The 72,089-nt window shown below is 43.3% G+C and overlaps 1 protein-coding gene across 1 annotated transcript; it reads right to left on the bottom strand.

The window, feature by feature from the left end:
* Positions 1-23,861: 23,861 nt before the first annotated feature.
* NFYC (nuclear transcription factor Y subunit gamma) lies at positions 23,862-66,999 on the bottom strand. Its single transcript, XM_030538711.1, has 10 exons — positions 66,925-66,999; positions 51,959-52,071; positions 48,320-48,391; positions 45,825-45,938; positions 41,020-41,115; positions 34,846-35,019; positions 31,921-32,079; positions 28,591-28,698; positions 26,100-26,159; positions 23,862-24,758 (listed from the first exon to the last, which is right to left on the bottom strand). Exons 2-10 carry the CDS (start codon positions 52,061-52,063, stop codon positions 24,639-24,641), a joined length of 1,008 nt encoding a protein of 335 aa, XP_030394571.1. The 5' UTR covers positions 52,064-52,071; positions 66,925-66,999; the 3' UTR covers positions 23,862-24,638.
* Positions 67,000-72,089: the final 5,090 nt, after the last annotated feature.

The raw sequence follows: 72,089 nt of genomic DNA, 5'->3' as shown, positions 1-72,089 counted from the left end.
CAGACTCTGTGAGCTTTAAATCAGAATACGGCAGGGGGTGCAGGGGGAGAAATCCACATTTTGCATCATGAAAAACGAAAGAGGAAGGGACCTGCCGTCACAAAAGCTCTAAATAGACATTTATTTACATGTGCAGACCTGCAACTCTGAATCTTCTGTCTAAGGCACTCTGCACTTCACACACTCGCGTGTCCTTCACACAGATTTCCAGGGTGTGTAAGAATAGGCCCCCGTAGCGCCCCATTCAGCCGAAGAGTTCAACACCCTACAGGGATGAATGAGGCAGGCTGCTGCCCTCTCTTTCAGGCCGGGTTGTGCTTCTGGGGAAAAGAGTGGCACAGAGATGCAGCTCCCCTGCAAGGTGCACAAAGTCGAACAGTGGTACAACCTAGAAGAGGATCTAGCCGTGCTTCTGCCCAGTCATGGGCTCTCACCGCTTGACCACACTTCCCCTTCTGCACACACATTCATCTCTCTGCGGCGTTTTTCGGCTCTCTTGCTTTGCACATCAAGGGCTAGATCCACAAAGGGAATTAGGAACCTAAATGCCTCTTCAGGCACCTAAGCCCAAAATGTGGCACCTCAAAGCCTCCACCCAGTTGCTGCCTAACCCCATGGGCACCTACACCCCTTAGACATCGAACTCGCAAAGTCCCCAGGGTGACATTTCTGCCGATAGGCATGCGGATGCCACATCAGTCCTGACACCCAACTCACTCTGAGTCCTCCCACTTGGCATTGCCCTACATATTTCACCTGGGGGGGCCTGACCCTGGAGGTGTTTTCAGTGGCAAACCAGCAGATCAGACTTTGCACAGAGGAAGGAGGAGGAGGTGCAAGCTGCTGGAGGAGGACGTTGTGGAGCATCCAATCACCAGGACGTACAGTAGATCTCTCGATCTCTCTCTGTCCCAAGGAATATAGACTATTTATGCCGCATGGCACAGCTTCAAGGAGAGACGGAGAGAGACCTGCCCCAGTGCTCCTTACACCCAGTGGCTGGGGCACTCACTTGAAAGGTGGGATAGCCAAGTTCCTGCTCTACACAAGGCTGGGAGTGGATTTGATTCTGGGTTTCTCCACTTCCTGGGCGAGTGTTTGAACCGCTGAGCTAAATGTGGCAAGAGGGACTCCTCCTTCTGCACACCCCCAGGGAGAGTAGGTGCAGGTGCCCAACATGGCTGCGAATCCAAAGCAGATGGAGGCATCCTCCCTCCCACCCAGACTTAGATGCCTAACTCCCTTTGGCTTCTGCTCTATCCCTCTCCTTGGCATTTCCTCTTGGCTAGCTTAGGCAGGTCCTCACTAGCCACTGACTTTTGTGGGTCCTTTTTTAGGCACTTAACATTCCCCTGGCATGGAAGAGGGAGACTGGTTGACTTCCACCAGGCAGCAAGGCACACAGAATGGGCGTTGCAATGGCTAGTGTTTGAGTCACCCTTACAGATTTAGCCCTGGACTCCGATCTGCGTAATTCCAATGGCGTTCCACCCAGGGAGAGGATGGAAAGGCCCTTTCACGGGACAGACATTGGTTCCTAATTCATTCTACCTACGCAAAGAGGTTCCTAACACTTCTGCCAAGGGGGCTAGCACCCTGGGATCAGGGCAGGGAGTTGCCTACTGCCTTTTCTTCCTTTGCCTTTGTACAACTAAAGAGAAATACGGTAAGAGCATGCTGGCTGAAATAACCCACTTAAAAGAGGAAAAAATGTGCCTCTGGGACACAGAACACCTGCTCCTTGATTTATGGACCTTCTATTTACCCAGAGCACCATTGCAACTGTTTTAAGCACAAAGAAATCACAAGCTATCTAATTAGGCAGAAAGACAACTCACTAATTTTCTGTGGCCAAGCCCCATTCCCCCCAAATTAACACCACCTGACGCAACGTTCGGAGGCCTCCTGGTCCCCCTTTCGTTCTGCAATAATTACCCTTTCTGCTGAACCCAAGAAATGCCTGCACAGCACTGGTACACACTGATCGTTAATGCCCTGCATTCTATACAAAACCAATTATGTCACAGCCGGTGCTGAGCTGGTGTCCTCTAACGCAATCACTCTTCATTCCGTGTCTCCTCAGCGCACGCACACACAAGTCCGTTCCCTTCTAAGTCACTGTTTGATAAATGACGCTGTCTCCCCTTTGCCATCCCTGAGACTGGGAGTTTGTTAATGAAATTAACAGACTCACGTACATATTAGGTAGCTCACCCACCAGAGATCTGTTACATGATTATTATGTTTTTCTAGCGCCCATCCCTGTAGAACCAAGGCATCACTGTTCCTGCCTTTCTGAAAGTATGAGTTCTTTCCAGGACAGAACCTTGGTTTGAATTTTAAGAAAAATAAACAGAAATAGTCAGACAAATGAAGGTATTTCATGTTTTCTCCCCAAGTGAGAATGGAGGGCAACTCATCCCATTTCTAGGTCTTTATTATTATTAATTATGATGATGATGTTTAAGCTGCTTTGGTTTTTAAATTTTAAAATTCCAAACAGTCCAATGAAAACCTTAGGGACAAAGTCCGAAGGGGAATTAACACAAATCTTTTGTTTCTTCAGAAATAAGGTAAACTAAGCAACCAATATCCCTTTGGCCACAATACAACCATCATTTCCCATGCTGGGAAAGGGTTGGTTTTTTTCCCAGGGGTTCCATTTGCTTTCCTGGATTATCACAGCTCCGTTATAGTTCATGACAGCAACAGAACCTCTAGCCCAGTTGATATCTAGGGAAGACAGACCCAGAAAGCGAGCTGGGTTTATGTTCTGGGTCCATTCCAGGGCTTGGAGCTAATAAACTCTCACCAATATTGTTTAAGACTAAAAAACCCACCTTTTTAATTTGAAGTCATGCAAAGCAGAAGAAACCATCTCAAACTTGAAACAGAAACAAACTGAGAGGAAGTGATCTGGGAGGCATTCTCACCTCATCTGAGACTTGACACAAACAATGGAGCCCCCCCTTTTTTTTAAAGCCACAGAAGTTGTTTGTAACCCAACCCACTTCCTCCCAAAATAAGCTGTTAGTAGAAAACACAACACACTAATCAATGGAGCGGAACATAATTTAGGCTCTTAACAATATGTACCCGGATTTGAAAGGTGTGAACTGAATTAGGGGAAACTAGTGCAAACTTTGGAAGAGTTTTGAAGCTGTATGCAAGCAGGTGTGGATTCTTTACATTCACATGGGGACAAGGCAGAGGAAGGTGGACCCCTGGGGCCTCCCCCGGCAGGTTCTGCTGGCAGTTCAGAACTCTTTAGAGGGGGCTGGGATTAAGGTGGAACGGGGATTGACAAGAGAGGCCATCTGGGAGGAACAGCCTGCTTGTGAAAGGTGGGCTGAAATGGTGGAAGGGGATCAGGAGTAGAAGCTAGTGGATATTGGCTCAAGAAAGGACTTCAGGGTTGGGATGGCATTGGTGGAAGAGGGATGGAGCAGAGGAAGGACTGGAAAGAGGCTGGGGTAGGAATCAGCCCTGAGAGAAAGGGAGTGGGCAAGGAGAACAGGGGGGCTGGTGGAAAGGAGTGGAGATGAAACCTGAGAATGGAGCCCCATGGGGACCGGCACTGGGAGACGGGCACTGTCTATGGAGACTGGAGTGGCGCAGTGAGGACTGGGATGGGGACCAGGGATGCTCCCCTATCCAGAACTCAGGCAAGAGCCTCAGGGGTGTGGACCGCAGAGTTATGCATGAGCCACACAATCCATGACCCCTGGGAAAGGAGGATGAGGGACCTCCTGGGGGTTAGATTGGTGGGCTGGTCCTTGGGGGATTAGGGGTCAGGATGGAGATGGGGGGCTAGTTGGTGGGACCCCTATAGATGAGCCAGCCTGGCTCAGTACTGGGATGAACGTGTGTAGATGGGAGCAGGGCTGGGTGGCTCTAAGGTTGGGGTTTTCCTGAAGGGTCAGGCTGGAACCCCACTCACAGGTTGGGCCCTGCCACCCCAGGGATGTGGTGCAGTTGGGGACCTAGGGGTCACACAGGGCCACATGAAGGTGGGTGGATGGGTGTCAGGCTGCGGGCACCCCAAAGAATGGCAACTAGGAGGCACCCAGGGGCCAGGGGGCAAGGACAGGTTGGGAAGCCCACAGATGGGAACCCATCCCAGGCAGGTAGTTGAAGGCTGGTAGCTGGGTGTCAGCTGGAGGGGACGGGGATGGGCAACCCTGGGACTCACATGAAGGCAGGTAGCTGGGAGCCAGGCTCGAGCGGACAGGGATGGGCACACTCACAGGAAGGCGGGTAGCCGGGTGCCAGGCTGGAGGGGACGGGGATGGGCACACTCACATGAAGGGGGGTAGCTGGGTGCCAGGCTGGAGGGGACGGGGACGGGCACACTCACATGAAGGGGGGTAGCCGGGTGCCAGGCTGGAGGGAACGGGGATGGGCGCACTCACATGAAGGCAGGTGGCTGGGTGCCAGGCTGGAGGGGACGGGGATGGGCACACTCACGTGAAGGCGGGTAGCCGGACGCCAGGCTGGAGGGGACGGGGATGGGCACACTCACATGAAGGCGGGTAGCCGGATGCCAGGCTGGAGGGAACGGGGATGGGCGCACTCACATGAAGGCGGGTGGCTGGGTGCCAGGCTGGAGGGAACGGGGATGGGCGCACTCACGTGAAGGCGGGTAGCCGGACGCCAGGCTGGAGGGGACGGGGATGGGCGCACTCACGTGAAGGCGGGTAGCCAGGTGCCAGGCTGGAGGGGACGGGGATGGGCGCACTCACATGAAGGCGGGTGGCCGGGTGCCAGGCTGGAGGGGACGGGGACGGGGATGGGCGCAGTCACATGAAGGCGGGTGGCCGGGTGCCAGGCTGGAGGAGAAGGGGATGGGCGCACTCACATGAAGGCAGGTGGCCGGGTGCCAGGCTGGAGGGGACGGGGATGGGCACACTCACATGAAGGCGGGTAGCCAGGTGCCAGGGTGGAGGGGACAGGGATGGGCGCACTCACATGAAGGCGGGTGGCCGGGTGCCAGGCTGGAGGGGACGGGGATGGGCGCACTCACAGGAAGGCGGGTAGCCAGGTGCCAGGCGGGAGGGGACGGGGATGGGCGCACTCACATGAAGGCGGGTGGCCGGGTGCCAGGCTGGAGGGGACGGGGATGGGCGCACTCACATGAAGACGGGTGGCTGGGTGCCAGGCCGGAGGGGACGGGGGTGGGCGCACTCACATGAAGGCGTGTGGCCGGGTGCCAGGCCGGAGGGGACGGGGATGGGCGCACTCACATGAAGGCGGGTGGCCAGATGCCAGGCTGGAGGGGACGGGGATGGGCGCCCCCCGGCGGGGGCGGGCGGGGGCCCGGCGGACTCACATGAAGGCGGGTGGCCGGGTGCCAGGCTGGAGGGGACGGGGATGGGCGCACTCACATGAAGGCGGGTGGCCAGATGCCAGGCTGGAGGGGACGGGGATGGGCGCACTCACATGAAGGCGGGTGGCCGGGTGCCAGGCTGGAGGGAACGGGGATGGGCGCACTCACATGAAGGCGGGTGGCCGGGTGCCAGGCTGGAGGGGACGGGGATGGGCGCACTCACATGAAGGCGGGTGGCCGGGTGCCAGGCTGGAGGGGACGGGGATGGGCGCACTCACATGAAGGCGGGTGGCCGGGTGCCAGGCTGGAGGGGACGGGGATGGGCGCACTCACATGAAGGCGGGTGGCCGGGTGCCAGGCTGGAGGGGACGGGGATGGGCACACTCACATGAAGGCGGGTGGCTGGGTGCCAGGCTGGAGGGGACGGGGATGGGCGCACTCACATGAAGGCGGGTGGCCGGGTGCCAGGCGGGAGGGGACGGGGATGGGCGCCCCCCGGCGGGGGCGGGCGGGGGCCCGGCGGACTCACATGAAGGCGTGGTAGATGAACGCCCAGCCCCGGGGTCTCTCCAGCACGTTGTACAGACAGTTCTGCAGGCGCCGGTAACGCTTGTGCGCGGCGGAGCGGGCGGCTACCCCGCCGGGCGGCGCTGGCCGCGGGGTCCCCAGCAGACCCAGGCGCCGGGGGCTGCCCGCGGGCGGCTCGTTCTTCTCCGTGTGCACCTCGGTCAGGGCGACGAACTCCCCCCGCCGGGGTTCGCCGGGGATCAGGGGCGGCGAGAGCATGGAGAGGTCCCCGTCGCCGGGCGGCTGCAGCCCGGCCATGGCGCGCTCACGGCGCGGAGGGGGGCCCCGGGCCGGGCCGGCCCCGCATGGCCCGAGCTTCAGGCGAGTCCGGGCCCGGGGCTGGGAGCGCTCCGCGCCCCTGGCTCCCCAAAGGAGCCCTCTCCTGGCGCCCTCCGCTGCGCTCCTGCCCCGGGCGGCGAGGGCACCGCGCGCCCCTGCGAGATGGACCGGCTCCGAGCCCGGCTGCGGCCGGTGCGCTCTCCGCGGAAGGCCGGGAAAGGAGCCCGGGGCGCCCGCAACCTCAGCCCATGCGATGCCGTTGGAGGGGCACACGCAGCTTCCCTCCTCCAGCCGCGGGGAGACCCCCCCCCGCAGCTGCCCGGCTCGGCGGCGGGGGGCCGACGCGTCCCGGGGCTCCTGCGCCGAAGCCTGGAGAGCGGCCGAAGTTTCCAAGAGTTGCAGTTTGCAGGGCGCTCCGGGGGGCTGGTTAGTGTCAAAGCGCCGCGAATCGCGCAGGACTCAGAGCCGCCGCCGCCCTGGCAGCCCGGAGCGCTGCCCGGCCCCTCTCCATGCCGCTGGATCGTCCACCTGCCTTCGGCTTACACTCGCCTGGCACCTCGCCTCCACCCTCAGCCCCTCCCCGCCGCGGCCCAGCCTTTTCCCAGCCACTTACTGGGCCGGAGGGGGTGGGGACTCAGGCGCTTCCCAGCTTCCCCCACCTGCCCGGGGCTTGTTCGCTCAGGGCCCAGCTCCATCACCATCCCCCTGCTCCCGGCGGCGTCTCGCAGCCCAGGGCTGTGGTCCCCTCCCCCCAAATCCTACAGCCAAACCGCTCAGAGCTTGTTTGTAAAGACCAGAAATGCCCCTCCATGTACATTGGCCAAAGCGGACAGGCTCTACCTGGACACAAATCAGACAGCAAGAATTGTAACATTCAAAAACCAGCGGGAGACACCTCAACCTCCCTGGTCACTCAGTTACAGACCTAAAGGTCGCAATATTGCAACCAAAAACCTCCAAAAACAGATGACAAGGAGAGCCTGCTGAATTGGAATTAATTTGCAATAGGAACACCCTTAAATTAGGCTTGAATAAAGACTGGGAGTGGATGGGTCATTACACAAAGTAAAACTATTTCCCGTGTTTATTTCCACACCACACACACTGTTCCTCAAAACTTCTTGTCAACCGCTGGAAATGGGCCATTTTCATTACCACTACAAAACGCTTTTTTCTCTCCTGCTGGTAATAACTCACCATAACTGATCATTCTTGTTAGTGTATGTATAGTAACACCCATTGTTTCATGTTCTCTGTGTGTGTGTACATATATATATATATATATATCTTCCTACTGTATTTTCCACTGCACGCATCTGATGAAGTGGGCTGTAGCCCACGAAAGCTTATGCACAAATAAATTTGTTAGTCTCTAAGGTGCTGCAAGTACTCCTTTTTGCGGATACAGACTAACATGGCTGCTACTCTGAAACCAGTAAACGGTCAGGTACTTCTGGGGCTGATCGGCCTCCAGCCAGATCCCGGAGGGGAGGTAAAGAATGAACAGGGTTAGAAAAACTCATGCTTCAGGGCACAAAACAAACCCCATGTAGTCAGGAAGGAACCGCCCCCTAGAGAGTTTGGTCCATAATCCAGCATTTTAAGGTCTTGTGCATCTTCCTCAGAAGTGCTGACCACTGTCAGAGAAGGGGGCTGGATGCTCTGATCTGGCCATTGCGACAGATTCTTTTTTATATTCTTATGCCCAAAAACATTTGTTAGTCTCTAAGGTGCCCCAAGGACTCCTTGTTGTTTTTGCGGATACAGACTAACACAGCTGCCCCTCTGAAACCTGTTTTTTTTAATATCTGTGGCACTGTTTTTCTCTAATGGCAGCAGGCAGCCTTCACCTGGAGTGGATCAAAATCTGTTTCCAAATAGGGGAGGGCCTGCCTGGCAACGCTTGTTAAAAACCCGACCAATTGAAGGTCCCAGCAGTAGGGAAGAGGCTGCAGCTGCTTGCAGCTTTGTCGCTTTAAGTTGTCACCTTCCCACCGTGACCTGTCAAGCAGAGCTCTGGGGAACTCCTGGGTTCCATTTCTTTGGCTCCTGCCCGAAGGGGCTTTGCAGCCGTTCAGCTTTGGCCACAATCTTGAGTTTCTTTTTGAGGTTCAACAAACTCCGTCAAAAAAAAAATTCGGTCAAAACCCACTAAATTCCACCACCTTGCCCCAAAAGCCCAACACCGCCCTACCCTCGCAGCTCCCTCCCACCAAGACCAAGGCTGGCTGGAAAGGGCTGGGATAGTGCAGAAGATCTGGGCTCGACTTGCATTGAGCCCTGAAACCAGCTGAGCACCCATGTCAGAGCCATGCAAGGCTTAGAAACACATATAAACACGGTCAATCCTGGCCAACACTGGGGACCTCTGGACCTAAAAGCATCAGCCTCTCCACTAGAGCTAAAGGATTGTGTCCTATGGCCAGGGCCGGCTCCAGGCACTAGCTTATCAAGCAGGGGCTTGGGGTGGCAATTCCGGAGCAGGGCGGCACTTTCAGGTATTCAGCAGCAATTCGGCGGAGGGTCCCTCACTCCCGCTCGGAGCGAAGGACCTCCCGCTGAATTGCCGCAGATCACGATCACGGCTTTTTTTTTTTTTGGCTGCTTGGGGCGGCAAAACCCCTAGAGCCTGCCCTGCCTATGGCCAGGAGTTGGAACAGACTCCATCCTCTGCATGAGGCCCAGCGGAGGAGATACGCACACTGGACTATGGGGTAACTTACATATAACTTGGCGCTTTCAACCAAGTTTCACTTTGCCTTTCGGGCAGCCTGTTCTAATCTGAATCCCAGAGAGAGACCCCACGTGGCTTGCAGCCGAAGGAAACTGACTCCCTGAAGGTTCACCAGGCTGTGGGGAATGCATCATCTGCCACTGGCCCCAGCCGTCAGCCATCTGTGAATGTTTAACTTAAGCCTCACAGCCCCCTGACGCTGAGAGGCAGGTACGATTGCTGATTTAGAAGGGGAAACTGAGGCACAGGGTGATTAAACCATTTACCCTACGTGATATGGGGGGGAGGGTCAGCAGCATGTGCCACAGGCCTAGCTCCTCTCCCCTGCCCCAGCTGCATTTCCTCTCCAAGGGTTTAAAGAAGCTGGTTTTATTTTCAAAGCCAGTTTCCCCCAAGTGCACCCCAGGGCCTACGGTGCTGAAAGAGAAGTAGCGTGAGTGAAAATTAAAGGCTTAGATTAGTGAATTATTTATCAGGGTGGCTGAGGATCCTGGCCCAAGCGCCTGGCCCCAGGGAGCATCACCGCATGTGCTGGGTGCTTTGGAAACCCGTGCAATAAATAAATGACTAGATAATACATTTGCCACTTAATACTTTCCCCCACGAAGGATTTGCCCCCACGCCCAAGCTGCTTGCACACTTGGGAAAGCTGCAACATGGAGAGCGAAGCAGAATGAATCTCTTCCCATCCAGGAAAGGCAGGAGAGGTGATGAAACCCAGATCTAGGAAGGTATTTAGGCTCCTAACTTACATCGCTATTAATGGAAGGAAGGAGTTTAATAATCTTTGTGGATCTGGGTCTTACTTCCTCAGGCTTAGGGAGCAATCAATGGGCCAGGTTAAATTTAACAGCTGGGCAGGTGAATCCCAGTGCATTTACTGCAGGCTGGAGAATTCAAGGGCAACCAGCTAGTCTCCTCGTGTATTCAGAGACTCATAGAAATCTGGAAGGGACCTGAAGAGATCACCAAGTCCAGCCCCCAGCACTGAGGCAGGACCAAGTAAACCTAGGCAGCCCTGACAGGGGTTTGTCCAGCCTGTACTTAAAAATCCTCCAATGATGGAGATTCCACAACCTCCCTTGGAAGCCTGTCCCAGAGCTTAGAGTTAGAAAGTTTTTTCCCACTATTTAACGTAAAACTCCCTTGCTGAAGATAAAGCCAATTACTTCTTGTCCTACTTTCAGGGGACACAGAGAACAATTGATCACAGTCCTCTTTACAACAGCCCTTCACATATTTGGAAAACTTATCAGGACTCCCCTCGGTCTTCTTTTCTCAAGGTTAAATGTGCCCAGTGTTTTTAACCTTTCCTCGTTGGTCCGATTTTCTAAAGCTTTTAGCATTTTTGTTGCTCTGCTCTGGACTCTCTCCAATTTACCCAGGTTTCCTAAAGTGTGGCCCCCAGAATGGGATATAGGACTCCAGCTGAGACCTCATCAGGGATGAGCAAAGCGGGACAATTGCTATCCACTTCTTACCTACACCACACCCTAGAATGATATTAGCCTTTTTTGCAACTGCATCCCATGGTTGACCCCTATTCAATTTGTGATCCTCTATCACCCTCAGCCCCTGTTCCGTGGTGGTGCTGCTCCCCTCCACCCTCGAGCCAGTTACTCCCCATAGGATAGCTGACTAGGTGGTAGCACTGTGGAACAGGAGCTGGAAAAGGAGTCTTTGGGGTTAAAGGGTAAAAGATAGCGATTTTTCGAGGGGCAGATTTCATCATGACAACATGACACGAGTCATACAAAGTCTAAAGTTGCCAAGAAGAATAGGGGCATGAAGGGTGGATGGGTAATTAAAGGGCAGAGTGGAGTCATCCTCTAAGCCCCTATTATCCAGACATTTCGTCTGTCCCACCTGGTTCAGTCATCTCCCACAGATACACTGGAAATTGTCATGCAAACACCACTGGGCATGACGATGTGCCAGTAAGAAGACACTTTCTTCTTAGCAGCTGGCTGTTATTCCCCAGGAACTGGTTCAGTCTCTGCAGATCTTCCCCCAACAATCTAAGTCTTCTCTCCAGCTGCTGCTCTGTGACTTAGCTACCCTGCCCCAGGAGGATGTAACTGTGGAATTCCTGATGGCTGTTGTCTCTTTATGTGAATGCTGCAGCTATGACATAATTCTGGAATTCCTTGCTTGCTGTAAGGCATATGGGCGGAGGACGCTCTGGAAGATAAAGTACGTTGCTATTCATCATCGGTATAAAATGGGACGGATCTGCTTCAGCACTCCGAGGGGTACAGCTAGCTCGAACTTCGGAGGCTTGTGTCCTAGGAATACAAAGATCCACCAGTGAAATGCTCTTCCTATGTGGCAGTGACTGACCCTGTGCCCAATATACTGTGTGTGTGTGTGGAGGGGGGATATTTGACAACAGCCTATCCTCAAAACAGTTCATTCAGTGCACTCACTAGAGGCAGATTTCTGTTTCCTGTGGCAAACGATGAAAGCAGATTGCAGGAAGGATGAGGGGTTGTGGAGGTAGAGTTAAAGGTGACCTGCAAAGGACTTTTAATCGAGTTGGGTGTTATCTTTATAATGTAAAAATAAGGCTTGGAGGGTTGGGTTTTGTTTGTTTATTCTTCTTGTTTTAACCCCTGAAATCTAGATCAGGAGTGGCCAGCCTGGTTTTCCCAGAGAAACACCGGCAGGGAGGATTGTTAATAAAGGCCTCATTTCTCCAAATTGCTCACAACATACATACATAAATAGGGGCTTCTAGCAATCTAACTAAAAGGACCTTCCCAACCCCATCGCTCCACTTTTCAGGCTCTTGCCTCTTCTGATCTCGCCTCTAAAAATCAGGCCCCAAATCTCTTTCCATGTGTTAACCAAAACTGAGACGATTAAAAGGGAAATAATTTTTTAAAAATTAATCTACTTCTCACCCTTTGTTTAAGGAGCCCTGAAAGAAGAATCAGCTAGTCAATTTCACTTCAGTTTCAGCTCAAGTCCCCCTGGCTGACTCCAGGCAGGAGCACCAGGCTGCAGTAGTTGGGTTGCAGACATCACAAAGGGTGTGAGAGAGCCCAAGCCGGGCCCAGTTCTATTTTGAGTAAATTGGTATTGATCCTGGGCTATTTAAAGTCTTATTTATCAAACATATATCTGGGGTTTAAACTCCCCTGGCAGCATCTATTTAAGGTATATTTTCAATCTGAGCTCTCTCCTTGGGGTTCTTTTCTCTGGAAATCAATCGTATGTTTGTTTACCCGGGTTACTAAACTAATGGAGATGCGCTGCTCTTGCAGGTGTTTTCCTGGTCAGTGTGTGTGTGAAATCACTGTGGAGACGCACCTCTCTGGGGGCCTGAACTGGTAAAACCGTGAGCTGGCATTGCTTGAAGAAGGGCTGGCTCTCTCCAAACATCCGTGTCTTTGCCTTGGCTTTTAGAGCTCGGTGTGTTGCCCTCAGCAGAACGTGGAAACTCCTCATGGATTCTAGAGCAAAGGGTTTGTTGGTTGCGTCTTTGAGAAAGAGCCAGAAGTTGCAATCAATATCGCACTGACCTATCCATCAGAACTGTCAAAGGTTTCGGGAAGCCAGTCCACGCCACCGTCTATTTCACCACCATCTCTCCCCCAGCCCTGTCTGGCTGCACCCCCTTTTCTCTCTCCACCAACTCCCCTCCCTATGATGAAACTTTAAAGAGGGACTCCAAGGCCTGGTAGATTAAGTGTGAGGAGGTCTGCGTGCTTCGAGCCCATTTGCCTCTTGGGACTGCAGCGTAAATTCCTGGCACCGCGGAGAGGACAGAATTTGCATGTACAGGATTTCCAGTAAGTTTTTTCAGATTCTGTATGTGGTAGCAAAGCTGCTGGGCTGGGGTGGAGGTGGGAGTAGAAGGCAGAAAGGAGCTGCAGGGTGACTCTGGGGTGAGTTCTTGCCAAATCTAATAGGGGACAGGAGCTATATTCCAGCCCTGAGCTCGGGGGGGGGGCGGGAGAGGGGGAAGGAGAAGCTCACAGGAGCTCTGGCTTTGTGCAGAGGGTGCAGAATGCCAGCCCGGTGCTCAGGATCCTGGTACCAAGCTGAGAGTGTGGTTAGATCAAAGGGAAAATCCAAACAGACCTGGGGTTTCAGAAAGCCCTGGGCAGTGAGTCTAGCTAGAGTGGCAAGCTGACACTGCAGCTTGTCACCTGCATGGCCCTGGGCCCGTCCTGCTCACGTCGCATGTGGAAGTTAGTTCCAAGGGTTCCACCTGCCTCCGGTTCTTGCACCCCATCAAAAAAGTCGCCGCATTTGGCCTGTGGGTGACTCCGTCTGCTAGGGGCCCGAGGCTGGGAGGGCAGAGGCAGCTTCAGCCAGGGTGCTGCTGATGGAAACCATGTCTTTGGTGTTTGTTATTATTGCTCCAAACCATTGATCCAAAAGGCAGAGAAATATTACCCCCATTCTACCAAAGGGGAAACTGAGACACAGAGCAGACAAGTGACTTGCCCCAGGCCAGTGGCAGAGCTGGGAATAGAATCCAGATCTTCCAAATCCCGGTTGCCCTATTCTGAAGGCCACAGTGCCTGAAACACAATAGAGAGGGGTGTAACAACCATTAGGTTCACAGGGATTTGGGGGAAATCAGGTGATGCTCTTGGCTTCTCTTTAAGAAGGGGCAGAGGCGGGATACGGGGAAAGCTGAATTTAGCACCTAGTCAGCACTGAGGAGTAAAATGTTTCCAAGTACAATGGGCATCAAGGAGGGATTGGCAGGTGCACACCCAGACATACGCATGCAGAGCACAAGCACAGCTAGGCCCGGTGCGGCAAAGGACAGAGGGATCTCGGAAACACCGGTGTAAATCTGGATTAGTCGAAGGCAATAGGTTTACACTGGCATAACCAAGCTCAGAATCTGGCCCTGAGCCTCTAGCCCATTGATCATTCATGTCTGGCTCTCTGAGGCCTCCAGCCAGCGCAATAGCATTTGCTTGCTGCCAGGCAGCCCTGGGGGGCAATGTCCTCCCCTCACTCCATGAAGAGGGCAGACTGCCTAGTGCAGCTCAGCTGAAACCAGGAGTTTGAGTTCAGACACCGCAGTGGGTCAGCAGGGTTTTTTCTTGAGCTTTTCTCCCTCAGGAACATGCCCTGACCTCCACCCTCCTCTCTCCTGGGAGGGCTTGGCCAGGGCTGCCTAGAGATGCAGAAGGGTTGTTAGTACCTAGTACCGAATGGCAGCCAGGCCTGATATTCTCACCTCCAGCTTGTTTGCTGCTCTCACCGCTGCATCTTATTTTTCAGGCCCCTGTGCCCAGCAGAAAGGGGCCCTAGGTTTGAAATGGTGCCAACCCAAGGCCCCAAGCCTGCAAAGACTTGTGCACGAGTTTAACTTTAAGCTTACGAGCAGGACCAAAGCCCCCTGTGCTCTGTGCCAGGGGGTTTGCTGGGGCTGCACAGTGCTTCACAAGAAGCAGGGGCATAAGTCTTTGCCATCAGCTTCCACAATGGCACAGTTACAAAGCTCCGTCACAAACCAAGAGCCGGTTATCGCGTAGGTGGTTCTGGTCTGATGCAGAATGAAAACCAAAAGCCAAACTCTTGACATTTTTCACGCCATGGAATTCTTGTTTTCCAACCAGACCTTAAAAAAAAAAAGTAATCAGACCCAGGGTTTGTCCGGGGAGGAGGGAAGCCCCATGCACCCCAAAGCTGGGAGGGATCTGTAAAATGGCCTGTCAACACTTTTTTCCATGGAAAATGGTGTGTTTGACGAAATGAGAAGTTCTGCAGAAAGCTGCTAACTTTCCTCAGAAGTTGGTTTGCGGATTCTTTTCCCCCTCCGCAGTTTCTGGCCAAAAGGATTTGGCTTGATGAAATGTTGACATTTTCCACAGACACCACCCCTGCCCTTTTCGTACCAGCTCTAAGCTGTCGCCCGGATCTGGCTCTCACACATGTTCACACAGACCTGTTCTGAGACCCCAGGGAAGCACTGTCAGGCACAGTCATTCCCAGCTCCCATGTGGCCAGCAGACCTTCCCCGCCTGTGTGTTTTCACAGCAAGCTCAGACTTTTGGAAAGTTCCAAAGTTGCCATGAATCATAGGCCCCAACTCCCTGGGTGCTCTGTGGCTGGAGCACCCCTCCCCCCCCACAAAAAAAAAAAGAGTGTTCAGCACCCACCAGTCCGCAGTGCCTCCTGTTTGGTGGTGTGCCAGTTAGCTAATCTGAGGCACCACCAAACAGCTGATCAAGGACGAGACCAAACAGGTGTTTTACAGCTTGGGGGAGGGTGGAGAGCAGCAAGCAGTGGGGGCCACGGGGAGGGGGCAGAGCGGGGGTGGGAAGAGATGGGGTGAGGGCGGGGCCCTCAGGGGAACGGATGGAGTGGAGGTGAGGCCTTGGGGCAGAGCAGGGGTGAAGCACCCCCAGGGAAAAGTAAAAGTCGGTGCCTACGTCAAACTCCCATTGTGCATTTCACAGATGGTTTCTTTGCAGCAATGGCTCTCTCAGCACTGCCCAGTGGTGACTAGGGTTACCGGATGAGAGGGAGAAAATATCGGGCCATTGGGGGGTGGAGCTGCCGGCAGACCAAACAAAAAAAAAAGGGGAGTGCTGCCAGCAGAATGAAATATCGGGACACATTGCGTATGGACCAAAGATTGGTCAGGACGCGGGACAAACACCTAACTATCGGGACGTCTGGTCACCCTAGTGGCGACTTCCCCCTGGACAGGTGAGGAGATGGAGGCAGAGACAGCAGTGCAGTGATTTACCCAAGGTCCCACAGCGAGTCTGTGGCAGAGCTAGAAATAGACACCCCCGCTCCCCCCTTGCGATAGGATCCCCATGCTCAGCGCTTTCCTTTCCCCTGGCCTGGGTGAGGCTCAGGTACCAGCAGGTTACCACATCACAGGGTAGCAGTCAGCACAAAGGACGGGAACTTGGGCCTTTGCCAGAGCAGAGCAGCTTTTCTCCTCTCCCCTTTTCTAATCAATACAGCCCAGCTAAGCTCCCAGCAGGCCATATGCACCTCTGAGATGCCATTTCACGTGCAATGGTCTGCAGCAGAGCAAAGTTTTGGGTTATGCTGCTGAAATGGCACCTGGGAGGAAGGGGACGAGACAAACCATGTGGCGGGATGGACATGGTGACAGCACAGCAGGGCCCAGGGGAGCAAAAAGCCTCCTCTTAACGTCTTTGCCGGATGTCTGCTTAGAACCCACAAACTGCGGTCTGAGCCCTGAGCGCAGACGAGCAGAGCCAGTCGCTTTATGGCCAGGCGCCCGGCTCCGAGTAGCAGCCACTGCCCCAGTGTCATTCAGAGTCCAAAGCAGGAGGGGAGGGGGTTGGTTGTGTGGGGCGGGCTGCAGGCTGCCACGGGGATGGAGTCTGACAGTGGATGGAGGTTGGGCAAGGTGGCATGGAGGGGCGGGAGAGATGGGGTGGGAGGAGGATATTGGCTCAACCATAGGTTTGGTTTGGCTGAGGCCCTTGGCCCAGTTCGCCACAGGCAGAAGCACCTGTTAGGGCAAGCGCCGATGCTGACCTCCCTTACTGTAGCTGGAACAAGGGACCACCCAACCGGCTCTGAGGAGCCCTGCCTCCTGCAGATTAGAGACCTGGTCTGGCAGAGCTGCTCCTAGAAGCAGCCATTTGCCTCTCTCCCCAATGGAGTTATTTCCTTCTCTCCTCCCCACATGATGAGAAGGGCAAGCCCCCCACCCTGGGCGTCAGTGCTCCTCCACCTGCCTGCTTTTCAGAGCTTGCCTCCCAAGCCCCAGGGAAGATCACAGGCCTTGCAACTCAAGGGGTGACTGCTGGATGTCCCTCCCTGTGCTGGGGTGGACTGGTGTGAAAGCTCTTAGGTGAAATGCGACGCAGCTGCGGCTCTGAGCAAGGAGCACCTGCTACTGCAACAGCCTGAAATCCGAGGAAGGGGAAGTCAAGATTTGCAAATTTGCTGCCCCTGCTGCATTGTCATGTAATTCCCCAAGGGGCAGTAGGTTACTTCCCTTGTGTTTAATAACTGCAATTAAAAGAATCAGCTGCTGACACCCTGAGGGATAATATACATTAGAAAAAGGAAACAAAATATTTTGAAGAAAAGTCCCCAAATGGTCTTTTTTCTTAAAAATGAAGGCTAATTTTTTCCAATTAAACCTGAAATTGACACATTTTCATCTCCTCCCCCCTTCCTCCCATTTTCTAGGGACAAAATGGGGGGTGTGGTGGGGAGTTGAATACATTGAAAATTTCAAAAAATTTGGATTGAAAAAATTCACAATTTTTTTTTTCAAAAGTTTTCCCATTTTTGAGCAGCTCTAAAAGGCGGGGGGCGGGGTGGAGGAGTGAAATGCAGAACCTTTCCCCTTGGAACATGTTCATTTTCTTTGGCAACAATTTCTAAATAATGAGAAAATCATTTCGTGCCAAATCATTTCATGCCAAACAAAGACAATTTGAAAGTTTCCCATGAAGTTTCTTGACCATTTTCCCACCAGATCTAGCGAAGTTCCCAAGGATCGTGGTGGATTCTCCGTGGCTGATTATTTTAAAATCAAGACTGGACATTTTTCTAACAGATCGGCTCTAGGAGTTATTGTGGGGGAAGTTCTCTAGCTTGGGTTATCCAGGGGGTCAGAGCAGATGATCCCTTCTGGTCTTGAAATCTATGAACACGATCATTTTCCCCTCTCCCCAGCGCCAAGGAGTCCATATCCAGGCCTGAATTCACCCAGGCTGGGAGGGTGATGGGGACCCACTAGAACAACAAAGACGTTAATAAGAGCCTGGGTATGCTTGCATCTCTGGGCCTTTGGCTGAGATATTGAGGGCTCGTTCCTTGATTGAAGGAAGGTGGAAGTAGTGTTGCTTGTCGGATGGATTTTCTTATGTCCCTCTGCAGACTCTCCAATAAGCAACATGCAAAACAAACCAGCCGCCTATTTGCATTCTAGGCACATTAGCAAAGTGCCTTCCCCACTGTGGTTTTGGTGCAGCTCAATTGTTTCTTATAGAGAGTTAAGCGGAAGGACAGCTGTGAGAAGTCTGTTAGACTCAGCTGTTCCTGACCAAAGGCTGGGCTGGCATCTTGCCCCCAGTCACCACACCAAGTGCTGTAAAAGGAGTCATCCTCCCAAGACACCCCCAGAGGTTTCTGTTGCCCAAGAACAGCCTGGGCTTCTTTTGTAACATGCCAGGCGCCTCCACACCACATTGCTGAGCACTTCAGATATGCCTGCAGTGGTGAAATGAAACAGGCATCAAAGTATGCATGAGTTGAACCACTCAGAGGTGGGCTGAGATATTTGTGGTGACACAGGTTCAAATCCTGGCAATCTCAATTCAAGCATTTCATCCCTCTCAGCCAGCTACACCACGTCCTGGGCAATTTAGCACATGGGCACCTTTCAGACAAGGACTTAAATATATATGGACTATTGGTGCTAAGTGAATGCTAAGATCCCATGGCACTTTTATAAAAACCTAATGGTTTGTCCCAGCCCAGTTACCACCATTCACTCTTCTGTTGTGTGTGTTGCCTGCTGTCCTCCACCCCAGAGACAGCTGCATTTCAGAGGTGCTGATCCTGCAAAAGGCTCTTAGCAATCCCCATCACCACCTGATATCCTGCCAGGTTCAGTGAGAGTCTGCCCAGAGCAAGCTCACTGCAGGATCGGGGCTGTAGTTTGCAGAGCTTTGGCAGGAAAGGCTCAACAGAAAGTATCAGACTAATTATTTCACCCATAATATCCCAGTGCCTGAGACCCTGGGGTGCATCACTCCAGAGTTTTTCACTCTAGGATGGCTCTCGTTTTTTTCTCCCAGTTCAAGAGGGAGGCTCTCGGGGTTACTTCAGGACATAAAATACCGTCACTCAGACAAGCTCAGCCAAACAGCAATACCTCCGTTCATCTCCAGTACCCTCAGCTGTGGGGACGAAGGTTACAGCTTGTGAAACTAGCCCAGTGGAAATATTGTTCTGATTCATCATCATATCCTCTACAAATGTTTTAAAAATTTAAAACACCGAATGTAAACATTCAAGAGGGTCTTCTTTTATGAAGAAAAAAAGCCCTGCTGTCCGACCTGCGTGGGTTCCTCCGGGAAGCGCGTTTGCAAACAGCAGTCTGGGAAATCTTTTGAGCCAGCTGATGTAAATCAGCATCGATCTGCTGACAGACAGCAGCTGAGGATCTGGACCTTTTGAGCCACAAGATGGGGAAGACCATGGGAACGATTGCCTAACGTTTTCTGGAACACAGGGTCAGAATTCCCGGGCAGGCCTCAAGGTGGGATCAATGCAAGGGGCAAGTTCTGTTCTCAGGTGCACTTCTGCCGCAGACACTAGCCACATTCAAATGAGAAATTGGCACAATTTTTTACAATCATACGAGGGAGCAGCCACGGGAACAAACGACCAAAGGAAGAGGGGACTTGTCAGCTCTTGGCATCTTGTCTGCCTTTTTGGGAGCAGCTTTTGTCAAATACAAGTTACCGGGCTCAGCACAGGGGTGAAACTTAACAGCCTGCATTATGCAGAGTCAGACTAGATGATCTAATGATCCTTTTGGTAACTAACTCTCTCCTCCTCCCACCCTGACTTTCAACAGAGCTAGGTGGGGGTACAAGAGCCGTGCCTGCCCTTTTAACTCTATATATGTGCTTTAGACCCACACAGTCCAGCCATACAACAAGTACTACAATACGAATGGTGAATTGTGACACAATGGGCCTGTCAGTCATTTTGCACCCCTATGAAATGCGACCAGTCTGATTCAATAGTGTTTTCACAGGTGCAGGGGAGCAGAACCAGGGCCTGTTTTTTTCCAACACACACCACACAATGTGTTTTTATACAGCTCAATCCCCTAATAACCTACTCAGCTTTGCTCGTGTGCTTTATACCGCCTCGGAAACAAGTAAGTGCATGTGGCCTTATCCCATGGGATCATTAGAGTTTATTTCTTACACATCAGTAAGTTATGCTCTTTGTAGATCTCCAATTTCTTTGCAGGCTGTTGAAGCAGTTCTCATACAGTGATCGTCCTTATCCCAGAGGGTGACCTTAGTGCCAGACCTTTGCTTGGGGGGATGGAGGGAGGTTACACAACCTGTGCTGACGACTTGCAAACCTCAGAACAAGGGCATTTGGCGTAACGAACTGCCCACCGAGAAGAGAATGCTGATTCCCAAGTGTAAGCGACAGTGGCACGTTCTCTCACTGTGTGGTTTGTGCTGAGCTAATCACTCCGGAGGAGGAAGGAAAGCCTAAATTGATCCTACAGACTCCTTGTAAAGAAAGAACCCAGCTAATGGTCATCTTTCAGCTGAGTGTGTGCATGAACACTGAGATCAGAGGTAAAAGCATATATCCCCCCCCCCCCCCCCGGTGATTAAATCAGAAATTATGGCCGACTCAGAAGTCTAAATGCTAAGTGCTTTCTTCTCCCTAGCAGGAGAGGCAGAAATAGCATTGGTTATCTTCTGCCAAACCCCGAGATCACATTCTTTTCTCCCTCCTCAACAGGAGGGATGGAGTGGTGCCATCTTGAAACCGATCAGTATGTTCTGCTAATCAGGTTACCCAGTGCCTTGGCAATGTACAATGCCAGGTGCAAAAAGGCAGCTACATCTCTTCATTGCGGCCACGGCCATTAGCGTGCAAGGGAGATGTTCCTCTCTGATCCAGCCCGGCCATCGCTGTAGGTCTTGCTGCAACATTTAAAGTCATCCTCTCTTAGTTTCCAAGGCCAGAAGGGACCATTAGATCATCTAGTCCAGTGGTTAGTTTCAGTGTATAATATATAGAACAGTATAGAGATGTCATTGTATGAAATGTAATTTGTACCGACTTCGCTAGTGATTTTTATGTAGCCTGTTGTAAAAATTAGGCAAATATCTAGATGAGCTGAGTATCCCCTGGAAGACTTCTGCGTACCCCCAAGGATATGCGTATCCCCTGGTTCAGAACCACTGATCTAGTCTCAGGCCAGAGAATTTAATGCCGGTATTCCTGTATTAAGCTTATTGTCTTGCTTTACAGAGCTACAAAAAGGGCTGTACAATTACCCAGTGTTGGATGAAATCCAGGCAGGCTGCATCCTAATGACCTCCTGAAGCAGCTAATTCCACGCGTGGGCTGAGTAAAGGGGTGTTTCCGGTACTGGCCTCTAAACATACCCCCCTTCCATTTATGGGAGCAGGCCCTTGTTTTCTCATAAGGATGAAGAAAGCTGGCTGTTTTCAAGTCTCCTCTAACTCTCCTGTGCAGCTAGATAACCTCACCTTTTGCCACCTCTGGCTTTACCTAAAGCCCACCTTGTCGCTGCTTTAAAATTGCCCTTCTTTCGAGGTGCAGTTTTGCAGGTAGGATGAGGTTTTTAGGCACAAGTTCCCAGCAAGGCTTAACATTGGGCAATTTCTAAAGCAACTTTTTCTTCCACTGGAGTTCGTAACGGCTCCTGTGCAATGGAGTAACATTTTCACTAAGCTGTCTTGGCGGAGTCCTCCCTTTTTCCCCAGAGGATGCTGCAGTTCACAGAGCAGAGATTATTTTTGGTGATACTGTATACGTTTCCTTTGGTTTCTTCTAGTTCAACTTCATTTGTCATTGTGCTTAATCCTCCCTGCCCCCTAGCCAATGTTTTTTGCCTGGACTCTCAAACTTCTTAAGCTTGTACTGCTCATGAGAGGCGTGTGTTGCAGCTAAACCTCAGAACTGGCTCTCCACTGGCTCAAGTCAGTAGAACTCAGCATTGACCTAGCTCAGATCATTGACTTCAACGGGCACAGAGTTAGGACAAGGCTGAGTGCTTCTGAAAACCCCAATGCATTTACAATGGGGGACCTCAGCATTCATGGCCCTCCACTTCAAGAAGCCGGTTCCCTATCATTTAAGCCTCTTTAATCCAGGCTCGGACTGTGCTATTTACGCCAATCATTCTTGTCCTTCATTGGTTTTAAGAGGCCTTTTCAAAAGCCTTTTGGAAAAAATCCAGTAAACTAGACCCTTTGAGTCAGCTTTTAACTTTTACAAGGTGCTGGGACACTTCAGTGAGGCACCATTTCCTCTTATAGAAGTTGTTTGACCTGAAGTGCTGTGCTACAATATCTTTAATTACATGCTAATTCTCCAGCTGTGCTTCTTGGCATAAACTGAATACTGTTCTTTTGTTTTGCCAACTGAGCTGCTTATGAAGCAAGTAACTTCTTTTTGTCATCATCCCAAACACTTCACTTTCACTCTCAGCTGGGCTTACAATGGTTAGGACTGAAACAGCTATGCTGCCTGGGTCAGTTGCTCATGGCCACCAAGTTAACCAGGATGCTATCAATTTGCAGCAGCTTTCTTGGTGCAAAGATTGTTGGATGAAGAACACACCTGGCCAGTGAAGGAGAATGGAGGAGGAACCCTCTGATGTGTCATCTGTTGAGTACAGACAGAACTGCCATCCACATACTTGCTGAATGAAGTTCATCTATGTGATTATATAGAGCACAGTACATCCACAGACACGTACCAGGTTAACTTCCAATTCTTCTACATCTCCTTAAGCGGGACACAGACCCATGCAAAATGTGCACAGTTGTGTGGTGCCCTCTAGTGGCCAGTCTTTGGACATGAAGCATTTGTTCAGCTCAAACAAGTGGTATGTGAGGAATTATTTGCTCCCAGCTATTTTCAGGTCATTCTTCTAATAAAGGCAAATTTTTAAGACAGCTAAAGTTGACCCTGGATTCTTCAATCAAGAACACTAGCTCAAGTCATGCTTCAGCTGAGAAAGCTGTGCCAGGTTACAATAAAAGCACCAATTTTAAGCCCCCAAATGTTTAATTGTCTACACATTTAAACTTAATCGGAGGAAAGTCCTGGTTCATAAGGCCCAGAAGGTTTGGACATGCACCAAACCTCCTCTGACTCTCTACGTCAGATCAGATCGGTCTTCAGGTCTATTAATTTGTAGCAGTCAAGCATTTGAAACAACTGGAATTTTCTCTCTTAGGAGGCAGTTATCTCTGAAATTCCCATACGTCCAGGGCTACGCCTGAAGGCAGATGCCTACTCTAAAAGTTCTACATGCTAACTCTGCTCGCTGCACAGCTGACTTTGAGATTGTGAGGAAGAAACAGATGGTCTCACTGATGTTATTGAATTATAATTGGCCACAGTCCATTACAACCGAAGTGTTCTATCACCTAAACTGCTCAGATTACCTGCTGAGTACAGTTTCAGCCACAGTTCTCTCATTTTAAGAACTGGGTGAATTTGTTCAATTTCTTATTTTTAAAAGCATCAATTAGTTATAGCTAGACAGTTCAAGGGAGAGATTCCTTCACACAGCTCTGCTCAGGCACCTCACACCAACCTGAGGCCTTTCCTGAGCAGAGTCTGTCAGTTGTATCATGTGGTTAGATGTGTCAACATCTAACAAGGGTCCTGGTTAGGATAATCAAAATTGCGTCCATCTTTTGGACGAGGTATAAACAGAAGTCCTGACCGCATTTGAGCATAAGGTTGTATTTAATAAAAATGGAGCTTCTAGCTGAATTCAAACGCAGACAATTACATCCATCTCCCTAAGTCCCATGCACCTCACAGCTTCTACTGGACAAAGGGCATTCCTAACCTCTCGTACTGAACTGTCATGCAGTGTTGCTATGTACAGTTAAATAGCAGTGTTCTACCCAGGAACTGCTGCTTTTCAGTGGTGGATGATATGATCACGGTGTATAGTTTGTATTGTCATTTATGGAGTGCATGGCGATCTTTTGATGTGAAAGGCATGATACAGGAGTAGAGTCATATCAGTTATATCTCACATTTGAACCACACCTCCAGGAAGCAAGATCCCATCTAGCCCTCCCCACCCACAGAATCCCCTTTCTGCAGTTTCATTTCTCATGGCATTCTGTAACATTTAACAGCTTCAGTAGGAGGCTATCGCCTTGCTGGATTTGTGCTGGTTACTTTTGGTATTCATACATATGCTCAGACATCGAGTGAACGACATGTAGCTTATCTAAAAAGAAATTTATTGCATTTCATGCAGCTTATAATACATGCATTGACTGAGACTGGCGTAATGGTTAACTCCTCCCCCCCTCGATTTCCTTTAGTGTTTCTGGAATAGACTGGGACAAGTTAGAGCCTCTACTGTCCTTAGAAAATATGTTCATTGTAACACAAGGAATGTTTTATTCCCCCAGAAGATGCAAATATCCAATGCCTAGGCTTACCAAAAACAGAGGGTGGGGTGGAGTGGGGAGGAAAATCTCCCAATACACTCAGGTGCGCGCGCACACACACCCACACGCACGCATACCCCTACTGAACTACCAAGTTGAGAAACCTTAGTCTAGCTCTATTCAGCGAAGAATACAAACAGAAACTTGGGAAGAAAGCTGTTATGGGAAACAAGATGCGGACCTTTTTACAAATCTGACCAAAGAAAAATGTTCTACATCATTTAATAAGCTGCTATCGATTTCATCCTGTTTAATTATTTTCAGTTTTATAGAGATGAATAAGCAGCTAAGTATGTTGACATATTGATTTCTGGAAAAAAAAAAAAAAAATTGCATCCTTGTCAGTTTCTGTTGGATCGCTCATACCCACCAGAGGCGGTGTATAGTGCACCAGAGATCATAGCCTACCATAGGCTTCATATTAAGTACAGATAGAGAGAGATGTCTTCATCAGAGCCAGTCGTAACGGCAAAAGTCAAGCTGGTGTGTGTCAATTTCCATGCTGACAGAATACTCACTACGGTGGGCTAATTCAGTCCCCTGCCACCTGAGAAGCTTGTCCATCAGAAGTCTGATTGGTGGACTGAATAAACATGGGCTGGGTGATGTCCTGACCTGCAGGCATGGTCACTTGCTGAATCTGATAAAGTTGCTGGAAGAGGTTGAAAGGGGATGAAAAAAACACAGTAATCAGGTGTCAGCAAGATGTTCAACTATTCATAGCATGCAGCCTGTGTAGCCCTCAGATTTGACCAATGGTATAAATCAACACACAAAGCAAGTAAAATGTGCTCAAAAAGTTGAGCATGAATTACTCTAGGCCTTAAATACCAACATGGGACAGTCTAATGAAGGAATTTTATGAATTTCTGATGCCCAGCTGAAACTTGACAGACTTTGTTTTATACGTATGATGTTCCGAGACCTTGATCCCTGAACAGATTAGGACTGAAAAAGCTCCTACTGATGATTGAACCTTTTATAAGTACCAGAGTTGGTTTGTCTGGTTACTTCTAATCACCTTCACTTGGCACACTGCGTGATCAATTCAGCTCTTGCCCAACCACTTAGACTTGAAATCTTTTTACATATTCCAAGCAGACAAAATTAATTTTTGTTCTCACACTGGATACTACTTTCTCAGCTTGTCTGAACAGAGAGAGACAGTGTCCTCCAACACATTTCCCCAGCTTATGGCTCAGTTTGATTTACTGAGCCTTTCCTGCAATCTGGCTTATACCTTGAATTGCTTATTTACACTTTTACTCCCAGATTACTCAGTATCAATTTAATAGTGATTTTTATTAGTCTACACTCTGAAGTTTGATCAAGCTGCACTTCATATTAGCCCTATCTTCAACAAATTGTATTACAAAGTTTATTTATGGCAAATCTACACCTCACTGGATCCAGTCTGGTGTGTCCATTCCAAGAACTTAAAGAAATTATTCCATCTATCTCATGTGCAGCATTTACGACAAATGTATCCAAAGAGTTAGCTAAACTATCATTAAACACTTCCTTCACACACACACACAAACTGAGACTACACCGCCTCCAAGTTGTTCTACTTCAAAGCGCTTTCCAGTGACACACTGAGAGGTTAAACACCAAGTATCCTTGTTTATTGGTTTAAACATTTGCTAGGATGCAATCTTAATAAGCCACAACATCTTATTTCTAGTAGCACCTGGGATGAGATTGATAAGGCAAAAGTTAAATAGTTCATATTCCATATTCTCAAGGAGCTGGGTTAATTTGGAGCAAATATAGCAAGATAATAAAAGGACTTCACATGAACTACAAGTTTGTCACCGTTCTCATGAATCCTGGTTGCTATGTCCATTTTGGGAGTGGTAGTGACTTTCTAATCTCACTATCCCACTTCTTGTTAGACACCTAGTACAAAAGACCAAGAGCTTTCTTAGCTCTGACTTCATGGACACTGGCTCCTTACTGATCAGTCAATCGTCACGAGTTCTGAGATAAGTACCTGTCCATCTGTGAACTGGCTGAACTGCTGCTGTCCTTGCTGGACTTCTGTTTGTGTAATCTACAATAAAGAAATGACACGGGTGATCAGTGAGGGAAACATACCTGCTGTGTCAACAATAAATTAACAATATTTTACCCTCCCACAGCACCTTTCACCAGTGGATCGCCATGCACTTTAGAGATTTTTTTTTTTTTTTTTTAAATTAAGCTTCATAACATCCCTGTGTGGTAAAGCAAGACAGATTAAGGTCCTTGCCTGGAGTCATATCAGTGAGTCAGTGGCAGAGCTCGGAACAGAACCCATGAGTCCCATTCTCAGTACTTACCTCTGCACTAAATTAGTCTCCCGTACAAGCTCACAGAAATGTCAATTAAAAAAAATGTCAATTAAAAAAAATATATATGAAATCACACACACAGTAGCACGGCAATGAATGCTATTGAGAACAAAGGGCATTGGTGGATTCAATAATTAAAAAGTAATGTAAAGCAACCTCCTCTTACTTTCATAAGCAGTACATGGACACTCAGTTTACGGACAGGAAGATGAGCAGTTCTTTCAGTTTTTTAGGGTGGATAAAATTGTGTTTAGCTACAGTTGTCTGACAAGAATATGAAGCATCTTAGCAGTTGTGTTCATCTGAGCTGTGCTGCTCTCATTGAAAACCTTATTGCCCCATTTCTGGAGCAGTTCTAGCTCTGAGGAGAGTTACTGCCCTGTTCTCCTAGTCGAAAGGAATGGAAGGAAGAGACGAGCATAACAGATGAAGCGTGGGAGGCAGTAAGCTCTACCCCACAACCAGTGCAGGCTGATAACCAAGTCAATGGCTGAGTTGTAAAAACTCCTAATTTAAAATGTGGTGAAAGTTTTCACAAGTCCCAAGAGGAATCTTACATAACAAAAACAGAGACTTCTGGTATGACACTGGAGACTTATGTCCAATGCACCAACCAGGCCAACTATCCATTTAACATGCACAAAATGGACATGCTTGAATGTTTTGGAGATAACAGAACGAAACATACACCTACGGAATCCTAATCTGGCTAGACTGTTGAGAACTCTGTCATGTACTCATGTTAAGTTGGTCGACTTCAAGTTGATTCCCTTTATGTGAGTTTTTGATATTTAAAGAGCTTTCTTTGAGCATATCTTCAAACGAAGACCATGTTTACACTAGAGACCTTACACTTAGCTCTCCTGTCAACGTACTTAAACCACCCCCAATAAGCGGCAGTGGCTATGTCGGCGGGAGAGTGTCTCGCACTGTCCACACTGGCTCTGTCAGTGTAACTCATGTCGCTCAGAGGGTTTTTTTCACACCCGAGCGACATAAATTATACGGATAAAAGTGCTACCGTCGACAACGTCTGAATCTTTTGAGATTGAAACTTGAATCCTAACTTTGACACTGCTACAAATAAGCACAAGTATGTGTCAGGTAGATTCTGACCTTGAAGACGAAAGGATGAGATGACAAATTGAGGGGAGCTGATTGGTGCCCTTTTGCTCCTTAGCTCACACTCCTTCTGGAGATGTACTCAGATTTTTCTTCTTCTTCACAGCATTAAAACTGTGTGGTTAATGTGGCACCTGAGAAGTGCACGGCATTTTGCAATGCAGGTAAAGGCAATCTGTCCTGCTTCAGAGAGTTTTTAAGAAAACAACATAGGGATAGGTAGAAGAAAGGAAGCATGTGGGATTGGAAAATGGGATCATTAGGAAGATATTGTATCTAGAGCGTAATGAAGCAGTGCAGCTATTACTAATATGATTAGTTTTATTTTTTGTGACTACAGGTGACTGGGCGAGGGTGAGAAGATAAAACATCATGTCTTATGACAGCCATTTGCAGTCCTAGCAAGAGGCACTTGATCATTTAGAGTGCACTGGGAAAAAATCCAGGAGCTTACATTTTAAAAAATTAAAAGCCATTCCTGAATGATCTGCCACTTCTCCCATATCTGCTTAGAAGCGCATACTCCCCCACCCTCAGGGATGAAGAGTCTTTCTGCTAAGAGCCTGAGCCTGCAGCACTGGTGTCAATGGACTTCAATGCAAGAGCTGTGCTTCTAACATTAAGACTGCTCCCAAGGACACAAAGAGATCACACTTGGGACTTTCACTCTCTGCTTTGTACCTTCTCTTTTAGCCTACGCCCACACAGCTGCCCAGCCCTCTCCCTTCAAGAATCCTTCTTATACTGGTGATCTTTCCACAAGGCCTGAACGGTTTGTATCTTGTGGCATTAAATGGGCAGTGGCTGGGCCTCATCATAGGCCTTGTACAAGTGCTGTGAACATTTACATCACTACCCACATTTACATGAATGAGATGGTTACTCCAGACTTCCACTGTGCTGTTTTGTTTTATTTTTATTTATTTTTTATGAATGCAGAAAGGCATAAAAATCAGAAATGCTGGACACTGGAATCTCAACACATGGGAAGAATAGTTAATGACAAGTTTTTGATATTACAGTACATACCTGCTGTGCGTTGGCCGCAAGCGCCTGGATCTGTCCCTGGACTACCTGGGTGCCTGATACCGGCTGAGCTAAGCGGATATACTGCAGCTGGCCAGCATTCAGCTGAACCTAGAAACAAGGTAGGGAAAGAAAAATAAAACAGTGGACTGGGTAGTATGAAACACAAAGTTGCCTTCTTGTTTCGCCAACAGAAACCAGAGTAACAGATGATACTTAGAGGACTGAACAGATGCAGTGTTGAAATTAATAGTTACATAGATTCTGTCAAATAAAATATGACGAACACTTTGCCACTGCAAATTCTTAACTAAAGCTTGAAAGAGCCACCTTAGCATCTCTCTTTCTACAAGGGGAAAGCATTTAGAAAGTAGCACACTGAAGGTTTTGATCAAGTGTTAGAGAGCTCTTATATTTCCTTTGCAAATACAAAGGATGATCAGGTTAGCTCTTCTGTCATACAAGTCATTCATACAAATAAGAAAACTACTTTACCAGTGAGCAAGCTGCAAAGAGTGACATTCCTATTACGTTCTTCCCATCATTTTCCTTTAGATGTTTGGTAACTTTTCACCTTCTTAAAAATGAGGGAACAACAGTACTGGCTAGAACCAGGAATACTGCAAAGGCTTCCAACACAATTCTGCCAGTGTTCTTCAGTCGTGACATGACAAAGGCTGTATCATCATCATGCCAATGTTTTGTGCTTTATATTAAAATACAAAAACTTCAGTTTAATATAACACAAGGTGAGAAGTTTAAATGTTGACAAGTCAGGAAAAAGTTATAGTAACATTAGTTCTGCTCTCTTACACATTCTGCATTTTTAACTATATTAACAAACATTGGAAAAGCAACACAAACCAAGCAAAACATGGAACACAGCTGAATTAATGTTACTACCAGAACTGCAACTTTTTCCATTAACCTACTTTTGAACATTTAATTCAGAATCTTAAGGTTAAATTGTTATATGCAGCTTGCATTTTAATTTACTTTTAAACAAGGAGGGTGGGTGGGTGGGGGAATCAAGAGCCATTACAAGTAAAGAGCATAAAAACTCCTTTGCTTCACCAGTGACGCTGGGAAGCTCTTGGAACAGAAATTACTGGACTTGCAGTTTACACAAACTCTGCTGACTTTACCAGTTGTGTCCAGAAGCCCTGATATTGCTCCTGAAGCAATAGCCTCTGCCGCAGTTATAAACTCCATACGAGCATAAACATTTTAATACACAATCTGTTTCTACATTAAAATTTGCCTGCAGAGAAGGTTCTTTCTATTGAAGGCTTCCCACTTCGATTTTTAAACACAATATTAATTTAATGGGTGAAACAGATTTGAAATACTTATTAAAAACCACTTATTTTTGGTTCTGCAGAGAACAAAAAGGGTCTAGAGCTCATTGACATCTAGCTAACGTGAAAATTTCAAATTGTAAAAGTCAGCTATTTTTGAGACATGAGCAAAACATTAACATTTACCTAAAATGTACATCTCCCACCTTTTCTCAAAGTTTAAGAAAAAAAAAGAAAAGCACAAGACAACATACGAGCTGAGATTAATGATGGAAAATTATAGCCAGAAAAACATTTTCAGAAGTTATAAGCAGGTGCAGACGAATGGGGTTATAAGGAACATTCTGATATCAAGCTTTTAATTACAGTGGGCACTACCAGTTTTATGGCACCTTATATCAGAAATGTAAGTTTTTGTGCACGTGCAGCGAGAGACAGGAAAAGATTTTCAGTGGGGCCCTGAACATGAGGAGCCATTAAATGGAAATACTGATGATGCCACCAACAAGATAGGAGAGAGCTTCAGGAAGCAGCATAGCGAAAGTGGAAGAGGATAGAATGATAACAGTGCTGATGGCAGCATAGACTAAGGTCCTATTAAAAACCATCTGAAGAGAGTGCATTTGTTGCTGGACTTTGTATTCCAACATTTAATCTGGCCATGACAGCGTGGAGCTCGCCGACTCTCTGATGAGCTGATTGCCACCAGAAAGACCATCTTGATGGTCAGGTGGTGCTCTGAGCACTTCTGACAGTGGCTCAGAGAGGGAGGTTCCATAAGTTTTAGGAGGACGATGTTGAAATCCCATGTGGAAGTCAGGTCCATAACTGGAGAGGAGAGAGAATGGAACCCCCTTTCTGTATGCTCATTGGGTCTAGCCACCATCTGAGCTCTTACAGTTCTTGAGTTGGGGACTGTGACTCTTCTGTTCATGCGATGTCTGGATGGGGAGTATGCAGGCCTCAGCTGTAGCTTAAGGACCAAAAGTGAAGTCTGGCAAGCAGTATCTTATATGTACACACCCATATGTGGCCACAAGTACACCCCACTGTCACTGGATTTGATTTTAGGTTGTTTTCCAGCAACTGAAAAAATCTGACTCTATCCTCTGGCAGGCAGGTTCTGGGCAATCAGGAGTTGATCACGGCTCTTATGGATTCTATCATTCATGATGATGTAAGGGATGACTTCTTATAGCTCACAAGAAGTCCCAGGTGACAGTACAGGGAAAAGGCTGTTAGAGTCTCCTGTGGTGTTCTGTCTCTGATCAACCAACTGTACAAGTACAAATAGATGTGGATTCCATGCTTCCTCAAAATGCACTACCACGACTTGCAAAGCATTACTCTCAGTGCCATGGAGAAGGGCTGAACCCTCTATTGGTAAAGGATTATCAGGTATGTGATGGATAGCTATATGGAAGTATACCTTGTGATGGGGAAGCTAAGCATAATTAAAATAAATGTTTTCTGCTTCTATAGAGCCTTTCCTCCAGCAATCTCAAAGTGTTTCATAAAAATGCATTATAAAATAAGGAAATATGATTACACCTATTTCACAGATGGCAAGCGGACACAGAGATACTAAGTGACTTGTTTAAGGTTGCAGAATCAGACACAAATAGGGTGACCAGATGTCCTGATTTTACAGGGACACTCCCGATTTTTGGGTCTTTTTCTAATATAGGCTCCTATTCCCCTTGCCCCGATTTTTCACACTTGAGGTCTGGTCACCTTAGACACAAAAAGAATTGAAATAACACTTTTTGCTGAAGTATAGTTAGTAAAAGACCTAAGGTTTAGGCAATAAGTGTTATATTAACAGTTTCCTAAGCATACCTAATTATTTTTTCTCTCAAGACAAAATTCTTAACTGAGTTATAAGCACTCTGTGTGCCACATACCAAAGGTCTTGTAACACCAGGCAGCGGAATGTATGTACGTACGTATGTATGTTCTTATGAGAAAGGGCTGATGTAACAGAGTTTGATACAAGAACATGAGAATGTTTCACATTCCCCCGGTGGAGTCTTACCGGAATTTGCTGGATTTCTCCTGTGTTGGTGATTATCTGCTGCATGACTTGCATGGTCTGCCCAGTTCCACTCTGAGCCTGCTGCGTTTGTCCTTGTGGCTGTGCCTGGACGATCTGTACCTGTTGACCCTCACCAACCTGCATTGTCACTGGGGTGGTCTGAATTACAACACAAAAAGGAGCACTGATTGACTTGTCTGAAAGTAAGTGGAATCTCAGATTTACAGCCAGTGACCAGAGGCTCTTTAGAGACCTGCTTTCAGCTTGTTGATACTTCAAACTCTACCTACTTCAGCATTTTGACAACCTGGAAAAGCATATTTTCCTGATTCTAAGTCTACCTCCACCAAGAAATAGATAGAATTAATTTTAGTTTTCAACAACATCTGTATTGTTCAGTTTTAAACAAGGTAACCTTATTTGCAGAAGTTCACGTGCATTTTTGCCAGCAGAGACCTATCTATTTTACATATTTAACTGGTCTTACTACCCTAGCATCTCAGCACCTCACAATCTAATGTATTTTCCTCAACACCCATGAGGAAGGGAAATCAGTCTCCCTATTTTACAGATGGGGAAGTGAAGCAGAGAGAGGCGAAGTGACTTGCTCAGGGTCATGCGGGAAGTCCCCAACAGAACAGGAATTTAAAAAGAGGTCTCATGAGATCTAGATTAATGCCCTAGCCACTGGACAATCCTTCCTCTACGAAAGGGGCCCTTCCAAAGAAGTGAACAAAAAAGAGCCACAACGGTACCTATACACCACTAGAAACACTGCAGTATTAAATGTTTGCAGACATACGAACAAAACTGTCTGGAAAAGTAAGGTTCCTGAGGCAGGTCCCATATTAGCTTTTAAAATGCCCGTACTATGCCGTGTATACTATACTGATGGTACTTTTAAAATAACATTTTTAAGCCTCAATGTGAGAGAAACCAGGATAAGAAAAAAGCCAGTACAAACTGTAAGATTTATGTAGTTAACAGCATCCATATAAGAACAAAAATGCATTACAGCTTCACTTCTGTCATGCAGCTGCCATCGCTCACTTCAGAATAATGGTCCAATTTAGTCCCATGAATCAACAAGTCATACATTTGCTTTTGAAAATACAGGGACGTCACTTCCCTAGTAGGTAGGCCTATGCAATTCAGTATTTCAACACAAAGTACATTGCAATCCATATAGTTCCTTGTTCCTCTGAGCATTTTACAGACAGCAGGGGAGATGTCAAGATGCTACACAATATGTAATTATGATATCAGAAGAGGTTACCAAAATCCTAGTGTGTAGCATCAATGCTGTTTTCCCCCAAAGGCTTTCAGACACATCAAAAATTTAATTTCCTCAAACATTTTGGATAAGGGAGAGGAGGATGCTACAAGATTTATTGGGAGCTTTGGTTGAGTGGCAACTGGCTAGACAAGGTAAACACAATCCGCCATCCCAAATTATACAACACCCAAGACTGTTCAGCTAATCAAATAAACTAAGTGGCTTATTTAAAGACCTAAGAGGCATAGCCTCATACAAATAAAGCCCATGTATAAGATCTAATGTCAAGTGCTTACAAGTCTACACAGCAGGTACACCAGGCAATGTACAGTCATTAACCATTAGGAAAAAATCCTGCACTGATAAGAGGATGATTAAATGACCAAGTCAGTCCCTCTCCATCTCCATACACTATGGAAAAAAAATGCCGCTATTTCAAATGAGATGGAAACCTTCTGTCAATAGTCCTCTTGGTCTCTTTCAAAACAGTTACATAATGACACTGAAATTAACTGAAACTGTTATATAGGTTGTAAAACCAATTTACTTAGCGCAGCAAAAGCCTTTCTAGCAAATCACCAGAAAGGCATTAAGTTTTTCCCTCCTTCAGAGTAAGGTAAATACAGCAATTGACCACTTAAGTTTTCAAACAAGCACCTCTGTGCTTTCTCCTGTTTTGCCCCCGTTACTTGGAAGGAGCACCCTGTGCAAAGCTACCTCATTATCCTCCTTCAAAACTCTCCTGTTCTGTGAGGCCTAACAAAAAACTTGGCAAAAGTCACACTGCTGGTGTGCTGAAACCACAGCCTGTCATGCTGACCATATTGTCTCGCTTTTTATTTGCATCCCCATCTATAGCTACCTGTCGCCTTGTCTTATACTTAGCTTATAGGCTCTTTGGAGCAGGGACCACCTTTCTGTTCTGTGTTGGTACAGCACCTAGCACAGTGGGGTCCTGGTCTTTGGCTAGGGCTTCTAAGTGCTAAGGTAACACTAGTTATTATTGGTAACATCCAGATGTGGCTTTTCATATCCAGGGTACCGTGAGGACTTGGCTCGTTATGTAGAACTGTAAGCCCTCATGCTGTGCCTGTTCATAGAATCATAGAATATCAGGGTTGGGAGGGACCTCAGGAGGTATCTAGTCCAACCTTCTGCTCAAAGCAGGACCAATTCCCAACTAAATCATCCCAGCCAGAGCTATGTCAAGCCTGATTTTAAAAACCTCTAAGGAAAGAGATTCCACCACCTCCCTAGATAACCCATTCCAGTGTTTCACCACCCTCCTAGTGAAAAAGATTTTCCTAATATCCAACCTAAACCTCCCCCACTGCAACTTGAAACCATTACTCCTTGGTTCTGTCATCTGCTACCACTGAGAACAGTCTAGATCCATCCTCTTTGGAACCCCCTTTCAAGTAGTTGAAAGCAGCTATCAAAACCCTCCTCATTCTTCTCTTCTGCAGACTAAATAATCTCAGTTCCCTCTGCCTCTCCTCGTATGTCATGTGCTCCAGCCCCCTAATAATTTTTGTTGCCCTCCGCTGGACTCTTTCCAATTTTTCCACATCCTTCTTGTAGTGTGGGGCCCAAAACTGGAGATAGTACTCCTGATGAGGCCTCACCAATGTCGAATAGACATCACTGACCTGTCCTTGCTGAGGCTGAGCAATGATGATCTGTCCTGGCTGGATGGTGGTAGTGGATGTGGTGGTTTGTTGTCCTTGCTGTTGCCCCTGTACCTGTACTGCAGCAGGCTGTTGAGCAAGCGTGAAATAGTACTGGACAGGCTCAGCCGGAGTCACAGCCTGGCGCACCTCTTCCTAGAATGCAGGAGGGGAAAAAAAACAAACAGACTATGCATTTTGGCTGAAATCCACTTCCATAAACAATGCTCAGTACAATGGATTCTTTAATGCTAGGTTCTAAACAGTTTAAGCCAAAGGGAAGTAAATTCAAACTGCCCTGTAAGGATAAATCAGATTGAAAATAAATGGGTTTCCACAGACTAATTGAGCTACATAAAACAAAGCATTTCAAATTTCTAAGGTACAACGTGATCATCCATTTCATTATGCAAAGCAAATGAGCAAACAATTATCATAATTAAAACCCATGCAATTACAGTGCGTGGCAGTAAATTCCAGTAAGGCCTGTTATCTTAGCACAGTGCTAATTGGAAGTGCACCATGAAGAGACACACAAAAGCATTGCATGCCACTGAAGCCTGCTCCTTACCCCTCATGCTGAACACAAACCTCCATCTACCTTTCGCTGTGACACCACTAGGAGTTTTAAAAAGATGATTGATTTTATAACCAAACCATTCCAGAATTAAGCTATGTCTACACTGCATTTTCATCTGTAAAACTTGTGTCAGTCAGGGGCGTGAAAAAAAATACCGCTCTGACCGACAAAAGTTTTACCGATGAAAAGCGCCAGTGCAGACACTCTCATTGGGGGTGCTGAGAGCTCTCTCTTACGGCGACTCTGTGAATCTTACAGGGGCACAGCCATAGCAGCATAGCTGTGCACCTGTAAGCTGCACTGTGTAGACATAGCCTTAGAACGGTAGGAGAAGTGATGTTGTTTTGCATGGTCTGCTTCTGCTGGCAATTGAGATATCTCAGCTTTTCTCGAAGAACTGAAGGTCCTGCTCTGGCCTTTTTGTTTCAAGCAAAGGAAATGTTGTACCTTTTCCCTATTCTAGTTTATCTAAACATGGCCTTGGGAATATAGAAACAATGCTGATTAATGGAATTTCAGGAACATAAGTAGGATTATTGGATATTATACTAGCCAGAAATGAGCTAACACTTTCGAACAAACCACACATTTTAGCTCTTCAGAAATAAAGATTGCTCCTACACCTAGAATTAAATGTGGTTCTCCAGATGTTCAGTCCATGGCAGAAGGAGTAAACAACCCTCTCCCAGCCACCTTGAGTCCACAGCTGAGAGTGTAGGATGTTTACACATGCTACAGCATGGCAGATTCCACATTACTAAAGCCGGCTGGACTCCCTGAAATTACATAAGGGCTGCCCATAGATCAGTATCAATTACTTGAGATGCCAATTAAAACAAAACAAAAACACACAAGTGAAACAAGATCAAAGTGTATGTAAACTGAATGGCTGAGGGCTTAATAATGGCATACAGAGTCTTTCATCTCTAAATTGCCTGTTCAGTTCCTGTTCACACTGACAATGACTGACAGTTGTTACTATTGGATGGATTCTTAGAGACCTATGTAAAATGAGCCCAGTTCCTAAGAAACATCACATGGCTACAACTGACACTAAGTGGCACCTTTTTTTTGTCAGTTTCAAGCAGGAGGAAAGGTTGAAGAGACCATGGAAAATAAACTGTCTTCTTCCATCACTGAAGTGGATTTCTTTCAGGTCAAAGCTGAGATACAGATTGGCAAAGAATGACATGGAGGAAGCATGCAATATTACTGACCCTAGTACCTTACTGTGGATAGAGACAGAATTAGAGAGATGGGGGGGGGGGGGGAAAGGGGTGAGGTAGTATCTTATTGGACCAACTTCTGCTGGTGAGAGACATGAGATAAAGACAGAATTGTCAATCCTGCACTAAATTATATATATATATATATATATATATATATATATATATATATACATACACACACACACACACACACACACACACACACATATATATATTTGATTGAACTCTATAAAATGCAAGTGTAATGTATTATCAAGCCCTTTCCTTAAATGCACACACTCTTTTCCCAACCAAAACTAAAAAAATGATAGTCTGTTGTAGCTAGGAAACAGCTTCTGAATCTTGGGGCGAACAGTAATGTCAGCATCACCCAATGGTAATGCAGACCAAACAACCCACTGATTTAGTTTTACAGTTCCTCTTTCATGAGTGCATTCGCTGGAGTATTTTTTAACATGGCTTCCTCAAGCTCTTTGTGAGCAGTGTGAGGATCTTAGCTCTAAAGTTAGAACATATTCCATTTTGTTGTTAAAATCAAGTCTGTTCTGATTCAGTCATGAAAAATCCATGCATGGGAGAGGAGAGCTGTAGCAGTTCCTTTTCAGCAAGCTACTTAGATATCCTATTCCAAGGATTGCAACACTCAAATTCCTAACCGAGCTCTTGAACAAAATGTAAATCAACTCTGCACCCCAATAAAGCATGCATTCTAGGTTAATGTTTTACAGTGCTCCAGGGAGAAACTGGTTTAAATCTGAACTTGTTTGAACCAGGCTGTCTCTTCGGCTATGTCCACACTTAAGGCAGCATTGGAGAGTACAGGCCCTACGCACACAGTTACATGCTGCAGCGAAAGGCTCTAGTGGGGTGGCACAGCGGAGACAGGCTCTGGCAATGGGGAGCTGCAGGAGCCTTTCCCCACTGCCAGAGCCCACCACCATGTCAGGGAAAGTCTCCAGCAGCAGGATGCTACACGGCTAACAATATACACCCTGGGGGTATATACCCTGGGGATTCAGGTACGTAGGGCACTCTACTCGCCCAAACCTTGCCTCACCGTCTACACTGCTAGATCTACCAAAGCCAGCTGGGCATGCATTTTGTACTCTACACAGCACCACAAATATAGTCATACTTCTTCTTTTAAATCCATAACTTCAGTTACCACAGCAACACAACAGTGACAGTTTCTCCCCTAAATCTCTGACGTAATGAACAATAACTTGTCAGATAGTTTTAGCTGTGGCAGAGATAGACTGCCAGTTTTAGCCTTAGCCAAAAATAAATAAATGCCCTTCAGCCTACAGGCAGCTAATCTTCAAAGTTGTTGAACTAGATGTGTGTTTTTCCACTGAAAATTCCTTCCCTACTTTGTCAGTGATATCACCACCAAAGCTCTCCCGCCCCTGAACATGTATTGCTAGTCATCCAGCAGTGTTCACAGAGGCAGGGAATATACAGGTGTTAGGCTTTGAGAAATTGCGACCTATTTCAAAACAAATATTGATGTAGTTTCAGTTATTTATGTTGTGCAACCTGGATGGGAAAGGCTTGGTGATACTGATCGCAAAGAAGAACTACCATGGATTATACAGTAACTATGTTATTTGCATCTGGTGAGATAATGTACTATTGAAGTGACTTCATATTTTGGACTTAGATTACAAATATGACTTCACCATGAAAAAGAAGCCTCTGTAGAAGTGAAAGGTCAAATGAGCGAACAATGCTGTGTACATATTTTGGGTGTTTTCCCTATGCTATCTGGATAGGGCCATAAAGGCACCATTCTGTAGAATCACAGACTTGGGGAACTGAACATGAACTCTTTGGAATCTTGATTGGCTTTTGTTATCTCAGGCTGCTACTCACTGCTTTTAGTTTCAACATATTTATGCTGAACCAATTTTCCTGATTTTGCCAGGTTTCCTGAGATGCAGGCCCCTCTATCCTCCAAACTGTCATGCACAGATTTTTCTTTGCTAGATGGCTCTTGTTTAGGGTGCACCTTTGGAAGCCTGTTCTTTATATACCACAGTAACAAACAAATTCACTTCAGAGGAATCATTACTTTGCTATATTGTATAAGAATGAGCAGGCAGCTCTGTGGAAAGGGACTGAAGGAACCTGTGCAACGTTCTCATATGTGACATTCACCATGTGAGCAAATATATACAGAACATGGTCCCATCAAATATGTACAGAAATCATGGGAGGCTGCTGATTTTTTCCTATAACAGATAATCTTCTAGATCATTCCTGAGTGAATACTTTCTAATAAGTGATGTTCTACTACCACTCTCAAATACTAGTATATATAATGAGATGAGGTTAACAGCAGACCGTTTTCTGCTCACGAGAAAACCATGCTTTTCCAAGAAATGCCAGGAAATGTGGTTGGGCTCAGATGACAGGAGGCCATCAAGAAAAGGGTAAATATGCAAGCCCAAAGGTTACAGCTCTATGGGGAAAGTGCTGCTCTTTGTATCCAAACTGAAGGAATTCTCCGTATATTACTCGCACTGGCATGTGAAAGTAAGCCTCCTTGGAGTCAATGGATGACAGAAAATGTCCTAGTGATACATCTGCTGGAATCTACATAAAAAAAAAAAGCAGGCTGTTTTATAGCACTTTTGGGAAGTGTGAGAATAAGTTGGAGCAGAGAATTCTAAGGGTTATCATGGACTTGCCACAAAGTTTTAGGCAATCTCAAACCTTCAAAAGTATCAGAACAGCAGTTCCAAATAAGCAAATCATTTGCTCCAGCACCTACAAAACACTGGATCTAATTATCCAGAAAGAAAGGAGTAACAAAATCCACACAAATTTAAAAAGAAGTCAGGCAATGATTCCAGGAGCTACTGAACAAGGTACTGAATGAAGCATCTGTAAATCTACGAATTTCCTAGAAAGCTTTATGGTATTGGGTGTTAATTTAGCTGTTTAGTCTACCAGTCAGTTTGCAGAGAAGGGAGGTTCAGTAGTCTGACCGCTGGACCAAGATGAACAGCTACATATATCTACAGCGTGGTACAACTGCGAAGGAAAATAAGCCTTTTAGACAAAAGGTGATAAACTGGTCTAGCAGAAAATTGGATTTCTTAAGCAGCAAAATTGGGCTTGAGCAGAGAAACCAGTGCTTCTTAAATACAAACCTGTTAAGTTTCAAAGCAGGCCTGGTGCTCAGGATGACTGTGGCAGCCTGCCGCTGTAAACATCCGACTGAAAGCTCCCTTCTAGCACCTTACAGCTTCCAGTCAAGGATGTTTACAGTAGCAATGACTGCCCTGAAAAATGCAGAATGTGGTACTTCTACGGGAAACAACGTGTTTCCTTCTCCAACACCCTTGAAGTGTTAGCTCAACAGGTTTCTAGGTGTTTAAGCATTCTTAACGTTAGCAACTTTTGTTATTTATAACCTCCGTTAGCAGCCTTGTCAACCAGCAATTACAAGATCAGTCGCATACCAGTTTTCACCTTTGAATCAGTTACCAGTAGGTGCACAAGTTTTAATTTCATCACATAACTAGCTCAAGTGACAACTGGACACTTGAAAATGACAGAATGGAAATGTGAAAAGGAAAAAAAAAAAAAAAAAAGCTTCAATCTTTTTACTAATACCCTGCTCTCATATAGGGTTTTCATCAGTAAATCTCAAAAATTCAAACAAACAAACAAACAAAAAAAAAAAACTTACCAGGAAGCATCATTACCCCATTTTACAGTTGGGAAACTGAAGCACAGAGAGAGATAAATGGCTTGTTAAGATTACCCAGCAAACTCACAGTAGAGCAAGTGCTCTAACCACTAGGATATGCTGCCTCTCCATGAACATTTCTTTGTAATAAATTTCTATACAGGAAGTCATTTGGCCCCTCTAAAGTAAAGCCAATTACTAACTTTTAAGAAGAAATGTTTACAAAGACAACAAATTTCTGGACTTCAGTGGTTGAACGAATGTGGACCTTGAACTCAGATTTTGTTCTCTGGGAGGAGGTATCTGGTGTAACCACACACAGACACAACTGTGCCTACTGAGAGGATAATCAATGTTCCATTTTATACAATCCCCACTGGAGTGTTCTGTACACGTTAGATTTTAGATTTCTAAAATGTACCCAATTATCTCTCTGAGGCACTGGCAACAGCAATGTTCACATTGAGAATACAGAAAAAACTAAATGTCTAAGAGATTGAAATAAATATTGAACACAAACATACAATAAACTGTATTTGCCTTATGTTTGAACCTCACTTTATACTTCTATTTAATATCAGAAGTATGTAAATAGTGGAAAAAATCAAACTTATACGTAAAGAATAGTAGTAGCTGTTTTCCCAACTCACCTGACGTTTTGGAGGTTTAAGTTCATCTCTTGGAACAATATCGATGAGGAAGTCAAATTGATCAAACTTTGTAATTGCCATGGCAATATCATTCCTCTGTAACAATTCAAAAACAGTGGAAATAATCTGTCCGTTTTAGAATTATCTGTTTGGTTGCTGAGTAAAATCAAAGTTGGGAATGCCCATCATATGGAACTGAATTCTCATCCTTGAAGCCCCAAATGGTCCCACTCACAAAACTAGTACTATTAAGTCAGAAACAGCAGAGGACAGGCAACCAGAATGAGAGAATCACGCAAACTGTGAGCCACTACAAACACTAAGATGATCAGTAATGGCAAAATTATCCCCTCCCATCTCAGAGAGGAGCTCTCCCATGGACCTAGGTAATCCACCCCGCCGAAAGGCAGGAGCTAGGTCAATTGAAGAATTTTTCCGGGAGTTAGGTCAGCTTCACTACATCACTCTATGGCGTGGATTTTTCACAATCCAAGTGACCGGGTTTTCACTGGGTTAAGTTTTATGAGGAAGAATCATTGATAAACATTTTTGAACATTTTAAAATCAAGAGTAAATCAAGACTAGATGTTTATCTAAAAGATCCACTAAAATAATTCCTAGAGTGTAAGTTCCATGGTTTATGACAGCGGTTCTCAAACTTTAGCAACCTGAGGACTCCCATTTTGATTTAAATTTTTTCACAGACCACCAAACCTACGGATGTTTATTTCCATTTGAAGAAAAAAAATTCAATCCACCACTCCACCCCTTCCCCAAGGCCCCACCCCACCTCTTCCTGTCTCTCCTCTTCCCCGCCTCTTTCTGACCCATCACCCAAGCACATCCTGTCTCCGCTCCGTCCCCTCCCTCCCAGCGCTTCCTGCACACGCAGAGTTGATCAGCAGGGCCGGCAGCCCTGGACATGACTCGCAGACCCCTGGAGTACCCTCGCGGACCCCAGTTTGAGAAACGCTGGTCTATGTTATACAGAAGGTCAGTTGAGATGATCACAATGATTCCCTTCTGGCCTTACAATCCATGATACCATAAATAATTGTGTCTTGGAACAGTTTGTTCTAAAGCACATAAAGGGGAAAGGAGTCCAGTAGAGCTAGCTTATTTTAAAGGATCCTTATTGAAGTTGCAGGAACAAAGTACATAAAGGGGAAAGGAGTCCAGTAGAGCTGGCTTATTTTAAAGGATCCTTATTGAAGTTGCAGGAACAAATCATCCTGATGTGTAGAAAGAATAGTAAATATGGCAGGCGACCAGCGTGGCTTAACAGTGAAATCCTTGTTGATCTTAAACACAAAAAAGCAGCTTACAAGAAGTGGAAGACTGGACAAATGACCAGGGAGGGGTATAAAAATATTGGTATGCAAGAGTGAAATCAGGAAGGCCAAATCACACTTGGAGTTACTCTTAACATCCCTTGTTAGCAGCAACAAGAAGGGTTTCTACAGGTATGTTAGCAACAAGGTGGTGGTCAGGGAAAGTGTGGGCCCCTTACTGAATGGGGGAGGCAACCTAGTGACAGAAGATGTGGAAAAAGCGAATGTATTCAATGCTTTTTTTGCCTTGGTCTTCACGAACCAAGTCAGGTCCCAGACTACTGCAAAGGGCAGCACAGTATGGGGAGGAGGTGACCAGCCCTGTGTGGAGAAAGAAGTGGGTCAGGACTATTTAGAAAAACTGGACGAGCACAAGTCCATGAGGCTGGATGCCCTGCATCCGAGGGGGCTAAAGGAGTTGGTGGATGTGACTGCAGAGCCATTGGCCATTATCTTTGAAAACTCATGGCAAGCGGGGGAGGTCTCGCATGACTGGAAAAAGGCTAATGTAGTGCTCATCTTTAAAAAAGGGAAGGAGGAAGATCTGGGGAACAACAGGCCAGTCAGCCTCACCTCAGTCCCTGGAAAAATCATGGAGCAGGTCCTCAAGGAATCAATTCTGAAGCACTCAGAGGAGAGGAAAGTGATGAGGAACAGTCAGCATGGATTCTCCAAGGGCAAGTCATGCCTGACTAACCTAACTGCCTTTTTGGACGACATAACTGGCTCTGTGGATAAGGGGAAAGCAGTGGATGTGTTATTCCTTGACTTTAGCAAAGCTTTTGATACGGTCTCCCACAGTATTCTTGCTGGCAAGTTAAGGAAGTATGGGTTGGATGAATGGACTATAAGGTGGATAGAAAGCTGGCTAGATCATCAGGCTCAACGGGTAGTGATCAATGGCTCCATGTTTAGTTGGCAGCCGGTATCAAGCAGAGTTCCCCAAGGGTCGGCCCTGGGGCTGGTTTTGTTCAATATCTTCTTTAACGATCTGGAGAATGGCGTGGACTGCACCATCAGCAAGTTTGCAGATGACTAAACTGGGAGGAGTGGTAGATACGCTGGAGGGTAGGGATAGGATACAGAGGGACCTAGACAAATTAGAGGATTGGCCCAAAAGAATCTGATGAGGTTCAACAAGGATAAGTGCAGAGTCCTGCACTTAGGACAGAATAATTCCATGCACTGCTACAGACTAGGGATCGAGTGGCTAGGCAGCAGTTCTGCAGAAAAGGACCTAGGGGTTACAGTGGACGAGAAGCTGGATATGAGTCAGCAGTGTGCCCTTGTTGCCAAGAAGGCTAACGGCATTTTGGGATGTATAAGTAAGGGCATTGCCAGCTGATCGAGGGACATGATCATTCCCCTCTATTTGGCATTGGTGAGGCCTCATCTGGAGTACTATGTCCAGTTTTGGGCCCCACACTACGAGGAGGATGTGGAAAAATTGGAAAGAATCCAGTGGAGGGCAACAAAAATGATTAGGGGACTGGAGGACATGATTTATGAGAAGAAGCTGAGGGAACTGGGATTATTTAGTCTGCAGAAGAGAAGAATGAGGGGGGATGTGATAGCTGCTTTCAACTACACTCTACCTCAATATAACACTGCCCTTGGGAGCCAAAATTTTTACCACGTTATAGGTGAAACCGTGTTATATCGAACTTGCTTTGATCCACCAGAGTGCGCAGCCCCTCCCCACCCCGGAGCACTGCTTTACTGCGTTTTATCCAAATTTGTTATATCGCGTCATGTTATAGCGGGGTAGAGGGGTACCTGAAAGGGGTTCCAAAGAGGATGGATCTAGACTGTTCTCAGTGGTAGCAGATGACAGAACAAGAAGTAATGGTCTCAAGTTGCAGTGGGGGAGGTTTAGGTTGGATATTAGGAAAAACTTTTTCACTGGGAGGGTGGTGAAGCACTGGAATGGGTTACCTAGGAAAGTGGTGGAATCTCCTTCTTTAGAGGTTTTTAAGGTCACGCTTGACAAAGCCCTGGCTGGGATGATTTAGTTGGGGATTGGTCCTGCTTTGAGCAGGGGCTGGACTAGATGACCTCCTGAGGTCCCTTCCATCCCTGATATTCTATGATTCTATGATAAGAGAAGAGGCTGCTCTTGATTTAGTCACAGTTACATAGGAACTGGCTCAGGAAATAAGGGCATGGAGCCACTAATTCACAGTGAACTTAACATAATATGTTCAATATCCTCTCAAACGGATAATTACAAGAGATAGTGCTATGACACTGAACTTCAACAAGGGGACTTTTCTTTAGAATAGTCAGAAACAACCTGAACGAAAACTGACAATATTACAGTGCATCACCAGAGAGACTGTTTAAGAACATTTTAGGGTCGCAAAGTGAGCATAACCAAGGAGTTGGAGGGGAGGAGGGGAAAGGAGTTAACTAGGAGATCTTAGGAGCATATCTGAGAAAAATGGTATCCCAAGTGATGTTAAGAGATCAAAGTTAACATGTAAGATGGCAATTAAGAGGACTAAGAGGAAGCGTGAAGAGCAAAGAGTTAAAAGATACAGGTAGACTGCAAAAGTACATTAGAAGAAGGAAAGTCCACAGGAGAGTCAGTGAGCCTACCAAGATGAGAGGGTGGCACTGGAGACCAGAGATACTAAAATCCCTCCCCAAACTATTTATGAATTTGGAGGGTGATGCAGATATACATACCATGGAGTTACTCTCTTCAGGTATAGTGTTAGATTGAGATATTTAAAAAAAACAAAAACAACAAACAAAAAGGAACTAAAAGAGTGAAATTATGTAAGTCACCATTACTGGACAGCATTTGTTCAAGTTCTGAAGATACTCAAGGACAAAGCAGCTGAATTCCTAACAAACAAGGTGATTTGACATTAAAAACTGCTTCTATAATAGATGACCATATGATGATCAAAGCTGTAAGACGTCTTTAAAAATCCTGGGTCTGGTTCCAGGAATCATAGAAAAAGGAAGAGTCTCTTATTTGGTATTAGGAGAAATTCACTGAAGCTAGACTTATAAAGCATATATATGAGCACAACAGGATTGAGATATCTGCCCTTTCTGATATTATCTAGGATAAAAATTAGAAGGGCTATCAATCCTCACACTTCAGCTTATCTGAGGCATTCGAAGGCAGGTATCACCTTGGCATCTAAGTGCCAACAGCAGCCATGAAGAAAGTAAGGGGAAAAAAGGCATTTTCAGTTCTGTTCCACAGGTATAGTATATCTTAAAGGGGCACTGTTACAGCGGCAGGGTATTGCACCTGTATCTCCTCCTCTGTGGTATACTCCAGGAGTTCCCAGTCAGGTATCTGGTCTCCAGCCATCACCTGTCTCTGGTCAGGGACGCCATCTCACTCCCTTCTGACACAGAGTTTTAAGGCTGCATAAGGTTCATATTTAGAAAATAAGGGGGTCAGAAAACATGGACATGGCAGTTCAAGGTTTCATGGAAACAGCTCTTCATTACCTGCAGAGTCCTCCGCTTATTATCTTCAGTGTGTATCCATGCCCGTAGCGTCAATTCTGTTATGAATATTTGAGCAGCCTTGGCAAACAGCACAGGAGCTTCAGCACTAATCATCTGTAATGAAAAATGTATATTTCATTCACTCATCAATCAATGTACTACACTTGATTCTATCATAAAAGCTTGATATCGTATTAATAGATAAAATAGTCCAGGGATGAATAAAATGCTAGTTTGGGAGATTAGGGGATTTCCACATTAAATCTGAACGCCATCTCACTGCAAGATGTGGAAGTACAAAGGGCTACCAGTTTTCAATCAAGCACTGTAACAGGAATACTGGTCAGTTACAGTTTTCCTGAGAAGTTTATTTATTGAAATATGAAGGTTATCAGATTTTAATTTTGCATAGCTCACTGGCTTACCCTATGCTAACACAAGAAGTGAAACTCCACTAACAACTCACATGACAGACAGGCCTTCCATTCACAGGTTAACAGTTTCTTCTCTCTCTTTGATGGAGGATAATCTATCCCAGCAGCTCTCACTACTTTTCAAGCTAACTTATTGTAGATGATATAAATATGTATTGTGGAAGTTTAGGTTACGATTAACATTTTAGGGCCAAGTTTTCAGCACCTGTTTCAACTTTATGCTCACAAACCCCCTAACTTGCAGGAGCATATGGCATCAATATGTGTGAAACTGGGTAGTCAGTAATCTACTATGCTTGCACATGAATCATTTTTATATGTACAAATTTTGTTTGTGCAATGAGGGCACAAATTTAGAGGCCAGATTGAGGCCTCAATTAAAAATCTGATCCTTACAGTGAGAGGCTATCACTACTCATTTACAAAGTGACTTAAATACTAGGGTAATGAATGCAGGCAGAGTAAAAACAGATTGTAAAGATTTAAAATAAAGAAATAAATAAATGAATAAATCACAAGTCTCACCAAATTTCATTTTCTTAACAGAATCTGGCTCTAATTCTCTTTCTATTAGAACTGTTTCACTTTAGCTACCTTTGTATTAGGCTTATTTCCCTGGATAATCTCCTTCCTGTTAAAAAATGACCATCCGAAAACAATATTGTTTACTTTCCATCTCCTTTTTCCCATCATTACAGGGAATTTGGCATTAATCTAGTTAAGGCACTGAACTGAGACTCAGGAGGCTTGGATTCAATCTAGTTCAAAGTTTTAAAAAAAGTCTGCATTAACAAACGGAGCCAACGAACACACCTTTTTCACTGAGCTTATTTAAATGTTAAAGTCTCCCAACCTACGAGTGGTATTCACAAGGAAAAGGATGGAAGTCATTGGCTCCATGAACTCTCTTGGAAATTGGCATCCCATAAAAATCTTCTAATTTAAGGAAAAAAGATCATTGGATAAGTAACAAAAAAATCCCTGATATTTACAGTAGGGTTTTCTTTGTTTTTCCTGTTATATGAGTAGATGTGCCAGTTTTCCCCTTAGATCTATGCATGCCCTTATCCCCATGTGGATGACGACTATAGAACTTGCCTCCATCACATGCCAAATAAATACTGATTTCTTAGTTTGCTTGTTTCAAGGGTTCAGATCTAAAATCTATGAAATATCAAAGGCCACACTTCTGTGATAAAATGTAAAATATGATGTTTTGTACTAATATTTGAAATACCTTTGTAGGGTGGTTGGTTTTTTAAATGTTACTATGTTTATATTAAATGCTTTTGTAGTTTTGTGAATGAAAAAGCCACAGACATAAGGAGGAGATACAAAAACAGAGACAGAAGCTAGTCATTACTAGAACTGGGAAAAGACTGAAAGTCGTCTGCAAATGCTTTATTCAAGACGTCAGGAAATTTGTTTTTCATGCAAAATGTACAAATTATGTGCCCTGCTATACAAGCTAGTTAAGTAATGAAAACAGTTGTCCAACAACGTATCTGAAAAATACTGTGAAATCTATCAAGCTGCTAACAGCTGCAGCCGCCACAATGGTGCAGTCAACTAATCTCCGTAAGGTATCCTGAGCACCTTTTCTCTATAGGTCAATAAATAATCTCCAGACTTTAATGTGTTGGGAGGAAGGATAATACTGTGGGTAAGGAACTGATTTGGGACTCAAGAGTCCAATTCAACTCCTGGCTTTCCTACAGCCTTCCTGTCTGACCTTTAGTATGTCAGCTCTCTGTGCCTCAGTTCACTATACGTAAAATGGAGATATTACTTCCATTCTTCATTTGACACACACATATTTATCATTTTAGAGCACTCCTCAAAAAGAAACAATCACTCCAGTTTCTAGGGGGCTGTGAAACTGTGAAATTGTTCTGATAGCTGATGGGGTATTTTAATTCTTCTACAGATTTCAAGAACAATAAGGTTGTTTTTCTTACATACTCTGCAACTCAGAGAAATGACGACATCTATAGTGCTCATCAACAGGGTTCATAACCACATGTTTTGTTTCACAATGTAAAAGACCAAATATGAATTCACCTTCACATCTTCATCCAGTTTCATAATCTTCTTAATACGAGCCAGTGGGAGTTCCTGCACTCTGAAATCTTTCTGCAGAGATCAAAAAAAGGAGACCTCATAAACTGTTTAAGACCACATAATTCAAAACGAAAGTAAGAGATAAGTGATGTTCAGAAGAATTCAAAATTGGCCCTTTCTGCTTTAAACAGTGTATCTGTCTCCTGTAACAGGCAATGATTTTCATTCTCCAAGGTAATGTAACTACAAACACTTGATGTTTACCCTCTTATCCACTTTTCCTAGCCATTCAAATTGTTACATACTATATTGCAGGGGTCGGCAATCTTTCAGAAGTGGTGTGCCGAGTCTTCATGTATTCAGTCTAATTTAAGGTTTTGCATGCCAGTAATACATTTTAACGTTTTTAGAAGGTCTCTTTCTATAAGTCTATAATGTATAAGTGATCTATTGTTGTATGTAAAGTAAATAAGGTTTTTTAAATGTTTAAGAAGCTTCATTTAAAATTAAATTAAAATGTAGAGCCCCTCGGACCGGTGGCCAGGACCCGGGCAGTGTGAGTGCCACTGCATATCAGCTCGTATGCCGCCTTCGGCACGCGTGCCATAGGTTGCCTACTCCTGGTCTATGTTATGCAGAAGGTCAAACTAGATAGTCACAGTGGTCCCTTCCGGCCTTATCTTCTAGAATCTTTGAATTAGTTACGACTTCTGTGCAGATCTGTGAATCCTTTCCAGGAAAGCTCAATGATACAAGTCTTCTCTAGGTTGTGCCACAGTTGAATAACACCTTGCATTTGGTTATTTTTAGGGAGGGAAATAATTTTATTCCTGTAAATAAGTACTATGGCTATTAGACATTGCATATATTGTGTATTTATTTTGGTTTAAAGAGAAGCATGGCATGTTGTCTGGCTACTAGAAGCTAAGCAAGATTTAAGAGATCAATTCTTCACCTTTTCTTTTTCCAAATTAAGCATCAACATTTTCACCAAGCCTCTTCTAACTAATTCTGAAGCTGTAATGTATCTTTAGTACTATTTTCTACAGTTCCTCCATGATTAGGCTGCATTTCTCTGTGTTTTATGGGAAAAAACCATTCTTAAACGGATCCCCTTTTCCCCAGAACTCTAGCTAAAGCGTGCACACACAAAAGCACAAGAACAGAAATAAAGATTGTCTCAAAGAGCAGTCAACCAGAACAGTTTGTACCTCAGGTAACTGCTTTGACCCCCTACTACACAACACATGTAAATGAATTCTCAAATTTGCCCCGGTCCACATATGCTGCAGCACTCAGTGTGTTGGCTTTACTAGACATAATAATTTCAGTGCCTGATTACGTGCAGGGTGGCTGGATAGGACTGTTTTATAATTGGTTTTCCCCTACAGTCCTTATTAAAATTTTCATTCAGGCAGAAGCTTATACACTCGGTATTCAACATTCTTCTAACGTGCAATGCAATAAATATATTCACATGACAGCAGTGTTAGAAATTAAATTGCCCACACTAGGTGAGCTGTAGAATAAACCCTTACCACATGCAGATGAAGACAAACTATAGCTCTTGCACATAAGAGTTCAGTGCACTAAGGGATCAAAGTAATTAATTCTGGTCTCTGCATACAGATTGCTACATCTGTTTCTTGAGCTGAGACTATATAACATGCTGAAAGGGGAAGCTTATCTTTAGGCTACCGTATCAGAATAGGGTTCTTCATTTCAAATGGACCATCTTCAAATTGAGCCCTTTTGTTTTCAGCTAATTTAAATTAAAACCAGAAAAACTGGCATTTAGGATAGATTACCGTAATGTCGTAGTAGAGATGTCAGTTGTTCTTGAAAAGGCATTTTTGTTATATGCCCTTATTCTCAGAGGTTTATCTTTTAAGTGGAAAAAAATTGGGTGGTGAAATCTTTATTGTTCATTCTCAGCCTATAGGTGAACGTTTTAAAAATAAATCCGACAAAATTCTCTTCAGCTCTGCGTTATTTAAGCAAGTGAAAAGTGTAGGGTTTGTGTGTGTGTGTGTGTGTTTGTTAAATACTGTGCACTTTGTGTTCAAGTTATTTTTAAAACTTCACACTTGCCAAATTATTCTTAAAGTGAGTATAGTACCTTTGAAAGGAAAGTTTATCAAAATTCCACCCTCAGAATCACATCCATAATACCTGCTAACTTCAATAGGAATACGCTTATATAATAATGTAGGCTAGAAAATCATGAACATATTTTATTTGAAAAATAGAAGATAACACACCAAGATGCACTGGTCTAGCTATGCACAAGCAAGAACATGGGTATACTGAGCCCTAAACTGCCTATTACATTGACATTGGTGCTTAGAAGTCAAAGTGATAAGTGTGTAGAAATATCATAGATTAAACTAAATTGGTCTAGATAACCCTGAATATTCTGAAGTAAGTAATTACTGTAGAAGCCATAACTAAATATCCCGAAATTTGTGTATTTAAATTCTAACCAATAATATTGCACAAGTGTACTTCTTCCTCAGTGGATTTCACAGCCATACAGGAAAACTGGTAATGGAAAGGAGGAGGCCCTACTACCAGTCTGTTTCAAAGTGATGTAACCAGGTGAAGGAAGAAGCTAATGGATTTCCACTGAGTAAGTACTGGGGAAACATCTGATCCTCCCAGATATACTTTGCAACAGAAAACATTTTTTAGCACTGGCACTAAAGCTGTAAGTGTTGCTAATAATGAAACTTAAAAGATATAAAATATGAATTTTTGAATGTACCAAGTCAGCAAGCAAGTTTCAAATAAAACGATACGACAAAATGTAAGCCCTATTCTGGAAACAGGAAATAAAAATCCATCTTCTATCTACAAATTTTCCTTAATTCCAGGAAACATCTTAACAATGTTATATATTGTTCGCTAGAATGTGGCAGCTATGGAGCAAAAGTGTATACAAATTTAGAAGCACTGTTGCCATTTTACATTATGGAATTCTAACAGTAGTAAGTACATCCTATAACATATATTCCCAATCAATTGACCTTCAGTTAACCAAAGGCAGCCAGCATCCTGACAGAATCCACAACCATTCATCTACACTTATTTCAAAACTGTTTTTTTCCAAAAGTTTTGAATACCTTTGAAACCTTCTAGAAAATTAAGTTACAACTCTCTATATTAAACAGTTTTTGATTCCATTCTCTCTCTCCCGTAAAAGGTTTTGGTTTAATCTGGACAAATATTTATAATGGATGACTATTGTTTCTCCATAAACTATGAAATATGTAAATTTGATTTCATTATTGCTGAGCTACATCCCAAATTTTGATAAAAGTGTACATTTAGACAAATCGGCTCAGTTCAGCTACATACAGTTCAGCTACATGATGACCATTTTCTAACCCCACAGCTGAGCTAGGAAGCTTCTTGCAGTGATGAACCATGCATGGGGCCAAGTTCTGCCTTGAGATACTTATTCACTATTTCGACTGTTGACTCCAAAGGGACTTATCTGTACATATCTGAAAGAAGAATTTGGCCAAATGTAGTTGGTTTTCGAAAATATTTTACTATAAGACACTGAAGCAGCAGGTAACTCCTGCTGTACTAGACATTTTCTTAAGGTTTTATCACATTATCAAAGGACACTCTTACCACTGTTAGATTTCGAATCTCCTCCATGACCCGAGGCCAGAAAGACTGCAGGCTTTGCTGAGCATCACTACTGCCAGCAGCGCCAAAGCCACCATCTGTAGACATGGTGATAACTGGGGGGAGGGGTGAGGGGGGAAGGGGAATGAGGAGGAGAAAAAAAAAGAAATATTAGTAGAGATGGAGGAGACAATAGATTCCAGAAATCCTCGAGCTTTTCCTGAATCACATTGCAAAACAGTCTCCAAACAAGACAAGACTATCAAGTTCACACAACAGTGTGTGAAACTACCTGTTCTCTCCAAAAAGGACTCCAACATAATTTCAAAAATCTGAAGGTTGGCAAGAAGTTACTCACTCTCTTTTATTATTGGAATGCACACATTATAGTTCTATTAAATGTCTAGCCCAAAAAGACTATTATGATGTCCACTGAAGAATTAAAAAACCACCAATATCTTATCAGATGTGAAAAGCTTGCAAACTTACTAGGGTAAGCATCAATCAAGAACAGGGTGAGCAAACAGGAGGTCATCGCTATTTTGTCTTTCATCCACTGTGAGTTATCTATACTAGTACTGTTTTTTAAAAGTTAGAATCAACTTAATTAATCAAAATCAAAGAAATAGTTATGCAGCTACTACCCTGCATTAGCCCACGCTATTGTAAATCACAAATTTTAAAGCTAAGGGTGTCTATTTACCCTTTTTTGTATTTTATTAAACTACGCTTGTCATTTAGCACTCCAGAACTGAAGTTTGGGAAGCAAATTCTGTTAGCCTTTAGAACTATTCAGAATCTATTTCATGGATACCTTATAACCTGTACTGTCATAAGATACCAAACTTAAGATGTATGCTAATACTTGCAATTCTGATCAACAAATTTACAAAATATAAAGCAACTGAATTACAACCACAGTTGGAGAAGAATAGGACTGACAGGCAGATAGCTATACAAATTTTAAAAAGAATATTGAACTGGGTTTACATGCTACTGAAACACTGGGCCAATCCTGTACCCTTCACGTGCAAGTACCTCCTGGAAGAGGCTGCAAGATCAAACCCTGTATGTGCGACTAAAAAAAATGTAAAAATGAGGAGTACTTGTGGCACCTTAGCCCATGAAAGCTTATGCCCAAATAGATTTGTTAGCCTCTAAGGTACCACAAGTACTCCTTTTTGTTTTTGGTGATACAGACTAACACGGCTACCACTCTGAAACCTAAAAATGCATAACATTTAAGCCAGAAGTGGCTAACGCCGGACAAGCCCAAATATGCTCTTAAAAAGCACTTTAAATGCAAAGAAATAGCTTTATAGTAGGAAAAAAGGAACTCAGGGTGAAGTGTGATTCCTCTAGAATTTCTGGGAAACTAACAATCTTTAGCACTTTAGCAAAAGAATGCTTAAGATGTGCTGTGTTTACACACTAGAATCATTCCAATTCTGATGGCATGTATGAATTAGAGAAATGTAGAACACTGCAAGACAGAACTTGTTATTCCCCAGGCATAAGTAGTATTTCAGGGAATGCCAAAAGAGTCACTGCTCACTTCCCAAATGAACAAAGAAATTAAATGTTATGCTAAATGTTCTCTTGGGTCCTCCAAAGCTGCTTTGATGTTTCCATTTAAAAAAAGCCACTCCTACAAGTTCAGTGGGTTGTGGGGAAAGAAACTATGCGCTGCTTTTCAAAAGACAAATCTCAACATATATAGTGATATTTGTGTCTGGTGATGTAATGGGAAAAGGTGTGGCACAAAATTTAGAACTGGCCTATTAGGCACAATTCCCATTCACTTCTGATCCAATGCATATAATGGTTTATTTCTGTCTCTTCAAGCTGAAGGAGGAGCAAAGTAATTTTAAAGTTTTATGCGACATGGTTTAGAATGTTGTCTGGGGGAGACTACTGGTGGGCTTTAGACCCGTTGTGCCAAATACAATAATTACTCTTCTAAAAGAATATTGTTAGATAAGCCTACAGTAGGATATTCATGGCTAGATTAGAACAAACTAACTAAACTGTACGTTCATAAATTCAGAACATATTGAAAGAAGTGCTGTGAATGGTTACATTTAATTTTTTTCATTTGTTGGGGTAGTTTTGACAGGGCATAAATACCTACAAAAATTAGATTAACCTATATATATTTGGCCACTATCCACAAACTTTTGCAATAATGGTAAAAATCAAGGCAAAAGCAGTTACAAAATTTCTCTGGAAACAGAAACGACCAGCAGGTTATTCAGTAATTCTAACTGCAACCAATTTTCATAATTAAGCCACGTATGAAAAATCTTCAAATATTTAAAAGGAAAATAAAAGTAGATACAATATTTTAATTAAGTCTTGTAACTGAATTCTGAATTTGTGCATCTCTGCTTTGTCACATGAAGAACAGATATATAGACTTACGAATGCACAAGCTAATCCTTGAAATCTGCTCTGTGATGGCAATATGCTCTTATGTAACTGAACTCACATATCCATAACACTAAGACGGGACAGGGACTTTCCCTCAACTCACAATGCAATTCACTCAAAAGGCAAAACTAACAGCTATTCAAGCTTATGCTTCAAAGATGATTTGCATTCAAATCCATTTAATACCACAGTGAATTACAAACAGCAAGAAACAGAAAAGCAAAATAAAACAAACCAAGAAGAAAAATACCAGCCACTAGGAAAATATTTCTAAAACCTACATGGATATCACTAAATCGTTTTATCTAATGCTGACTAAGCCTTACAGAAATACTATGCAGTAGCTAGGGTGACCAGACAGCAAGTGTGAAAAATTGGGATGGGGTGGGGGAGTACTAGGCACCTATACAAGACACAAAGCCCCAAATATCAGAATTATCCCTATGAAATAGGCTACTGCAAGGGTGACTAGATGTCCCGGTAACCAAAATATGGATTAAAAAAAATAAACAGTAAAAAGTTCTCACAAACACTAAAATCAAACCAGAAATGTTTTTGAGATTTGTCATTAATGAAAATAGTTTAATTAAAAACTGCAGCATTGTTTTTATGTGTGAGAATAAAAATTATAGTGATTATAACAGAATGTAAAACTGACAATCTAATTAGCCTGTCCAATCTCAGCAAAATTCTGGAAGTAAGCAAAGTCCAAGATAGGTAATACACCCAAGATAAGTAACACACACAAAAAATGTTAACACCTTCCCCCAGTTTTTTTCAAGGTGGTACTGCAAAAAAGGTAAAGAATAGATTAATATGTTGGAATATCTGTTTAAAATTACTACTGCCATATAAAATAAGTAGAACCTCAGAGTTATGAACACCAGAGTTATGACCTGACCAGTTAACCACACCTCATTAGCAACCGGAAGTATGCAATAAGACATCAGCAGAAACCAACCCCCCCCTGCAAATACTGTATAATACTGCGTTAAATGTAAACTACATAAAGGGAAAGTTTAAAAAAAGATTTGACAAAGTAAGGACACTCTCTCTGTGCTTGTTTCATTTAATCAAGATGGCTAAAAGCAGCATTTTTCTTCGGCATAGTAAGGTTTCAAAGCTGACTTACGTCAACGTTCAGTTGTAAACTTTTGAAAGAATAATCATAACATTTTGTGCAGAGTTACGAACAACCTCCATTCCCGAGGTATCGTAACTAAAGTTCTACTGTATGGATTTGCTTTTATGACTCATTATTTCCGAAAGTGAAAGCTGTACCACATGAAGAAAAGTTGAGATTCCTTAATCTTTTCCTCTCAAAATAGAAACAACAGTTTTTGATGCAGTAAGCATTGAACATGACTGTATCAAACTGTATATCATTGCTCATATTAGTAATGAAAAGTTTAGTTGTTTTTAATTGAGAATCCACTCCAACTAGACTGTTCAAAATGACAACAAATTGGCGAATAAATTACTCCATATTAGACAGGAAGGACAAGGAAGTGTTAAAGTTACACTAATGAAAAGCTTTATCCTCTATTGTCTGTATCTGCTAAAGCAAGTTTTCCCTTGTATTCCAGATATACCTATTGTACAAATTAGCATAAGATACTGAAAGAGCTCAAAACCAGTTTAATCTAGTCATCCAGAATTTAAAAAAAACCCTTAAGTTAAAATCATATCTTTAAAGTAAATAAATACAAGACCAATATTTCAGAATGCAGAAACAACAGCCTGGTGGCTGATTCAAAGATAATTGCTACTTTAAATAACTGCTTAAGATAATTATTAGGAAACTGCAAAGAGAAGGCAGTTTGAGGTTACTACAGAGCCATTAATAATTATCTCTAGTAAAAAACATCCAGCTGGAAACACAATGCACCAATGGCTAATGTGTCTGTGAAGGAATGCTATGCTGATAGAAAATATTTAAAACAAACTTGAATGTCTGTGTCTCCTAGGCAGGTTAGAACACCTTGAAACATTAATACAAGCAGTTACTGGCATAATAAAAAAAAAAATCATGTTTGACTTAGAACAGGGGTCGGCAACCTTTCAGAAGTGGTGTGCCGAGTCTTCATTTATTCACTCTAATTTAAGGTTTCACGTGTCAGTAATACATTTTAACGTTTTTAGAAGGTCTTTTTCTATAAGTCTGTAATACATAATTAAACTATTGCTGTATGTAAAGTAAATGAGGTTTTAAAAGTGTTTAAGAAGCTTCATTTAAAATTAAATTAAAATGCAGAGTCCCCTAGACCGTGACCAGGACCCAGGCAGTGCAAATGCCACTGCAAATCAGCTCACATGCTGCCTTTGGCACGTGTGCCATAGGTTGCCTATCGCTGATCTAAATGAACAGTCCATATAGATTTCGCCCTTTCTGGCTCCCATCTCTCCCTGCAATATTGATCCACACAAACACCCCAGGTAGTTTTCAAGTTCAGAAGACGGTAGCATCTGCATTTAAGAGAAAAAGCAGTGACCAGCAACAGGGGAGGAGGGGACCACACCGCTACTTGTGGGCAGGGGCTTCGGAACTCACATCCAAGATCACCGAGGTGCCTTTCTGCTGCTCTGCGGGGAAGAATCCCTGGCTGGCAGCTGCGTGCCCTTCCTGGAGGAACTCCCTGTTGGAGAGCAGCAGGCTGAGGGGTCCTGGCCGCCGGCCCCGCCGCTGGTCCGGGGTCCCGGCCCCTGGCCCCGCCGCTCAGCCTGCTGCTAGCCCGGGGTTTCTTTCACCTAGGCTGGCAATGGGCTGAGCGGGGCTGGTGGCCAGGAACTCGGTTGGCAGCAGCGTACCATTAAAAATTGGCTCACATGCCACCTTTGGCACGCGTGCCGTAGGTTGCCGACCCCTGACTTTGAAAGTCAAGCTGCAAAGGGAAAAATAAGAACAAAGCGAGAGGGATTACACCGACCTAACCATTTTCCTTCAGTTTAATTAGACCAAGAAAAAAAGAAAGAAAAAAGTTCAGTGGGGAGAAAACTGTCATTTCTCAAATTACACAACATTTTATCAAACAGATGAGTTTTGTACAATCTGCAGAACACAGATAGGTTTAAAGAAATAATTTACAAATAAGGCTTGTAAGTGCTGGAGAGAGAGAGATGGTTCTGCTTCAAAAGGATACAACATCTGCCTATGTCAGAGAAAGGATCAAGAAAAATATATTGATTTAGCTAAACTGCTATACAGAAACTGATTTAGTTAATTTTGTCCACACAAGCAGAGGATTGCACACACTGATTTCAATTTACAAATTCCTTATGGCAGACTTGATTTAAAGTAAATCGATATAAAGTAAACAAACCAAAATTAAAATGGCCACACAAGAGGACATAGTTGCACTAATTTAACTACATCAGTTTCTAGATCCATTTAGTTTTAACTGATACAAATTTATTGTGCTGACAAGGCCTAAGATTTCATTACATTTTGCCTCTCTTCCCTTGAAAACCTCTCTCTCTGGGATGTACTGCGAACCCTTGGGATCCTCATATTCCCTACTTTAAGCTCTTCTCTGCATTATCATTGTCACTATCCTTTTAGCACAGGACATGAGTGCACAAAAATGTCCAACAATACTGCTCTTTAATGTGGCCAGCAGCATCACTGCTGAGAAATACAAGGCCAAAACCAACCTCTGTATCATCAGGTTACCATAATAAACAACATTTTGCATTTACACAGCACTTTTTCATCCAATAAACTTAAAGACTTGATCACCTTTACAAACATTATTAAATCTTACAACCAACCCTATGAGGCACAGAAGTTCTACTTATTCTCCAATTTATAAAATTGGGGTTATTTTGGAAAATGACCATAGCTACTCAATGCTTCATTTTTTTTTGCCCCAATTTTATAAAATAAAAGATAATGAAGCATTGAGTGGCTATGGCCGTTTTCCAAAACATTCTCCAATTTTCAGTACCCTAATTTAGCACCACTGGAAGAGGGGTTAAAAAAAAATCAGGCCAAAAGATATCTGCAGTTGAGCACCCAAGTGTTATGCACCCAAATCACAAGCTTTTATATATATATATATATATAATTACACACACACACACACAGAGCATATGCAAGATGGGAGCTGCCTTACAAATAGGCCACTTCCACCTTCACTGGCCTCATTAGCACTGACCCCTCTATTTGGTAAGGCAACTCTCATCTTTTCATGTGCTATATTACATATAGTGCTTACTGTTTTTTTCACTCCATGCATCTGATGAAGTGGGTTATAGCCCATGAAAGCTTATGCCCAAATAAATTTGTCAGTCTCTAAGGTATATCAGATTTCAGAGTGGTAGCAATGTTAGTGTGCATCAGCAAAAAACCGAGGAGTCCTCGGTTTTTTGCTGATACACACTAACATTGCTACCACTCTGAAATCTGATATACAGTAGCTCTTCTATTCATGAGGAAGACAAAACATAGTGTTATAGCGAAACTCAATCTACTGAATAGTCACTGGAGTTTTTGTATGTCTGAGTAGCTGTTTACAGTTCTGCTTTCACTCTTTATGGAAACTTCATGTATATAACTGTGGTATGTATCCAATCATTCAAATCAGTTTCTGTATCAGATGACTGGAGGATAGCTGATGTAATTACAGGCCAGTAAGCCTAACTTCAGTACCAGGCAAAATGGTTGAAATTACAGCAAAGAACAAAATTATCAGACACACAGATGAATACAATTTGCTGGGGGAAGAGTCAACATGACTTTTGTAAAGGGAAATCATACCTCACCAATCTATTAGAATTCTTTGAGGGGGTCAACAAACATGTTGACAAGGGTGATCCAATGGGTTGAGTGTACCTGGAATTTCAGAAAGCCTTGACAAGGTCCTTTACCAAAGGCTCTTAAGCAAAGTAAGCAGTCAAGGAATAAGAGGAAAGGTCCTCTCATGGATTAGTCACTGGTTAAAAGACAGGAAACAAAGAGTAGGAATAAATGGCCAGTTTTCAGAATGGAGAGAGATAAATAACAGTGGCCCCCTGGGGTCTGTACGGGGACCACTGCTGTTCAACATATTCATATATGATCTGGAAAAAGGGGTAAACAGTGAGGTGGCAAATTTGCCAACAATACAAAATTATTCAAGATAGTTAAGTCTAAAGCAGACTGTGAAGAGTTACAAAGGGATCTCACAAACCTGGGTGACTGGACAACAAAATGGAAAATAAACTCAATGTTGATAAATGCAAAGTAATACACATTGGAAAACATAATTCCAACGATACATGCAAAATGAAGGGGTTTAAATTAGCTGTTAGCACTCAAAGACCTTGGAGTTATTGTGGATAGATCTCTGAAAACATCTGCTCAATGTGCACTGGCAGTTAAAAAAAAAAAGCTAACAGAATGTTAGGAACCATTAGGAAAGGGATAGATAATAAAACAGAAAATATCATAGTGCCACTGTATAAATCCATCGTATTTCCACATTGTGAATATTGTGTATAGACCTGGTTGCTCATCTCAAAAAAAGATAAGAATTTGAAACGGTACAGAGAAGGGCAACAAAAACGATTACGGTTATGGAACAGCTTCCGCATGAGGAGAGATTAAGACTGGGACTTTTCAGTTTGGAAAAGAGATGACTAAAAGGAGATATGATAGAGCTCAAACATCTTGATTGGTGTGAAGAAAGTGATTAAGGAAATGTTATTTAATCCTCTCATAACAAAAACTAGGGGTCACCCAATGAAATTAATAGGCAACAGTTTTGAAAAAACAAACAAAAAGGAAGTGCTTCTTCACACAATGCAGTCAACCTGTGGAACTCATTTCCCAAGGGATGTTCTGAAGGCAAAAACTATAATGGGGTTGAACAAAGAATTAGATAAGTTGATGGACAATAGGTCCATCAATCGCTATTAGCTAAGATGGTCAGGAATACAGCCCCATACTCTGAATTTCCCTAGCCTCTGTCTGCCAGAAGCTGGGAGTGGACAATGAGATGGATCAGTTGATGACTGCCTGTTCTGTTCATTCCCTCTGAAGCACCTGGCATTGGCCACTGTCGGAAGACAGGATACTGGGCAAGATGGACCATTGGTCTGATCCAGCATGGCCATTCTTAGGACTCTCTAAAAATCATACATGAAGACAATCTCACCACTTCAAACTCAACCTGGGATTCTTTGGCCTCATTTCTGCTGAGAAAGTTATATAAACCAGACAGTCCTGTGCCCTTGCAGGATCTCAGTGCTTGCTTATGGGTCCTGGAACATCTCCCACTTTATCTAGCCTCCTCCTAATAGGCAGTATGAGTACTTAGCATTTATACAGCACTATAAATCTTCAAATCACTGTACAAAACTCACCAGTTAATCTTCACCAGACTCCAATAAGATTTTTCCATTTCACAGATTGGAAAATATGAAGAGAGGTTAGGCACCTTGCCCAAGGCTATAAAGTGAGTTAATGTTAGAGCCAGGATTGGCCATCAGGAGTTCTTGGCTTGTAGTCTCATGTTTAATATGCTACTAGGCCAGGCTTTGAACTTTTCCATTCTTATTTTCTCACTTTTTTTCTATTTACATTAATGTTCAGTATCTTCATATAAGATTTCCTTTGTCAGCTAATGTATCCGATGAGTTTTACTTTCTGAATGTACTCATTTTGCATTTTGAATTGTGCTACTGTATTTTTGCCTTTATGTTGTGAAGCATTAATGAAACGCTACAAATAAATATTCTAGTACACATATATATTGCATGACTTCAATGAAAGCAGCTTCAACAATACAAGATCACTTTTATATCTGCATTTTGTTGTTCTGTCACATTCTAGTATATCATTCCCAAGTACAAAAGCAACAGGAAAAACATGCCTGAGCTGAAAATGGTTAGTGCTCCAACAAGAAAGATCATTTTGCCTCAGGATGCTGTTGGTGTTACAAAATCCACTACTCACAAAAGGTCTATCTATCAGGAAGCTCAGCTGCAGAAAAGGAAAAACAATGTAGAGCCCATATTTCATGCTATTGAAGAATAGTATCTAAAAAGGAAGAATAAAGAGCACCTCACCTACCACACAACTCAAGAAACTGGAAGTCAACAGAATCAAAAATATATTTTCTGTATCAGAAAGTGAGCATATATTTGTTTTGTCAACATTCATAATGATCATTCTGATAAATATATTTAAAAAATGCATCAGACTAAAAGTCCTCAGACTACAAACTTCAAAATAGCTAGCTGCAGTCTCCACAATTCAAGGGACAGATTCTGATATCAGATATGCAGAGCCCAAACTCGTGTATCAAAAAATCTGCTCTCCATAGTAATAAATTATGATGTCACATGCACTTAAGCATGATAGCATCAAGAGGAGGAACAATCTAGCAAGCAAGAAATAGCCCCACAAAACGGTACATGTATTTTAACAAGGTTTTAGTAAAGCAGGTTTCTTTAAAGTTTGTCTGAGCATGACAATTGCTTTCTACATCTAAACTGGGGAAGCAGCACATTACCCATAGCCAGATACTGCAGCAATTATATTTTAATTGCAAAGGCTAAATGCCCTACTTTTAACAAGTCACATTCAACCCACTGACTGCAGAATATAAACTGTGAGCTTGAAAATGAACTGCATGAGATGACATTTTACGTCTCTGCAACAATAAGAATGTCTTAGCTGTACTGAAAGCTAGTTTCTGGGCCACTGATCAATAGCACTTGTTCTTCTACATGTGCATTTGCCCTGCTCCAGTCCCAAGGGCTGACTGTGATCTTGCTTTGAAATCATCCTTTGAGAAACCATACCGATGGTCTGATAACTGCTTCCCAAAAGACACAGTGCCTGAACCTGCTGTACATTTCTCTGCTTCAAGGCCTACTCAAGAGGACATATAAACTTTCAGCCTGGCAGCTGACCCACCTACCAAGAAATACTGTCAAAGCCTCAAATGTATTCCATTTATCATTCCACATAACATAATTTTTAGGACAGAGTCCAAATAATATAGCTCCAGCAAGCTGGTAGCATAAAGATACAATTACTACAGTCACAGAAAGAAGATGAATCCTATGTGCTTGGGGGAGAAAAAAAAAAAGCTCAAGATTTTTAACCTGCTTTCACGGTGAGAGACTGTTCTCTTCACCACCCGAACACACTCAGGCCCTGTCCAAGCTGGAGCACCATGCTGTAAAATGGTTGTAAAGCAAGGTTCTGGATAGCATTACAGAACTATGCTGACAACAGTTTTTAAACAATGGTGTAGATCGCAAGGTTAGTGCTGCAATGTGGACAGATTTGCTTCCAAACTAACGATGCTAGAGTCTATCAGTTCTGTCCCTTTCTCTACTTCCCAGTTAGTTGGGTCCTTGCTTGGACTTGGAACATGTTAGTAACTGCCCGGCCTTGCCTAACACTAGATTTTCGGGGAACGTTCTCACTGTTACTAACCTTGATACACAAGCAGCAACAGAGGGACCAGTAGTGTAGACAAGGAGGCCACTGGCATTTTTAATAGTGTGTTGTCTAACCTTGAGTGCTGTAGCAGTAGTGTGCTCACCCTCTAGTCTCACATACTGAAGCGACCAGCATGACAGACTTAGAGGAGGCACTGATAAGAACCAGAGACCTGCATCCAGCTCTCCTGAAATGGAAAGATGGTCAAGCAAAAGACAGCACATGAAGACGGGGAGGTATTACCTGAAAGAGTCTTAGGGGCTCAGTGTTTCAGAGTATTCCATAAAAAGAATAATGAATGTGCAGCTTGGGTATCTGATTTGTAATGAATTAGGCCCCAATATATACAGTCACAGTTATGCATGACAAATCCTTTCCAACAGAAAGTCATTTGAATTGGTACAGAGGTTTGTTTCCACTTTTGATATATCCACAAGTGGAAACAAAAAAGGTCTAGTACAGAAAAAAAAAATGTTTATTAATAAGTGGGGAAAAACATGTATTTAATGTTTCTATATTTAAAAATACTTTTGTGGCACTGTAGAACCATTTATTAATTTTGGAAACAAGAAGAATCTAATTTCAACTAAGGCAGTGAAAACTTATAAACAGGAAATTACAATAAAGAAACACTAGTCTTGACTCCCCATTATTGTCAACATTAGTGAATATCTAATCTCTTTGGACCTTTTATAATAAACACTAACTCTGTACATCAACACCTTGTTTTCCAGCAAGGCGGTGCTTTAACATAAATCAATAAATGAGGGTCAATATTGGCATAGCTGATAACATAAATAAGTGATCACATGAGGAAATCATACTTCTTATTTTATCTAGATTTCCTATATCGAAAGAAAGAATTCCCTGAATAAGCAGAGTTAGGTCTCTTCAGGCTCTATTATGTCACATCTGGTCCATATGTCTGAGCCAGTGTGCAGGAAAAGATCCTTAGTACACTTTTAAAAGCATTCTCCAATTGTGTTTTAAATGCTTCTTATATCGTGATCCACAGGAAGTCAAGAAAAAAAGGACCAAAGTTTCTGTGATTTAAACATGCAGCAATATAAATATACTAGCGTAATCAAGGAGAATCCTCACTCTACTATGAGTACAGTACACACACATCCCGCAAAAGACCATGCTTACCATTTTCCAGGGGTCTGACTTTACTGACAACTCAAACAACAACAGAATTAAACCTCAACCTAAGATTTCTCTTCAAGCATGACTGTACTTAGGGTTTTCCATGCGGGACTGCTATCTATCTCTTTCCAATTGGCTCTGATAGGCACTGCAACTATGTTTATACTCCTTGACTGGCGCTAACCAGACACTCCTGATCTAACTTTAGAGAGTGACTCAGTTATTGCTTTCCATGCAGGCTTCTGGCACAGAAGCTTAGGTGGCTCAGCTGTACCCCAAATTTCTGTACAGAATCCTGTTACAACTAGCTTTTTGGAATATGACCAATTCATCCAAAAGTGAAGAAATCTTCTGGGAAAGTGGAATAGCATGCTTTCCTATACAATCAATCAAAAAAAAATATTGTCAGCAAACCTTAAAGTTCATATCAGGCTGCACGGTATTAATCAATCTACCAGTTTTTAAATATCCACCAGCAATCTTGATATGTCCTTGGAAAGGATGCAATTAAGCTACAGCGTTTAGAAAGGCCTCATTAGAAAGATGGGTTCTCAGACCCTAGGGATCTGTAAGTTTCCTTTCTAACCAAATTTTATTTGTTAAAGGTTATTTGCATAATAGTTCCTAGAGAGCCCAACCTGCTTGACCATGATTCCGTGACATGACCCAAAAATGGGATTCCTATTCTGCAAAATCTTTGTAGAAAAATACAACAGAAAGTTTTATATTAATGCTTATTATTTATATTATGGTAGCACCTAAAGATCCAATCAAGATTGAGACCTCATTGTGCTGTATACGGCACAAACTGTCATTTCAAATTGTGAAAAGTAGCAATTTCTCAAGCTTTTCAAAATACTGAAGACTGTCTGAAGTAAATCTATCTACATTGCCCAGGATTTAGGTACATTATTTCTATAAATATTAATTAGAATCACATCCAAAAAAACATGCATTGGACTGAAAAATTACACTAAATTTTGCATATGGTTGCAGCAATTCTGCATTATTTGCATCATACTGTATGCCAACAAACCATCTGCCATAAAAACAGGGTCTTGTGCTCTTAGCACTGGATTGGGAGTCAGGAATCCACAAGTTCTGATCACAGCTGATATGACCTCCTGAGTCCAAAGACAAGTTACAATCTATTTGCACCAGTTCTTCCATAAAACAGAAATTCCAAGAGTGTTGTAAAGCACTTTAAAGACAAAAAGTCCTAGTAAATGCTAAATACAATTATTCTGGTATACACAGCAGCAGCAACAATGCAGTGATCAGTAAAACAGTAATTCTTATCTTGATGCACAGGAAATAAGTTATGCATAAATTAGGGCAAGAATATCAACCAGAATCAAGAGATTTAGGCACATCTTTCTATAAATGGCTATAGAGGAATTTAATTTACAGGATAATTTTGAAGCTATCTCCATAAAACAGTGCTGCAAAGATACAAACGTTCCCTCAGATGAACATGAACATTTTCCACTGACTTCGATGAGGGCTTAATGTACATATTCAAGGAGATTGAAAAAACTTAAGGGCCATACTAATAAAATAGAGCACTTGCAAATATTGAACTGCTTCCAACATACAGTATTTAAAAATACGTTTCCTTCTAATACCTTTACATCAAGAAACTTCTATAATTCCTCAGTTTCATTTTAAATTTTTCCTCTTTATGAAAAAGTTTTAGATGCTTAAATTGCTAGGATAATAAATACTTAGCACTATAGATTTCCTTTTGGCTTCAAAACACTATGTAAACATTAGTTCACACAGCACCCCTGTGATGTATTTTACCTATTCCCATTTTGGTGAACTGTGGCACCAGACTTGGCCAAGGTCACAGTGAGTTGCACAGCCATGAACAGAAGTGAGGAATTACTAGCTTGCAATGCCACGTGTAACCCATTAAACTACAGCGAAGTGAGAGAGAGTGCACATGTGAAGCAGAACTTAATTTGGCCATGTGACTACTCCTGAAGTGCAAACTCTGGGATGAAGATCTTGATCCTGAAAAGAATTATGCATATGATTAACTTTAATATGTCAGTAATCCCATTTAATTTAATGGAACTACTGATGCTTAAAGTTAGGCATGTGCTTACGTCTTTGCAGGATCAGGGACCAAGACTCCATATTTGTTGTAGTAACCTGCAAAAGGAAGTAACTATTCTTTAAACACTCTGACAAACATTTAAGTATTTGTCATATAGACCATAAACATAAGTAAAGTTACATTATGCTAAGAGATGTGTGCATCAACACCCAGATATCCCACATGTGTTGAATACATACACTAAGGGCAGCATCGCCTAGTTATTTAGAGTAGGGGCCAGGATTCTATTGCCAACTCAGGCAATGACTTACTGTATGACTGTGGGCAAGTCAGAATTGCTATGCCTCAGTTTCCCCATCTGTAAAACTGGGATAATACTTATCTTTATAGAACATTTTGAGCTCCCCATTTGAAATGCACTATGGGCAAAGTACTTCTATTACATAGTATCATAGAACTCATGTTAAAGAACTCCACTGTGTTATCCATGTGACTTTGTACACAAAATGACTGCATATATTATTTGTTATGCAAACTTATTTCTCTAATTTTAATCCTAGTGATGGTTCTCTGTTTATTTACAAATTAGACAAACACACACACCATAGGGTTTATTCCATGATAGGACCACCAGACACCTTAAGTGCACTGAAAGGCATGAAACTGAATGCAAGAGACTCAATAATTGACCTTTTCTTAGTGCAGCACACGACTAAAGTATTATAGTGACTGTAAAATGCTCAATTTTAATGTTTTTAAAAGGCAATCTATTTAAAAAGTAAGCAAAACTAATCTGAATTGCTGTTTGTGTCAGTTATTTTAGTTTCCTTTCTTCCTTTGAACCAGAGAGCACAAGGTCACAGCTAAGATTTGGTACTTTAAAAGTTAAACATTTACCAAGATTTTTTGTTTTCCCTTTGCTCTCAATCCTTCCCAGGTTTGGTTTCAGTGTTGGCAAGATTTTTTCCCCATACAGAATAAAAATGGATTCAGAGGGCCTTTAGATAGATAAAAAAAAACAAGTGTTAAGATATAACTTGTATATATAAATTTCTATATCAAATGCTGAGTAAAGATGTAAAGGACTCTAATAATCTGAACACTTTTTGAATAAGGTCTATTTCACATGATAAAATACTACACACTTTGTATATATTAGAACATCATCCGAAATGGTGCAACTTTTTCTCCTAACTTTAATCTTGTTCACTCAGGGAATCTAGTATGAAATGTGCGCTATATGTTGTGGTTTTATAAATTTAAATTGTTGTTTGTAGCAACAAAGCTTTGCAAACCACGAATTTGCCAGCCCAGACACAACAAAAATTTACTCACTTGCTGTTATTCAGGATCATGAAGTGAATGATATTTAACTTACCTATCAAAAAAAAAAAAAGTTACTTGGCCCAAGGAATAGAACTGTGGAAGGCTGATGTAGTGTAGTTTTAAATTTAACTTAAAAAAGCACTGCTGAAATAAATGTGACAACTTCTCACTCCTCAGAGACATGACGCGTCTTATTCAGATTTGTACAGAATATGCTGATGAAATTTCAAGGCTGTTATTTGGCATCAGCGAGATACAAATTAAGTGGCTTTGTCACATGTCTAAAAATATACTAAATAGTTTATCTAATTTCAAGGACTGAAGATGATGAGTTTTGGCACACAACTATATTCTCAGGCTCAAATACGTGGCAGCAATAAATGTCAGCATACATTTCAAACTATCCTTATTCAGAACGTGCCCTGGGCTGGAACATTAGTAACCTCAATACTCAACGGTATTTTTAGGCATTTTGTGATTTATACTTACATTAGGCACTATTTTCTACATAACTTTAGGCTACTATCTGGTAAGTGTCCAATAAGCATATAAGTGAAAATGAGTATCCTTCAAGTACTAACATTTTCAGAAACATGGTTAAAACTGTTCAAAAAAATGAACAGAATTAAAAGTTAGTTAATGAAGCCCTTGTAACTACAAAAATAATAGTGTACAACTTAACCACATCAACAAAAAGCCGCATTTCATACGGTCTTGGAAAATTCAAAGGAATAATTCTCTCAGCCCTGGAAGATTACTGAAACCACTTCTACATCTTTAAAAAAAATTAAAAAAGATAACTTGGGCTTTCTGAACACATTTGTGGGGCACCACCTTTGGAACTTGCTGCTTCTTGACAGTCCAAGAAAGCCCTGGATTGGGTGATATCTGGGCATGACCTAAGAAGTTTATTTAGCGTTTGGTTAAGTTTTGACTTTCTTTTTGCTGCATTTTGTATTTTAAACAGCAGATATAACTCAGCATTATACATAGATTTCTCACATGTAATCCTTACTCAGGCAAAATACTCTTAAAACAATGTAGGATTAGACCATATGCTTTTCTTTGGTGGGGAGGAGGTGGGGGGGCAGGGTTGTGTGTGTGTTTTTTGATGCTAGCCCTCACATACTAGAGTTATTTATACACAACACATATGAATATAGACAGGATTTTGAAGAAACAAATCACATATACCCATACACACTTAACTACCATTAGACAGCCAAACAATGTAACTGGCTGAAAGACCTAAGCCAGTTGAGTGCTATTAACCAACTATTTAGTAGTTGCATCAGACAGGGTTCATATAGAATACTGAGCTCAAACACAGACGCTGCAGCAAATTTGGGGCAAAGTTGTGATTTAATCTTAATACAGCACTAAGTGCTACATATTTCTTTGCTCTTCTGTTGCATTTGTAGGACCAACCATCAAACTGTAAATAGGGGGAAAAGGCAGATATTGAACTGCTAGGGAGGTTGACTGGATAATCCACTAAATCTTGTGCATTTCTAGCTTCTACAATTCTGTCCTATAAACAGCACACTACATAAGTGCCACCAATCTTCACCCTACATAAGTCTGTGTCATCTTCAGTGAACAAAAGAAGAAGACGACTACTCAGACTGACCCAATTTTATACAAAGTGATCAAGTAGGGCAGGAAGTTAAAAACAGACTACAGAAATCCCTCAGACTCAAAAAGACTCCTGAATAAGAGACCCCTCAGGATTGCAAGAGAATTCTTTCTTATAAGGAAAAATATCCAAAAGATAACTTCCAATAAGTTTTAGTATCTTAGAAGTTTGTTCCTGAAATCAATGTTCTTATAACAAGTGCTGACAACGCTTTTGGACACCTGGAGGCACCAGGAGATTAATTCACTAATGTTTTGAGAAACAACATTTTAAAAAATGGTACAAGAGACAGAAACCATACAAATTTCACTTTATTACAAATCGGCTAAGTCCTGAAATTGGCAGAGGTTGAGCCACATGACCATACAAGTTAAAATATGGATGCTTTACCACAGCATGAGACTTGAATTTTCAGCCCTTTGGCTGTAAAGTGACTTCCAGTGGATAACTACACTCAATCATTCTAAATCCCACTGCTACTTTTTCAATCTGTGGGCAATAGTTTTCCCCACTATAAACTTCAACTCCAATCTCTCTCTCTCTCTCACACACACATACACTTGCAGAAATAATGGGATATATATAGGTACCTTGTTCAAACTAAAAACCTGGCTTCATCATCACGGGGACCTGAAACACAAAAAATGAAATCTGTTCCTCTCAAACTGAGATCACAAACCTACATTCCTTGGGCACCTTAAACTCTCAAAGAAAGCAGTAGGAGTTTTGGGTGAGCACAGAATACAGGACTAGGCTCCTACTAAATTTACTGCACTGAGTAAATTGGGGTAAAAGTGCATCTCCTTCACTTCCTGCCCTGCACAATGGTGGGGAAGAAAGCAGATAGAAACTGGTCCCATTTGTAAATAAATCCCTTACTAGCTCTATAGAAACACTTCTATAACTCTTCAGGCCTTCTTGACATAGTTAAATAAAGACATCTATCTTAATGCAGGGGGAGGGCTAGCTCAGTGGTTTGAGCGGCCTGCTAAACCCAGGGTTGAGAGTTAAATCCTTGAGGGGGCCATTTAGGGATCTGGGGCAAAAATCTGTCTGGGGATTGGTCCTGCTTCGAGCAGGGGGTTGGACTAGATGACCTCCTGAGGTCCCTTCCAACCCTGACATTCTATGATTAATTAAGCTCTTAATTTCTGACAATGTTAAGCAATGGTGTGTGTAGTAGTAAGAACTGGACATTAAAAAAAAGCACATTTGGTAAGGATTTCCTATCTTCTCTTTACAGCATATGTGCACACACATGCACGCATGCACACACACACACACCTTTCAGCCTCTCACCTCTGCTTCAAAATGGTGCAATGTACCTTGCCTTCATTTCTCTGGAAAAAAAAATCTTAATCTTCACAGGGAAGACTTCAAAGTGTCATTCATTCTTTTGCCTGAAAATGTTATTAATGACCTTCATAATGACAATAAAAGTCCATTGATTCTGGCTGTTAACCCTGTACAAAGCTTTAATATTACTACTGTTCACATACAAAAAGGGACCCTCCAGTACAAACAATTTTGGCTAATGTCAGGGCTGTTTACACAAAAACTTAGGTCAGTTTCACTACATTGGTTGGGGAGTAAAAAATCCACGCCCTTGAGTGGCACTGTTAAGCCAAACTAAGTCCCTGCGTTCACACTGCTAGGTCGACCTACCTACTGCCTCTTGGAGAGGTGAATTATCTACACTGACAGGAGAATGCCTCCCAACAGTGTAGAAAGCCTCGGCACTGAAGCAGGGCAGCTGTTCTGCTGTAGTGTTTTAAGTGTATACAAGCCTTTAGTGTAGCGCCCCTGACCTTTTCACCTTCTCTGATTTGAAACTAGCATGGATGCAACCCAGAATTAGCACTAATACAACCCAGAAGTAGAAGTTGAATAGGCTTGTCTGCAAACAGAAGACATTATATCTATGTGTGATTAATTTAAATTCAAAATATATATTTTGAGTAGACAGTATCTGAAGACCATGCTAATCACAGACCTTTTATTCTTGACTCTTGGTAAAGTTTAATTCCAGCATGCATGCCTTTATTGTCAGTTATTAACATCCCAAAACAGTAATTCTTTTTTAAGATTCAGAAATAATGTTCTGGCCTGCTTTTCCATCTCCCACACAAAAATAAGCTACAAATGTAACTACTTCAGGCTTTTAGAAAACACCTTCCATGGCCAACAATTGAAGATTAGAAAGAAGATAAAGAGCATCAGAATGGGAATATTGAATCTGTGTCATGCAGTTCACTCATGACAAGGCAACGACTGTAATGCCAGGGAGATTTAGAATCTTTAGGTATGGGTGGGAAAGAGAGAAGGACTGCGATGTAATTTGGATCATGGTTGAAAATGATTTCTAATTTAGATCTACAGCCTATTCGTGCCAACCTAAATGTTCCCAGACATCGGAAGTAACTTCATTTTTCAACTTGGATGTTTTTTTCCAGTTCAACGTGGTATAAACAAACTTTGTCCTTCATCCTCTAAACTCGGAGCAGCAGTATTTCAAGGTCACTCTTCCTAGCGAAGGAAGGCCTTGCTCCAGCAACTTTCACTGCAGCACCATTTCGCCTGCAAGAGCCATAAATAAATATGGAATACAAGTCTTTTATTCCGTTTGCCATGCAAATCCTTTACACGGAAAAACTTCTAAGTTAAGCACTCTCTCATTCTCGGTTTCCATGGCTGTCCTTTGCAGGACTACAGATCCTGTAATACTGTTCTACTGCAGGAACATTCCAGTGACCTTCAGTCCTTATTTGCAAATAAAAAGGAAAACAAAGGGCTGCTTATACTTGTCAAGTGTTCTGTTGATGTTTGTAGGAGAGATACAAGGCTTCATTACTCCCAAGAACTGAACTGTTACTGATTAGCAACCTATGTGCTAATGTTAGGTTTCATATCCTCTAACCTAAAAATGTGGCATTATCTGCAAGGGCAACAGAAGGTGCTGCACTTACTAAGACTTTCAGGTTTTGATAATAGTAAGAGTATTACAATTTTAAGAAGGCTATATATGAAGTGACATATTTTGTATGCTATCTAAAGAGTTACGTTAGTGGTCTTCATAAAGGATGCGATTTAAAGGATTAAT

The sequence above is a fragment of the Gopherus evgoodei genome, chromosome 20 (genome assembly GCF_007399415.2).
Source record: "Gopherus evgoodei ecotype Sinaloan lineage chromosome 20, rGopEvg1_v1.p, whole genome shotgun sequence".
In the NCBI taxonomy this organism is placed as follows: domain Eukaryota; kingdom Metazoa; phylum Chordata; order Testudines; family Testudinidae; genus Gopherus; species Gopherus evgoodei.
This window is presented reverse-complemented; position numbering and strand designations above follow the sequence as displayed.

Coding starts and splice junctions, on each gene's coding strand:
- NFYC (XM_030538711.1), bottom strand. CDS start 52,063: ATGTCTACAGATGGTGGCTTTGGCGCTGCTGGCAGTAGTGATGCTCAG. Junction 45,939..48,319: donor AACTGGATGAAGATGTGAAG/GTGAATTCATAT, acceptor TTTTCATTACAG/ATGATTAGTGCTGAAGCTCC. Junction 32,080..34,845: donor CTCAGCCTCAGCAAGGACAG/GTCAGTGATGTC, acceptor GTTGTAATTCAG/ACCACCCCAGTGACAATGCA.